The 60,948-nt window shown below is 34.7% G+C and overlaps 2 protein-coding genes and 3 pseudogenes across 2 annotated transcripts; 3 read left to right on the top strand and 2 right to left on the bottom strand.

Moving 5' to 3' along the window:
* Positions 1-818: 818 nt before the first annotated feature.
* Positions 819-1,301, bottom strand: LOC145584130 (uncharacterized). Its single transcript, XM_081641047.1, has one exon. It carries the CDS (start codon positions 1,299-1,301, stop codon positions 819-821), a length of 483 nt encoding a protein of 160 aa, XP_081497173.1.
* Positions 1,302-6,875: 5,574 nt separating this feature from the next.
* LOC145584129 (putative serine/threonine-protein kinase WNK9) lies at positions 6,876-7,634 on the top strand. The gene is made up of 2 exons (XM_081641046.1): positions 6,876-7,177; positions 7,292-7,634. The coding sequence occupies exons 1-2, from the start codon at positions 6,876-6,878 to the stop codon at positions 7,632-7,634; spliced, it is 645 nt and encodes a 214-aa protein (XP_081497172.1).
* A 12,100-nt stretch (positions 7,635-19,734) lies between these two features.
* Positions 19,735-20,613, top strand: LOC145584128 (putative serine/threonine-protein kinase WNK6 pseudogene; annotated as a pseudogene).
* Positions 20,614-40,385: 19,772 nt separating this feature from the next.
* Positions 40,386-41,378, top strand: LOC145584127 (putative serine/threonine-protein kinase WNK9 pseudogene; annotated as a pseudogene).
* A 2,998-nt stretch (positions 41,379-44,376) lies between these two features.
* On the bottom strand, positions 44,377-47,216 carry LOC145584126 (heat shock 70 kDa protein 18 pseudogene; annotated as a pseudogene).
* Positions 47,217-60,948: the final 13,732 nt, after the last annotated feature.

Genomic DNA, 60,948 nt, shown 5'->3' with positions numbered 1-60,948 from the left:
AATGGTAATATTACTAGATTGATTATCAATGTTTTGATAATCTTGAAACAAACTAAGATCATGACTCATGATCAGTTGCACCAGAATCGATAATCCAATGTGAATTACTAAAGGTAAGAAGACAGAATGTACCTACTACCATGGCTGCAATCTTAGATTTCTCATCATTTGTCTTTCTGTCTAGAAGAGAAATCAGGTGATTGTATTGCTCAACAGTAATAGTAGCAGTACCAGCATTGTCAGTCTGAGTCATCTCAGGCTGATAATCATCATCAAAATCTACCTGCACAGTTGCTGCTACTCCTTTGCCCTTCCATGTATCCTTGAAATGAGCTGGATAACCATTCACCTTCCAACATCTCTCAATAGAATGTCCAGAAACCTTGCAATGATCACAGTAATGTTGAGATTGTCTTTTGTTGTACTAAGAATATTGCTGAGAACCAGATACTCTAACAACTGAGGATCCACCAGGATTGGACTGATAAGACCTATCAGGCTTGTTCCTCCGAAAAGTGTTCTGATCATAGAACCTTCTTTTGTTTGCTGCTGCAAATGCCATAGCATCACCAGTAGAAGAATAAGTATTATACAACTGTCTAAGACTTTCAACTTGCATTAAGAGTCTGTAAGCATGAGAGATTGTAGGCAGAGGAAAAATCATCAAGATATTAGCTCTGACTTGACTGAACTCCTCCATGAGTTGCATGAGAAGCCAAGTTAACCTCTGATCTTCTTCAGACTTTAGAATCTTCCTGGTGATATTACATGTACAATTCGAGAAATTAAAGAAAGTAATAGGATCATTTGCATCATAATCATCCCATAGCATCTTGATTTTTGTATATATAGAAAGTAGAAATACTCTCATCTCCTCCTTGTTGTATCTCAGCAAGCTGCTGCTGTATAGAATACACTTGAGTACCAGATGTCTGGCCATAAAGTTCTTCCAAATTGATCCAGATTTCTCTTGTTGTATCAAAATACAGAACACTTCGAGCAATTGTCACATTAAGTGTTTGTATAAACCAAGAAATCAGTGTACTATTGCATCTATGCCAAGCCTTAAAAACTTCAGAATCAGGTGATGGTTTGATGATTGAACCATCAATGAATCCCAATTTATTCTTAGCCGACAAGGCTATCATAACAAACCTCTTCCAATCATTGTAACTGCTGCCATTAAACTTCTCTAAGACTAATTTGTATTGAGAATCACTAGGATGTAAGTAGTAAGGTGATATTGGATCAATAGAAGGATCAATTACAGACTGATTTTGTGTTTGATTTGAAGATGTCATATCAAAATGATTAGAGAAAATAAGAATTCAATACGCAAATATGCAACAATCAAACAATTCCAGATGAAGAACATCAATCAAGATAAAGAATCAGAATCAGAAATCTCAGGAAAAATTCCAGGAAAAACAGAATTTCTTACAGAATATCAGCAAAATCAGCAACAATATGAAAAAATCTTCAAGAAAATCAACAATTTCAACGTAGATCAATTATGTAAGCTCTGATACCATGTTACAAAGACAGATTTGAAGAAATTAGAAAGAAATTAAACTCTGTATTCAATTGTTTGAAGAAGAAGAAAGAAATTCTAGAGAGAGAAAATACATCATGCTAAACTTGTGTTTGATATTATAAGTGAATGATCAGTAAGAATATCTAATTACAGCTATTTATACTAGATTCTATTACAATAGAAATAAGCTGTAAGCAGTCTTCAAAAGCTTCTGGAACTTGGCTGAGCTGGAACTTTGTTATAACAAACTTCTGATGACTTGACAATTCGGTTATAACAACTTGTGCTGCAGGCTAGTTGCTGTGACTTGATGAACAATCTTCAATGCAGCATGTATATTTAACAAACCATATCTCTACTCCACCTATTTTCTCTCTCCTCTTTGCCAAATTGCTGTAATTAAAGCCCAAAATTGTAGAAATTGGGCGTCAAATTGTTGTGAAAAATTGCGATTAATTAACCTTAAAATCATTAACAACATTTGAAGTAGTGAAATCAATGAGAACCGAATAAATGTGAGCTCGTTTTCTTCGTGAAATCTTAAATCGAACATTCTTCGTAAAAAATTTAAGCACCAGAAACAACAATAGTAATATGTGTAGATTGTAGAATATTTGTAGGGTGCGACTGGTTTGGTTAGGGGTTACTTGTAGGGTGTTACTGGTTTGGTCAAGGGTTACTTGTAAGGTGTTACTGGTTTTGGTCAGGGGTTACTTGTAGGGTATTCCTGGTGTGGTATGGGACCTACAAGTAACCCTTGAATAAGTAACTCATATAAGTAACCCTTGAATAAGTAACTAATACAAGTAACCCCTAAATAAGTAACTCATACAAGTAAATAAGTAACTCATACAAGTAATCCTTGAATAAGTAACTCATACAAGTAACCCTTGAATTAGCCCATATAAGTAATCCCTGAATAAGTAATTCATACAAGTAATCCCTGAAAAAAAAATACAAGTAACCCTAGGATAAGTAATCCATACAAGGTAATCCTTAGAAAAAAAATACAAGTACCCCTTGAAAAATACAAGTAACCTTAACAAAACCAGTAACCCCATTATGCGCACGTCTGGTTCTGTTATTTTTGCTGACATGGCAGTAGGCCACACCGTATGGCCTGCTGCACCAAAAAGGCTCTGAAGATATAGTCAGATTTCTAAATTGGCAAATATATTATTTTAAGATTTTTTTCCTAAATTTTAAAAGAAAATATTTTGCGTATATTCTATAACAATTATTTGTTTAAGTTTTTTCAATAAAAAAAGTATAATAAAAACACACCAGAAAATGACATGTGTCATTGATGGTGTGTCTTTTTGTATATATGTGATTTGATTGATTTTCATTATTTGATATTGTTAATCACATACGAGCTTAAACGTTGTTGTAAGGACGTGAAGCAAGTCATTCCTTTGAATAAAAGTTCATGAAATTGACTTAAGAATTACTTTGCATTAAATAAAAATCAAGAATTTCACCAAACAAAAAAAAAAAAACGGACATTTTTGTTTCTTGATAACCCACTTAATAACTGCCACAATTAACAAGAAAATTCTGTTAGGATTACAACTAACCCCATTATAAGTCATTTGCAAGTAACAAAATCAAAAATACTGTTATTAATAGCAATCCGTTATAAATTATTTCTTCCAAGAATTCTCTGTTTATCGTACAAAATCATCCCTTCCTTATTAAAATCATTTCTTCCAAGATTTCTCGGTTTATTCCACAAAATCATCCCTTCATTTCATTATTAAATCATTTATTCCAAGAATTCTCTATTTATCCTACAAAATCATCCCTTGATTGTGAAATCATTTGCTCCAAGAATTCTGAAATGATGGATTAAAAAGAGTAAAAACCATGCTTTTTGGTAGTTGATCAGTTTACTCCACAATGAGTTGTGGCCTACTACATTTGCCCACAAGTACGTTGTGGAGTAGACTTTTATGTCTATTTATATGGAAATCAGCCTACGACTCACAAGTAGGTTGTGGCCAATAACGATTGCCCACAAGTGGGTTGTGGAGTAGACTTTTCATGTCTACATACATTCACCTTTTGTCCTTCATCTCTTGGATTCTCTTGTAACGTCTCATTGCAGTGGATATTTATGGTGATTTAATCACCTTCTAATGTCTAGATTCATCCTCTAGCTTGAAACTCGATTCTTATAAATTTGGCTTGGTTACTTGTATATGCGTCATACCCCAAAAAACTAGCTAAACACATTTGTTCTTTGGGTATAAGTTTATATGACTCCATCTCTCATCCAAAAGTGCCTTTGAGTGAGAGTGGTGTGTAACTTTAGGGAACGTACCGGCGATACAATGTGCATCTCGGTTGCGGCAGGAATTCATTTTTAAAGGCAGTGACGAAGTCACGCCACACCATATTCCTTTTGATCAAAATATTACATTATTCATTCTATTATTCGTAGCCTTTGAAACACTTATTTTACAACAATTTTGAAAACGAACTATCAATTTTCAATGGCTATTCAATAGGTGTTGATTGAAAGATTCTATGGTGTGAAGAAAATAATTTTTTGGGAAAAGTTTGTGTTCACCTTTTTCTGGGAGCAGTCCCGAAGATGACCCTCGATCGAAGGTCATTTGTGGTCGGTTTTAGCTGAAATTTTCGGAGCTTGTTCAGAACATATGAGGCTTTGTTTTCAACGGTCGGATCATTGATATCTGCTTGCATTTGGGAGTTATGGCTTCAAAGTTGAGCTGCATTTGTTGGAGAGGATATTTGGGCGTACTACGGAGAATGCTCATTTGAACACTTGAATTAAGTTAAGGGAGGTCCTTTCTAAACTAATTTTGATTATGCTTAGCATGTGATTTTAATTCTAATAATCATCTTGACAAATATATATATGAGTTGTGATATTTGGCTTTTTAATGTTGCATGATTATTGTCTCTATAATGTATTATTTGTTATATGATTATTAGTTTATAGGCTAATGTACATAATCCATGTTACATATGTGTGATATTACATGGTATGATTATTTCTATGTCTTTGTTCTATGCTTGTGGTTTGAACTTAGTACTTAGAAATATGTTAATTGATTTTATTTACCGATTTGTTGGTTTTTTGAACATATGGATTATTTTGTTCATTGAGAAAGTATAAATTAGGGCTATTGTTTTAGATTAATTTCTATTAGCAATTTGGTGAGTACCTACTGTTTACGTGCCTATGTTCATAGATAATCATGGTTATTTAATACTTGTTAAATTATAGGTTTTATAAGTTTTACCATGATTTTTTGTTACAATGAGTATAATGTGGAGTATGCTAATACGTTTAGCAATGTGCAAGAGACATGCATTCATTTTATTTTAACATAGCCTATATTTGTGAAATAATAGTTGTAGTGCAATATTTTACAAATCTAATAGTGAATGACTAATGTTGTTTAAACTTGATTCATCTTTTACTAAGTATCTTTTTAGGTACGAAGGTTGTGAAATAATACAATAGCTTTCTAGAAAAATTGTTCAAAAATTTCCAGAAGGCAAGTGTTGGTGATTGATGGTTGATGAAGAAAGTTCACTAATGCGGCTATGTTATTTTCAAGAATTGGACTTGATAAAGTTTTTGAAATTTCAAGTTTTGGGTTGTCTTATTACTTTATTCATCTAATGGTGAATGAGACATATTTTTCTAACCATTTTTGCAAAATAAGTTGATGTTGGTAACATGCTAGTTTTCCTTATTGGAAAAATATTCTAGCAAAAATAATTGTGCACTATAGTAAGGAAATTTGGAACATGTAAACAATCCTTGATAACTTGTGAAAATGTCGAGGGGGATAGGCTTTAAGCCCATTCGGAAAGATTAAAGCATTACTTTCCTATCCCTATTGCATGTGTTGTAATGCTTGATTGAGGTTGAACTCTTTTGAGTTCTTAATTGAACAGTAAACCATTTGGGTTGGTGCTATTTGAGAAGCACTTGATTGATCCACCGTCTGAGGATGAGTCCTTAGACTCTTAATGAATCCAAATGTTTGAGTGGACGCACTAAAACTTTGGAATCACCTATGTTTATGATTGTTGTGACTTGTGAGGTTGAGTGTTATGCTCTTAATGAATCCATGGCCTTGTGGGGATTAATAGCTACGATGTAGCGGTTGTTGAGTTCTTGTGAACATGTTTTAACCCCAATGACTAAGTACTATTGAGAAGTGCTTGTGATTTACCTATGTGGTTGTGAAGACTAGCCATTTTCTATGGAAAACTTGGACGGATTTTCTAGAGCCTCCACTAGACCTAAGGTGAATATGCTTGGCTATAAAAGAGCATATCTCTTCGCAGAGTTCATATAAATTTTGGAGTGATCTATGTGTTGTGGGGGTCATACACTAAATCTTGGAGTTTCAAGGTTCGTCCACTCTATGATCAAGAGTCTTAAGAGTTTTAAGGTTTGTCCACCCTTAGACTTGTAGTTCATTGCCTCATACCACTAAGCACTAGATTTCAAATTACTTTTGTAATATATAAGTGTTATGTACTACATCTCCTCTTATGCCCATATATTGCTTCTTATTCTTTTGGCTTTGTTTTCCCTCCCTTTAGTGGAGGATTGTTAGATTAAAGAGAGTAAAAACCATGCTTATTGGTAGTTGATCATTTTACTTCACAATGAAGTTGTGGCCTATAACATTTGCCCACAAGTAGGTTGTGGAGTAGACTTTTTATGTCTATTTTATAAGGAAAATCAGCCTACGACTCCACAAGTAGGTTGTGGCAACAATGATTGCCCACAAGTGGGTTGTGGAGTAGACTTTTCATGTCTACATACATTCACCTTTTGGTATTCTTCATTCATCTCTTAGATTCTCTTGTAACCTCTCATTGAAGTGGATGTTTATGGTGATTTAATCACCTTCTGATGTCTAGATTCATCCTCTAGCTTGAAACTCGATTCTTATAAATTTGGCTTGGTTATCTTCTTCTTGTATATACGTCATATCCAAAAAAACTAGCTAAACACATTTGTTCTTTGGGCATAAGTTTATATGAATCCACATCTCATCCAAAAAGGCCTTTGAGTGATAGTGGTGTGTAACCTTAGGGAATGTATCGGCGATACAATGTGCACCTCGGTTGCGCCGGTATTCGTTTTCAAAGGCAGTGACGAAATCATGCCACACCATCTTCCTTTTAATCAAACTATTACATTATTCATTCTATTATTCGTAGCCTTTAAAACACTTATTTTGCAACATGAAATAGCAATCATCCTTTCAAGTGTTCTGTTTTTACAAAGCTACTTTCATCAGTATTGATTGTCTCGGGTTCTTCTTCATTGCTGTTAATACTAATGGCTTCGAGTTCACGAATAATCGAAACTAAAGGTCCGATTTCACTGGGAAAGAATCCTGACTTTATTGAAGTGGGTTCGAGTTCACGATCCAATGCTCGTAAAGTTAAGGACAGAAGTCCAAGTCCGTCAAGGCAATTCATAAAGTACAGTGTAATCGTAGGAAAAGGGACCTCGAAAATAGTTTACGAGGTGTTGGATACATTTAATGGTGTACTAGTTGCTTGGAACAAGATTATGGTGGCAAACGCAGATTTGAAGAAAAATGGAAGAATTGAAAATTGTTGTGGAGAACCTCAATTGTAGCAAACATTACACCACGAGAATATAATCAAGTGCTACGATTATTGGATCAGTAAGGATCGAAGATTCATTAACACGATTACTGATCTTACTCCTTCTAAGAGTTTGAGTAGTTACAGAAGATCACATGAACTTGTTGGTAGTGTTACTGCAATCAAGAATTGGTGTCGACAGATTTTAAGCGCATTAGAGTATCCTCACAACCGCACACCCATGATCATACATCGCGATATTAAGGGTGACAACATTTTAAATGATGGGGTCTCGGACAAGATTAAGCTAGCAGATTTCGGTATCGCGGTAACATATGAAGGTGAAACTGATAATATTGCTGGTACACTATCGTACTTGTCAGCAGAGGATTTGGAGGGTAATCAGAATGAGAAGAGTGATATATACTCGTTCGGGATGTGCGTGCTACAGATGATGACTAAGGAAGCTTTGTACAGCGAATAAAGATCAAACAGTGAACTTCTTGCAAAGATTAAGTTGGGTGTTAAGCCGGATGCTCTGTACCTTGTGCAAGACAGAATGGTTAGGAAGTTCATTGAAAAGTGTCTGGGTAAGGCGTCTAAGAGACCAACGGCGAGTGCTCTCTTGAAGCACCCTTTTCTTGCAGAGATGACGAAACCAACATGGTTAAGGTCCTTATGAAGGCTTTCATTGACTCGAAAGAGTAGTTCAGATCCTAGGCTTGATGATTCGATACTTTAGTATTTTACATCAGTATGAAATTAAGAATTTAGTCTTGATTTTCTTTTGTTTATGTCAAGATTACAAATTGTGTCTTTAATTCAGGGTATGTTAGACTGTTAGTGAAAACTTAGTGTTAAGGTGCACGGTGTGCGTGTATGTGTGTAATAATTTTCATTACTTAGCTTGTTATAAGTGTGTGTAAGTGATTATTGCTCTACGCATTAATTGCTGAGTTCATGTTATATGTGTTTAAATGAAAGAACATTGCTGAGATTTAGTTGATTTTAAATACGGATTACTTGATTTTCATCACTTGTTTCACAATTTTTTTCTCATGTTATAATCGTATTTTAAACAAGATTTTTGGCATTAAAACAAATTCATGGAAGTACGTACCACATCATGGGAGCTCTTGGCTCAACCAAACTATAGCGGAATACTCTTGACTCCAAAACATGATGCAATTAAATATTTATAGGTGTTACATTAGTATGTAAAATTAGATTTTTCCTTAGCAATCTTGTGTGTAAGAGTACAAAGTCAGTCTTTAATTTTAGGTATATTAGTATGTAAAATTTAGTGTTTCAATTAGTATGATTACTTAGTTGTAGTGGGTAAATTCACCTGGACTATAATTCTTTCTTTTGTCAATTGATGAACATTAGTGAGCTATAACATTGTCGTAAAAGTTACTCGTAGTACTGTAATTTGTTCTGTCTTCTTTATAAGCATCTTACTCGTAATAAAATCATGTTGATGCAGAGTAAATCGAATATGGATTAGGGGTGTATAATTTTATTTATCAATACTAATTCTTTTTAATCTCGTCATTGAGATTACATTCTATATTTCTTCTATTCACTTTTCTTAAACAAATTCATAATCTCATAAATAAAATTCAATCTTTCTTTGGCATATTAAAAGTATTTTTTTTTTATATTTTTTATTTTTTTTAAGATAGAGATCAAGAAAGGTCATTCTATGTTTCTTGATCTTGATTACCAACTACCTACCATAACAAGTTAACGACCAATGAAGTTATAAGTAACGACCAAACAGAAATCATTATCCTAATAATCCTAGACCTATAAATTGCAATATACCAATACCTTTGTAAACCATTTCCAAATATTCTGATTTTTTTCATCAAAAATTATTATCTCCTATCCCAATTCTTTGCTTAGTTTCTTTCTATTGTGACAGATCCACTGCTTAAGTATTTCATAACAGGTGTCCGGATTCTTCTCCAAGAAATAGAGCCGCGGCAACTGATCTATTGAGTGACCCGCTTCTTGCACCGACTGTTGCTAGAACATTGGCAGCAGGAAGTTGCAGTGATCCGATTGTGCCTATTACATTGACAGCAGCAAGTTTGAGCAGACCGAGTCAGAGAAAGTTTGTGATGAGTTCGCGAAGTCAGGTGCCTAGATTACTACAGCCGGCTGCTGCAGTGAGTACAGAAGACAGGAAATCGAAGTTACTGGTGAAGGAATTTAGCACTGCGAATAAGAAATTTACGTTACAGGGGAAAATGCAGGACAATGATTCGATATCCATGACCTTGTCGATTAATGTTACAGACGATCCTAAGATTCAGAACAAGGATTTTCTGTTCTCAATCAAAACTGATGCAGTTTCTTCATTAGTAGGGGGTCTTGCTACAGAATTTGGATTGTCAGACGAAGATACAGAACAGGTTGCTAAGATTTTGGAAGAGATCATAGCTGAATTTAATAATGATGACAAGAATAAATCATTGGTTTAGTTCCTTGGTTTGATTTTGTCGAGGAATGTTCTGCTGATACTCGAAGTACACATAAGACATCGCGTGTGGAAGGTGAAGAAAGTACGTCGCAGCCCAAGGTCAGAAGACGTTACAATGAAGACATGAACCAGGAGCAGCATCGTCAAGATGAGGAAAGGAACACCAATAGTAATAGTGAGGAAGAGGAGACGAAACAACAATCAAGTTCTGAGGAAGAACAGTTTCATCTGAGTATGAGTGATGATGATAAATAAGCTTCCAATGCTATACATGAGTTATCGAGTCAGAAAGATCAGGCAAGTACGTTGAGACCATCACCTTTGAGCAGAATCCGGCACAACCAAGACGCGAAAGATCAAGAATTAGTTGCTTAGGGGTTCTGCCATTCCATTGTTGTTACAAACTCTAGTCTATGTTATTTGGGAAGACTTTTCAATGGCTACAATAAAATTGTAGTCATTGTAACTGTTTTCAATCTTGACCCTTTAAATTTTACGGATCAATCTAGTCCATCCGTGTAGTTCAAAATACAACTAAAAAACCAAAAACTGTATTTCTTACTAAAACATTGTTTGGTCGCCATTTATGGTTTCTCTGCCTCTAAACTAAGAACATTTACATCACATCTCCATCAAATATGCATAGAGCCATTCAGCCATATAAGCGAACAGGTTGATTAGATAATTAAGAATTAACAAAGGGTAATTGGATTTTTTCCCACCCAAATTAAAAATTCATCATCACCTACCTTTAATCACCCAAATTCCATCATACCATGGAGTATGTGTGAGGATTTTTGATGTATTTTCATAAAACAGTAATCGCAAATGAATGAAATGATGAAGCAAAGCAAAGTACAGAGTAATTGAAGGATAGAAACTGAACGTACGTGCGTAGTTGTTTTTTTTTTTTTTTTTTTTTTTTTTGGAAAAATTATTTTTGTAAACCACAAAGTCATCCTAATAAAAGGCTTGGATTAGTCAAAATCTAATCAAAGGCTGAGATTCGATCTAGTATAATGGCCACAATTTTATTGTAGCCATTTGAAAACTATCCATGTTTATTTGTTTCTTTAGCACAAAATTAGATATTTCCTTAGCATTCTTGTGTGTCAGAGTACAAATTCAGTCATTAATTTTTAGGTATGTTAGTATGTAAAATTTAGCGTGTCTATTAGTATAGTTACTCAATTGTAGTGGGTAATTTACCTAGACTATAATTCTTTCTTTTGTTAATTGATGAACATTAGTGAGCAATAAAATTGTCAATTTTGAAGGGTTGCCTCCTTTTGAACTTAATTCTATGTATCTTTAATTAAAAAACATGCAGATAGAGTTGCAGTGGCATTAAAAAGACTTCTTTGAACTCGATTTTCCCATAATTTACCTTCAAAATCAAGCTTATAAATTTGCGTCTTAACAACATTCTTTTTCATTATCCGACGCCAGTACTTCAAATCATACATCCCTTCTATCAGATATCAATTGAACAAAATGATACAAAAACACAAATTAAAAAAAAAAAAAAAAAGACTAATTAATGCAATAGATATAATGTTAGCAATAGCAATTAAAATATTTGTTAAACTATCATACATTCATACTCGACTTTGTTTTATTTATTTATTTATTTATTTTTATTTATTTGAAAACAATCGTACCCGACTTCTTGTAAAGCTTAAGTTGCTTAACTGCCCTTTATTAAGTTGCAAGTATCAGTATGAAAATCTAGGCAAATATAATTTTTTTTATAAAAAAAAAAAAAATATTAAATTAAATAAAGAAAACTTCTAACATAACAATCAAGAAAAGGGTATTTCTATTTCTTGATAACTGACTTAAATAACGGTCAAGCAACTAACTTCATTTTTTTTTTTTTTTGAATTACACCTAACAACCAATAACTAACCGACCCAAGAACATAACATGCTTCTTGGATTAAACTAACAACCTATAATTACAGCTATAAATATCTCATAAATCATTTATCAACAATTTCCTAACTATTTGGTTTTTCTCTTCATCTTAAGAGCATTCTACTAAACAACTTCCGTCAACACAAACACAAATCTTACAAATTCTATGTTTTTTTTCTAGAAACTAGTTCCATCATCAAAAATCACAAGAAATCATTCTGTGGTTCTTTCTTTGTTGATCAATAATGGTTTATTAGAAGCTGAATTTTATAGAGAGTAGTTTTTTCAATGGACAAATAGTGAATAGTGTTATTATTGTTAAATTAACAAGTTAAGAGGTACAAGCTACGCGCGTACAGTACAAAAATTTATTGATTCAATTTATCCGTTATTTATAATTTTATTTTTGTAATTAATAGTGCCTAGTGTCTATATAAAAAGAAATCGATAATTTTTTGATGATAAAATATAAATATTATCCATGACTAAAAGATATATATATATTTGACAAAGGCTGAGATATATATGTATGATTTAAGAGAGTAGTTATTATTATTATTATTATTATTTAAAAGAGGTTTCATTTTAACTAAAAAAAAAACAGTTTTTGTACATTGATATATATTTTTTTTTGTCGTAAAAAAACATTTTTTATTGGTGGTTTTTTTTTTCTCTGTAGCAGAAGTAGTTAGTTTTAAAGGTAATTTTTTTTTTTAATAGGAATTAGGGGTAAGTTTTTTTTTTTTTTTTTTTTTGAAAACTGGAATTAGGGTTAGTTATTTAAGAAAATATTTAATATATTTTTTTTGAAACAAAAATATTTAATTATAGCAGTTAACAACTTTTTTTTTAAGGGAGGAAAAAAAAAAGAACAAAATAATGTGTTATTTTAAAAAAATTGTGAATAAATTGTGTTTTTAAAAAATGTGAATTAGTAAATTTGGAAATTGAGAAGGGCATTTTGGGAAAAGTCAAATTTATCAACCAATAATCGTTACCGTACCATAGCATCAATTAAAATCAGTTTTCATATTTATCGACCGTGTCTCGTATAATGTTAAACAATCTGATAATGCGGGCTTTCACATTCCACTTTCGAGAATATGGGTGTAAATATAGTAAAGGAGCATATGGTATTATGGTGTAGACATTTTGTACAGTTGTAAATTTTTTGAGAGCAAAGCATAAACTTATATTAATCAATTAGACATTTCGTACAGTTGTAACTAAACCTCAAAAAATTAATTGTTGAGTTTTAAGCATAATAAGATTGAAGATATAGAGTTACTTTTGTATATGTGGACTACAAATTTTTTTTCCCCTTTTTTAATTTGATGATGGAATTGGAGTATAAAGTTATACTACAAAGAAAAAATTGTAGAAAGTTTGATGAATGTGGACTACGTGAAATAATGGATGACTATGTTATATCAATAATATTTTTTTATTTTACAGCTGTCAACAAAGTAAACATGGATCAATTTAAAAAAAATTCAAATAACTTTTTTTCTGAAGAAAAAACAAACTAAACGTCGGTTGTTAGTTGTGGGGAGTTTTTATTTCTTTTTTTTTTAATTTTTTTTATAACTAAAAAACCAAATAACTTCTTTTTTTTAAAATTTTTTTGAAGATAAAACCAACTGAAAATATGCTATGAAACGTTTTTTTTTTTTTTTTTTTTTTTTTTTGGGAAATTCTCTTTGGTGAACTCCAATTTTTCATTTTCTAAGTGGTAACGTTTTAAATTTTTATTATTAATGGTAAACCTAAATTATTGATTACCATTAAAAAGTGTTATTTTAATAAAAATCCTTAACTATGGTTAGTTTTTTTTTAATAATTAAATTATTATAAAAATATTTTTTTTTTAAAAAAAAAAAAACCAAACCCCTCCCCCACCCAACCTAGCCACCAGCAGCCCTTCCCTGCCGGCGTCCTTGCCTCTGCCGGAGATGCCCGACCTCCCCCAATGTCGACAACTCCCGACCTCCCCCAATGTCGACAACTCCCGACCTCCCCCATCCTCGGCCGACGACGCCCAGCCACCCCCGCCCTACCTTCTCTCTTTCCCCCATCCCAATCTCTCCCAAACCCAGATCCCGGCGCCCCAACCACCGATTTCAGCCACCATCTTCATTCCCCTCCCCGATTTTGACCACCAACTCTTTTCCCCTTCTCAATTCTGGCCACCCTCTCCCTTCTCCTCCCCATTTTAGGCAACCCCCTCCCTTTTCCTCCGTGATTTCAACAACCACCAACCCTAGCACCAGCCCACAACACCACCGAAATAGCAACGCTTCTGATGCTGCTCCTCCTCCTTTAATTCGCCCCACCTCCCACAAACGATGCCGGAAATTCCTCTTTCGTTCTATCGATCTTACCCATTAATCCACCGCAAATTTCGCCACACCCACCTTGCGTCGCCGTCGATTTGATCACCTTGATGGTTTTAATGGGTTTTTTCGTGGGGAAGGGGGGAGGTTTCGAGGAAGGGTGTTTGTAGTTCAAGGGGGACGAGATAGGGGAGGGCCAAGGGTGGTCTATGCTGTGCCGCGGTGGTCGATGCAGCGCCGGGGGAGGAGGGTCTTGGTGCGGCCGGGAGCAGGGAGATTGGGGTTGGGGGTATGGGGTGGCTGGTTGGGTAGGGGAAGGGTGGGTTGTGGGATTTTTTTTAAAAAAAATTATTTTAAAATAAATGTAAAAAAAAAAAAAAAAGAATAGCTAACTACAGTTAAATATATAGTTAAAAATTATCATTAATGTTATAGTTGACTTATTATAAAAAATTTAGTTTTACCATTGATAATAAAATTTTAAAACGTTTACCACTTAGAAAATTAAAAATTTGGAGTTTACCAAAGAGAATTTCCTTTTTTTTAAAAAAAAAAAAACAAAAAAGCTCAGTGTGAGCAGTAATTTTTTTTTTTTTTTTTTTTTTTTTTAGTTTCTTAGAAAAAAAAAAAGTAAATTAGTAAATTGAGAAGGGCATTTTGAAAAAACACAAATTTATCACCCAAGATGCCCTTTCTCTTTATACATTATAATAGATAGGACAAAGATACATAGTACGTACAAAACTAGTTTTAGACAATAGCAATACCAGTTTTTAATTTTTAATTTTTAATTTTTATTTATTTATTTATTTATGTTCTTAGGTTAAAGGGCACCTAAGAAATACCAGTGAAATACCCTGGCTTCTTAATGTGTCAACTATTAACATAGCTTGGATCAACAAATTTGACAATCTATCGCTTTATCTGCAACAGTTACTGTCCATAGGGTTTGTTTTGCGTTTTGTGTTAGGTTAACGCATTTAAAAAAAAAAAAAAATGGTTTACTTTATGGAAGAGCAATAATGGTAGGCTAAATTTGGAAAATGTTTTTGTTTATTACACTTGCATTAGATTAAATCGAAGAGTTATGAATTTTTAACATTATTTAAAGTTTCTTTTGGGTTATATTGATTTTTGGTACCACCAAAATATCCTATTTTGATTTTTGGTACCTATTTAAATTTGTATTTTATTTTTTCTACCACCAAAAATCCTTAACTACAGATTTTGGTACCACTTAGTTGTATCTTGATTAGCGTGCTTAAAAATATTTCTGTAAGATATTAGGGGTCATTATTTTAGGTCTAAAGGGTTTAAATTAAGCTTGAAGTTGATAGAAAAACAACGTGAAGGTGTCGTTTTGCATATTTAAAAATACATCGGTTTGTGTATCGTTAATTGCTTTAGCTACAAAAATTGTCCAGTTAAGGTATTGTGGGTCACTTGATTTCTTCACCCAAATTGAGCTCGAAAAAGGCATAAAAATCACTTAAATGCCTCATTTTACATATTTATATCGAAGTGGTACAAAAATCTATATTTTGGACTTTTGGGGTGGTAAAACAAAATGAAATGTTAGATTGGTACCAAAAATCAAAGTAGGGTATTTTTATGGTACAAAAAGTCAAAATTCCTTTTCTTTTGCTATGTTTTTGCCTAATACTTTTTATTGTTGTAATTAAGTTTCTTTTGCTATGTTTTTGCCTAAGACTTTTTATTGTTGTAATTAAGTTTCTTTAGCTATGTCTTTGCCTAAGACTTTTTATTGTTGTAATTAAGTTTCTTTAGCTATGTTTTTGGGCCAATATACAGGCCTTGTATTAGGAATTCAATATGGAATTTGTTTTGGACAAGAAGAATTCAATATAGAATTTTTTTCCCAAGACTTTTTGATAAAACCTAGGATTTTCATTTTTTTAAAAAATTGATAAGGCCAAAGTAATTTGATTCGGATTCTAAAGAAAACCAAGAGATTAAGTCGGATTAATTCAAATTTAACTTTTATTTGATCCATGATATGAGCCCAATTAGTATATACAAAGTACATTTGAATGAATGACTTAAGCTTAACAAAAGTAACTTCAAGGCATAGTGGTGATGCTCTAATAGTCATAATTAGTATTAGTAAAACCAATCCAATTCAAATGATAAAGTTGACCTACACTAAACTGTGCTGTAGATAAGTATAATTGAGATTGATTAAGTTACCAAAACAAGTCAATTAGCATTAGATGACCCATAAGTGTTAGAAAAAAAATACTTAACTTGATCTAAACGTGAATCCAAACCAAACTTTCATAATTTTATTAATTAAACTTATTTTCTCATCACTTATCTTATCCCATCTTTATAAATCTACATTTCTCAATGGAGATTTGAACCTATATTTTCTGAAATAAATGGAAATGAAGTGAACTAAATGAAACTAGAACACAAAGTTTTGAAAATAGACTAATTAATACAATATATATAATGTTAGCATAATAGCAATTAAAATTTTAGTAACACAAATATCATAACAGACTTCTCCTAAAACTTAATTAAGTACTTAACCACTTTAAGTTGCAAATATCAGTATAGATAAGGATGACAATCTAGTCAAATTATACAAAAAATAAAAATAAATTACCCATAATTAAAAGTTCAATAAATTAGTTAAAGAAAACATCTAAAATAAAAATCAAGAAAAGGGTATTTTTATTCTTGATAACCGACTTAAATAACGGTCAAGCAACTAATTTTTGAATTACACCTAACAACCAATAACTAACCGACCCAAGAATATAAATACGTTTCTTGGATTACAACTAAACCTTTAATTACCTCTATAAATATCAATCTACTGTTCATAATTCATTTATCAACAATTTCCCAGCTATTTGGTTTTTCTCTTCGTCTTAAGAGCATTCTACTAAACAACTTCCATCAAAACAAACACAAATCTTACAAATTCTCAGTTTTTTTTTTCTACAAAACTAGTTCCATAATAAAAAATCACAAGAAATTTTTCTGTGGTTGTTTCTTTGTTGTTCAATAATGGCTTCAAGTTCTCAAAAACGACAGTGAGATTGAGGTAGTCGCAAACAATCCTGACGAATTGGAGAAAGATTTAACACGGCAGTTCATAAGGTTCAATAAAGTGGTCGGAATCGAAACCTCTAAGAGAGTATACAAAGGGTCCGACAATTAGTAAAGCGGGTTTAAAGAAGTTCTGTCAAGAATCTGAAGAGATCTGTCCACTCAAGTCTTCAGAATCCCTTTGATTTTTCCTACAAAACTAGTTTCATCAACAAAAATCATTGTGGTTCTCTCTGTTTCAATCACAATGCAGGGTGGCATGGCTGGTCGAGCAAACGAACTGCCAAGTCATGGACCTCGAAAGAACGCATGCTTGCGTATATTTGGGAGAAACTCACTGTTGTTTTTCACATTGATCATTTTTACGGTACTCATAAGTATTTTGATTGCCATTGCTCTGTTAACGGTAAACCGCAATATGGAGTCGGCGATTATTAGTCCATATGGTATCTCTATTAGGTACAGTAATAGCAATTTTATGATGACACGGTCCTCGGCAATAACAAGGAGCGAGAAGTAGGGTCCTTAAGGAAGCTGTCATCAATTTGCAAGAGCAGACCATAGGCTTGATTCAATTCAATTCAATTCTTTAGTGTGAAATTAAGAATTTTCTTGGATTTTCTGTAGTACAAATAAGTCTTTGATTCAAGTGTGTAATAGTAGTTAGTATTTGGAATAATAAAAAGTGTATGATTAGTGTTGATGAGGTTCTAATCATACATGGTGTACGTGTGTGTTGGAGGGGTGGGGGTTTGATAATTCAGCTTTCTAGTTTGTAATTTGATTTTGTTAGTTTGATTTGAATAAAAGAACATTTTGTTGAGTTAGTAACCTGAAATATTGGTTGTAGTAATACATAATTTTTAAACAAGATTATTGCCTTTGGTTAGTTAATTTAATTCAATCTCTACATAATTGAACAAACTGATGACATGGGAAATTCCTATACAATGCGCAACTTTTATAATTGAACAAACATTAAAATAACTTGGAGTAATCAGGTGACCAGGAAAAGAAGAGTCTGGGGAAAATCTTGAGGAATTATATTCAGAAGCTGAACTACTGAAGTCGTTAGACCACGAAAACATAAGGTTACATAACCAAATGCTACCATTATCGGATTGATGATCGCCATTAAGTCGTGAACATTATTATTGAGTACTGTTCTTCTGGAAATCTGACTGAGTGTAGCAGGAAACAAGTAGAAGATCTTGTAGGAAATACGGCGATCAAGAATTGGTGTAGACAAATTCTAAGCGCATTACATTATATGAATACTCCTGATCAGCCTGTTTGTCACCTTGATGTTAAGTGTGCTAACATATTAGTTAATGGTAACACGGGCACAATTAAACTAGGAGACTTGGGACTTGTAAACTTTTTTTATTCAGGGAGTACACCAGCGATTTGGAATGATATAACGCAGATGGTGACTAAGGAAGTACAAAGCAGCTACAGGGATCTGGTTGAGATGGGTTTCAAGCCTGTTGGGTTATATGTGTATTGCTCCTGCACCTGATGGACCGACAGCAATTGGACCTTCTGAAGGACCTATTACTTGCGGTTGATGTTACAGACACATCGACTCCAAGTAGTAGTTCTGGTAATCTGACTGAGAGAATCTGTGCAAGATCAGGTTGCTGGAATACTGCTGCCGCCTACAGAAGTACTAAGAGAATTTAACATTGGAATTGTGGAAATAAGAAATTCAGGTTACAGGGGATAATGTCAGAGGATGTATCGATATCTATGACTTTGAGGATTATTATAGATGGCATTGATATGGTTAGAACGATATATTCCGAGTTCTTACTCGGAGTTGATACAATTCCTGATATCGTGGAGAACATTCAAGGACAATTGAACTCGTCTGCTGAAGTAGTCGCACAAGAAAAATCTATTTGGATTACTTATAAACCATTTACAAGTATAAATAGCAATCCTTTGTTAGTCATGTTCCAAGACTACTCTTGTTTATACTACAAAATCATCCCTTCATACTTAAATTTGATAAATAAGCCATACAAAATTAAGCAGATCAATTATCTCGATTCAAATGCGAATCCAAACCAAACTATATAATTGTTTAAAACATGTTATCCAATCGTTTATCTTATCCCATTTGTATAAATCTACACTTCTCAATGGAAATTTGAACCTAAATTTTCTAAAATAAATGGGAATGAATTGAACAAATTAAAATGATACGAAAACACAAAGTTTTAAAAAATTGACTAATCAATGAAATATATAATGTTAGCAATAACAATCAAAATTTTAGTAACACAAATATCGTACCCGATTTCTCGTAAAGCTTAAATTGCTTAACCACTTTTAGTTGCAAATATCAGTATAGATAAGGGATGAAAATCTAGTCAATTATAAAAGGTAATAGAATTATTACCCATAATTAAAAGCTCAATAAATTAATCAAAGAAAACATCTAAAATAAAAATCAAGAATTGGGTAATTCTATTTCTTGATAACCGACTTAAATAACGGTCAAGTAACTAAAATAAATCAGTTTTTATTGTATTACACATAACAACCAATAACTAACCGACCAAGAATATAAATACGTTTCTTGGATTACAACTTACAACCTATAAATATCAATCTACTGTTCATAATTCATTTATCAACAATTTCCCAACTATTTGATTTTTCTCTTCATCTTAAGAGCATTCTACAAAAACAACTTCCATCAACACAAACACAAATCTTAAAAAATCTCTGTTTTTTCTCTGTTTCTTTCTTTGTTGATCAATAATGTCTTCAAGTTCTCGAAACGGTAGTGAGATAGAGGTAATCCCACACAATCCTGACGAATTGGAGACAGATCCGACCAGGCAATTCATCAGGTTCAATAAAGTGGTCGGAATCGGAACCTTGAAGAGAGTATACGAAGGGCTAGACACATACAATGGTAATAAAATCGCTTGGAGTAAAATGGAGGTCGGACAATTTGGTAAACATGGGGTAGACAAGTGTTGTCAAGAAGCCGAAATGATGAGGTCGTTAAACCATCCAAATGTACTCAAATGTTACACTTACTGGTATGATGGAATAAATTTCATCAATATTATCACTGATCTTTGTTCTTCTGGTAATCTGAGAGAGTATATTCACAAACATGACCTTTTTCGATGTACTGCTGCAATCAAAGATTGGTGTCGACAAATTCTAAGCGCGTTACATTACATACATAGTCGGAACATTATACACCTTGATGTTAATGTTGATAATATTCTTGTTAATGGGAATTCAGGCACGGTTAAGCTAGCAGATTTTGGTTTCGCGGTGTATAAAGAACCGAGGAATGTTTACAGCACTTATGGTGGTACACCAGGTTACAGGGCACCAGAGGTTTCGAGCTATGAGTATAACCATTTGGCTGATATATACTCTTTTGGAATGACTGTACTACAGATGATGACTTACGAGAAGATATACAGCGAATGCGAGACTTTGCCGAAGATTGTTGAAGCAGTTCAGTCCGGTACTTGGCCTAATGCAATAAAACTAGTGTATGACCTTCAACTGAGGCAATTCATTGAAAGGTGCATTAAGCCTGCGTTTGAGAGACCCGATGCAAGTGAACTCTTGAGGCACCCGTGTCTTGCAACTACTGATGAGGGCGGTGAGTGAAGCCAAGACAACAGGCCAAGTCCAAGCCGGTTGGGGTCCTTAAGGAAGCTGTCATTAACTCGCAAGAGCAGACCATAGGCTCGATTCGATTCTATTCAATTCTTTAGTATGAAATTAAGACTTTTTTCTTGGATTTTCTTTAGTACAAATAAGTCTTTAATTCAAGGTGTGTTACGAAGTAGTGATAGTAGTTAATGTTTGAATAATAAAGTGTATGATTTAGTACATGGTGTGTTTAGGAGGGTGGGGGTTTGATTCAGCTTTCTCGTTTGTAATTTGATTTAATTGTTAGTTTGATTTGAATAAAAGAACATTGTTGTTGAGTTAGTTAACTGTGATATTCATTGTAGAACTACATAAAATTTTAAACAAGATTATTGCCTTTGATTAATTAATATAATTCCCTGTAAAAAAATTAATATAATTCATTGCTACTTTTTTTTTTTTTTTTTTTTTTGACGCAAATAATTCATTGCTACTTAGTTGAATTGAACAAACTGATGATATTGTACAAAGTTTAAATAAGATAGTCGTGGAAATTCCTGTACAATGCTCAAGTTTTATAATGTACAAACATTGAAATAGCTTGGATTGAGGTGAAGTTAACACAAGGAAGAGAAGAATCTTGGGAAAATAATCATGAGGAATTATGTGCAGAAGCTAAACTGTAGAAGTCGTTAGACCACGAAAACGTAACGAAATGCTACCATTATTAAATTGATCCAATAATGGTAGCATTTCAGTATATTTCGTGGTCTAACGACTTCAATAGTTCAGCTTCTTTTTAATACCATAATGGCCTATGGAACCCCTTGTAAACTTTTTTAGACGACCCTTCTCCCATATAGTGTTGGAAGTTCTTGATATAATGCTAGAGTGTTAGGAAAAAATAAGAGAGAGAGAGAGAAAAACAATGGAAGGGGAAAAGTCCCACATTGATTGGGGAGGAAGGTTTTTCCTTGTTTTTATAATGTAGTGCTTTAGCACTACTTAGTTGAGTAAGTTGGAGGTGTGTGTTACTCCACACACACACACGCGCGCGCGCCGAGCCGGGTCGGGCTCGGGTCTTGGGGAATGCGATGCGCGGGCGTGGGTCCTTGTTATCTTTTTGGAGAAATTTTATTTCCTTTTTCTTGTTAACAGAATATTCCAAGTATCCGTTTTTGACTGTTGGGATTTTCTGACTGTTGTGGGAATTAATCAGCCATTAATCCCTTGATTTTAGCTGATTAATTCACTCCCTTGTTTCTTGCCTCGTTTGTTGACTGTGGTTTTCTCAGCCAAAATACAACACACAATCAGTCTTCTCTCTTCTCTAAAATTATTTAAACACATGTTCTTCCTGTTCTGTTTTCTGGGCAACTATTCTGAGTTCCAGTCGGGTTTGTGAGTGCACATAAACTCCGGCGCCGTGCTTATCCTGGAGGGCGACCGCAATTGTCTACTGCACCGGGAGGTAGCGCGGAATCGTCTTTTAGGTCAGTGGTTCTCCACGACGCGGCTATTGTCAGTTTGGTTCACGCATCAAGAGATAAGTTATTTCTGTTTATTGCTTATTAGTATAACATATAGAATTCGTACATTATAAAACTTTTCTGCTTCATACACGGCCTAAAATATCACAGAAGCCCTGTAAGAATTTAGTGATTTTCACCTTCATATAACTTTGCAAAGTCACTATACAAGCAAAAGGAAACAGTGAACGATATAAAAAAGTATGTGCTTGTTCCTTGATAAAAAAAGGCAACTACAGGTTGTTCTTTCGGCTTAAACCATAACAAAACAATGAAATAAGCAATGTATGAATTGCTGTGAGACCCAGAAAGTTGTCATTCTTGGGGAATGCGATGCGCGGGCGTGGGTCCTTGTTATCTTTTTGGAGAAATTTTATTTCCTTTTTCTTGTTAACAGAATATTCCAAGTATCCGTTTTTGACTGTTGGGATTTTCTGACTGTTGTGGGAATTAATCAGCCATTAATCCCTTGATTTTAGCTGATTAATTCACTCCCTTGTTTCTTGCCTCGTTTGTTGACTGTGGTTTTCTCAGCCAAAATACAACACACAATCAGTCTTCTCTCTTCTCTAAAATTATTTAAACACATGTTCTTCCTGTTCTGTTTTCTGGGCAACTATTCTGAGTTCCAGTCGGGTTTGTGAGTGCACATAAACTCCGGCGCCGTGCTTATCCTGGAGGGCGACCGCAATTGTCTACTGCACCGGGAGGTAGCGCGGAATCGTCTTTTAGGTCAGTGGTTCTCCACGACGCGGCTATTGTCAGTTTGGTTCACGCATCAAGAGATAAGTTATTTCTGTTTATTGCTTATTAGTATAACATATAGAATTCGTACATTATAAAACTTTTCTGCTTCATACACGGCCTAAAATATCACAGAAGCCCTGTAAGAATTTAGTGATTTTCACCTTCATATAACTTTGCAAAGTCACTATACAAGCAAAAGGAAACAGTGAACGATATAAAAAAGTATGTGCTTGTTCCTTGATAAAAAAAGGCAACTACAGGTTGTTCTTTCGGCTTAAACCATAACAAAACAATGAAATAAGCAATGTATGAATTGCTGTGAGACCCAGAAAGTTGTCATTCTTGGGGAATGCGATGCGCGGGCGTGGGTCCTTGTTATCTTTTTGGAGAAATTTTATTTCCTTTTTCTTGTTAACAGAATATTCCAAGTATCCGTTTTTGACTGTTGGGATTTTCTGACTGTTGTGGGAATTAATCAGCCATTAATCCCTTGATTTTAGCTGATTAATTCACTCCCTTGTTTCTTGCCTCGTTTGTTGACTGTGGTTTTCTCAGCCAAAATACAACACACAATCAGTCTTCTCTCTTCTCTAAAATTATTTAAACACATGTTCTTCCTGTTCTGTTTTCTGGGCAACTATTCTGAGTTCCAGTCGGGTTTGTGAGTGCACATAAACTCCGGCGCCGTGCTTATCCTGGAGGGCGACCGCAATTGTCTACTGCACCGGGAGGTAGCGCGGAATCGTCTTTTAGGTCAGTGGTTCTCCACGACGCGGCTATTGTCAGTTTGGTTCACGCATCAAGAGATAAGTTATTTCTGTTTATTGCTTATTAGTATAACATATAGAATTCGTACATTATAAAACTTTTCTGCTTCATACACGGCCTAAAATATCACAGAAGCCCTGTAAGAATTTAGTGATTTTCACCTTCATATAACTTTGCAAAGTCACTATACAAGCAAAAGGAAACAGTGAACGATATAAAAAAGTATGTGCTTGTTCCTTGATAAAAAAAGGCAACTACAGGTTGTTCTTTCGGCTTAAACCATAACAAAACAATGAAATAAGCAATGTATGAATTGCTGTGAGACCCAGAAAGTTGTCATTCTTGGGGAATGCGATGCGCGGGCGTGGGTCCTTGTTATCTTTTTGGAGAAATTTTATTTCCTTTTTCTTGTTAACAGAATATTCCAAGTATCCGTTTTTTACTGTTGGGATTTTCTGACTGTTGTGGGAATTAATCAGCCATTAATCCCTTGATTTTAGCTGATTAATTCACTCCCTTGTTTCTTGCCTCGTTTGTTGACTGTGGTTTTCTCAGCCAAAATACAACACACAATCAGTCTTCTCTCTTCTCTAAAATTATTTAAACACATGTTCTTCCTGTTCTGTTTTCTGGGCAACTATTCTGAGTTCCAGTCGGGTTTGTGAGTGCACATAAACTCCGGCGCCGTGCTTATCCTGGAGGGCGACCGCAATTGTCTACTGCACCGGGAGGTAGCGCGGAATCGTCTTTTAGGTCAGTGGTTCTCCACGACGCGGCTATTGTCAGTTTGGTTCACGCATCAAGAGATAAGTTATTTCTGTTTATTGCTTATTAGTATAACATATAGAATTCGTACATTATAAAACTTTTCTGCTTCATACACGGCCTACAATATCACAGAAGCCCTGTAAGAATTTAGTGATTTTCACCTTCATATAACTTTGCAAAGTCACTATACAAGCAAAAGGAAACAGTGAACGATATAAAAAAGTATGTGCTTGTTCCTTGATAAAAAAAGGCAACTACAGGTTGTTCTTTCGGCTTAAACCATAACAAAACAATGAAATAAGCAATGTATGAATTGCTGTGAGACCCAGAAAGTTGTCATTCTTGGGGAATGCGATGCGCGGGCGTGGGTCCTTGTTATCTTTTTGGAGAAATTTTATTTCCTTTTTCTTGTTAACAGAATATTCCAAGTATCCGTTTTTGACTGTTGGGATTTTCTGACTGTTGTGAGAATTAATCAGCCATTAATCCCTTGATTTTAGCTGATTAATTCACTCCCTTGTTTCTTGCCTCGTTTGTTGACTGTGGTTTTCTCAGCCAAAATACAACACACAATCAGTCTTCTCTCTTCTCTAAAATTATTTAAACACATGTTCTTCCTGTTCTGTTTTCTGGGCAACTATTCTGAGTTCCAGTCGGGTTTGTGAGTGCACATAAACTCCGGCGCCGTGCTTATCCTGGAGGGCGACCGCAATTGTCTACTGCACCGGGAGGTAGCGCGGAATCGTCTTTTAGGTCAGTGGTTCTCCACGACGCGGCTATTGTCAGTTTGGTTCACGCATCAAGAGATAAGTTATTTCTGTTTATTGCTTATTAGTATAACATATAGAATTCGTACATTATAAAACTTTTCTGCTTCATACACGGCCTAAAATATCACAGAAGCCCTGTAAGAATTTAGTGATTTTCACCTTCATATAACTTTGCAAAGTCACTATACAAGCAAAAGGAAACAGTGAACGATATAAAAAAGTATGTGCTTGTTCCTTGATAAAAAAAGGCAACTACAGGTTTTTCTTTCGGCTTAAACCATAACAAAACAATGAAATAAGCAATGTATGAATTGCTGTGAGACCCAGAAAGTTGTCATTCTTGGGGAATGCGATGCGCGGGCGTGGGTCCTTGTTATCTTTTTGGAGAAATTTTATTTCCTTTTTCTTGTTAACAGAATATTCCAAGTATCCGTTTTTGACTGTTGGGATTTTCTGACTGTTGTGGGAATTAATCAGCCATTAATCCCTTGATTTTAGCTGATTAATTCACTCCCTTGTTTCTTGCCTCGTTTGTTGACTGTGGTTTTCTCAGCCAAAATACAACACACAATCAGTCTTCTCTCTTCTCTAAAATTATTTAAACACATGTTCTTCCTGTTCTGTTTTCTGGGCAACTATTCTGAGTTCCAGTCGGGTTTGTGAGTGCACATAAACTCCGACGCCGTGCTTATCCTGGAGGGCGACCGCAATTGTCTACTGCACCGGGAGGTAGCGCGGAATCGTCTTTTAGGTCAGTGGTTCTCCACGACGCGGCTATTGTCAGTTTGGTTCACGCATCAAGAGATAAGTTATTTCTGTTTATTGCTTATTAGTATAACATATAGAATTCGTACATTATAAAACTTTTCTGCTTCATACACGGCCTAAAATATCACAGAAGCCCTGTAAGAATTTAGTGATTTTCACCTTCATATAACTTTGCAAAGTCACTATACAAGCAAAAGGAAACAGTGAACGATATAAAAAAGTATGTGCTTGTTCCTTGATAAAAAAAGGCAACTACAGGTTTTTCTTTCGGCTTAAACCATAACAAAACAATGAAATAAGCAATGTATGAATTGCTGTGAGACCCAGAAAGTTGTCATTCTTGGGGAATGCGATGCGCGGGCGTGGGTCCTTGTTATCTTTTTGGAGAAATTTTATTTCCTTTTTCTTGTTAACAGAATATTCCAAGTATCCGTTTTTGACTGTTGGGATTTTCTGACTGTTGTGGGAATTAATCAGCCATTAATCCCTTGATTTTAGCTGATTAATTCACTCCCTTGTTTCTTGCCTCGTTTGTTGACTGTGGTTTTCTCAGCCAAAATACAACACACAATCAGTCTTCTCTCTTCTCTAAAATTATTTAAACACATGTTCTTCCTGTTCTGTTTTCTGGGCAACTATTCTGAGTTCCAGTCGGGTTTGTGAGTGCACATAAACTCCGGCGCCGTGCTTATCCTGGAGGGCGACCGCAATTGTCTACTGCACCGGGAGGTAGCGCGGAATCGTCTTTTAGGTCAGTGGTTCTCCACGACGCGGCTATTGTCAGTTTGGTTCACGCATCAAGAGATAAGTTATTTCTGTTTATTGCTTATTAGTATAACATATAGAATTCGTACATTATAAAACTTTTCTGCTTCATACACGGCCTAAAATATCACAGAAGCCCTGTAAGAATTTAGTGATTTTCACCTTCATATAACTTTGCAAAGTCACTATACAAGCAAAAGGAAACAGTGAACGATATAAAAAAGTATGTGCTTGTTCCTTGATAAAAAAAGGCAACTACAGGTTGTTCTTTCGGCTTAAACCATAACAAAACAATGAAATAAGCAATGTATGAATTGCTGTGAGACCCAGAAAGTTGTCATTCTTGGGGAATGCGATGCGCGGGCGTGGGTCCTTGTTATCTTTTTGGAGAAATTTTATTTCCTTTTTCTTGTTAACAGAATATTCCAAGTATCCGTTTTTGACTGTTGGGATTTTCTGACTGTTGTGGGAATTAATCAGCCATTAATCCCTTGATTTTAGCTGATTAATTCACTCCCTTGTTTCTTGCCTCGTTTGTTGACTGTGGTTTTCTCAGCCAAAATACAACACACAATCAGTCTTCTCTCTTCTCTAAAATTATTTAAACACATGTTCTTCCTGTTCTGTTTTCTGGGCAACTATTCTGAGTTCCAGTCGGGTTTGTGAGTGCACATAAACTCCGGCGCCGTGCTTATCCTGGAGGGCGACCGCAATTGTCTACTGCACCGGGAGGTAGCGCGGAATCGTCTTTTAGGTCAGTGGTTCTCCACGACGCGGCTATTGTCAGTTTGGTTCACGCATCAAGAGATAAGTTATTTCTGTTTATTGCTTATTAGTATAACATATAGAATTCGTACATTATAAAACTTTTCTGCTTCATACACGGCCTACAATATCACAGAAGCCCTGTAAGAATTTAGTGATTTTCACCTTCATATAACTTTGCAAAGTCACTATACAAGCAAAAGGAAACAGTGAACGATATAAAAAAGTATGTGCTTGTTCCTTGATAAAAAAAGGCAACTACAGGTTGTTCTTTCGGCTTAAACCATAACAAAACAATGAAATAAGCAATGTATGAATTGCTGTGAGACCCAGAAAGTTGTCATTCTTGGGGAATGCGATGCGCGGGCGTGGGTCCTTGTTATCTTTTTGGAGAAATTTTATTTCCTTTTTCTTGTTAACAGAATATTCCAAGTATCCGTTTTTGACTGTTGGGATTTTCTGACTGTTGTGGGAATTAATCAGCCATTAATCCCTTGATTTTAGCTGATTAATTCACTCCCTTGTTTCTTGCCTCGTTTGTTGACTGTGGTTTTCTCAGCCAAAATACAACACACAATCAGTCTTCTCTCTTCTCTAAAATTATTTAAACACATGTTCTTCCTGTTCTGTTTTCTGGGCAACTATTCTGAGTTCCAGTCGGGTTTGTGAGTGCACATAAACTCCGGCGCCGTGCTTATCCTGGAGGGCGACCGCAATTGTCTACTGCACCGGGAGGTAGCGCGGAATCGTCTTTTAGGTCAGTGGTTCTCCACGACGCGGCTATTGTCAGTTTGGTTCACGCATCAAGAGATAAGTTATTTCTGTTTATTGCTTATTAGTATAACATATAGAATTCGTACATTATAAAACTTTTCTGCTTCATACACGGCCTAAAATATCACAGAAGCCCTGTAAGAATTTAGTGATTTTCACCTTCATATAACTTTGCAAAGTCACTATACAAGCAAAAGGAAACAGTGAACGATATAAAAAAGTATGTGCTTGTTCCTTGATAAAAAAAGGCAACTACAGGTTTTTCTTTCGGCTTAAACCATAACAAAACAATGAAATAAGCAATGTATGAATTGCTGTGAGACCCAGAAAGTTGTCATTCTTGGGGAATGCGATGCGCGGGCGTGGGTCCTTGTTATCTTTTTGGAGAAATTTTATTTCCTTTTTCTTGTTAACAGAATATTCCAAGTATCCGTTTTTGACTGTTGGGATTTTCTGACTGTTGTGGGAATTAATCAGCCATTAATCCCTTGATTTTAGCTGATTAATTCACTCCCTTGTTTCTTGCCTCGTTTGTTGACTGTGGTTTTCTCAGCCAAAATACAACACACAATCAGTCTTCTCTCTTCTCTAAAATTATTTAAACACATGTTCTTCCTGTTCTGTTTTCTGGGCAACTATTCTGAGTTCCAGTCGGGTTTGTGAGTGCACATAAACTCCGACGCCGTGCTTATCCTGGAGGGCGACCGCAATTGTCTACTGCACCGGGAGGTAGCGCGGAATCGTCTTTTAGGTCAGTGGTTCTCCACGACGCGGCTATTGTCAGTTTGGTTCACGCATCAAGAGATAAGTTATTTCTGTTTATTGCTTATTAGTATAACATATAGAATTCGTACATTATAAAACTTTTCTGCTTCATACACGGCCTAAAATATCACAGAAGCCCTGTAAGAATTTAGTGATTTTCACCTTCATATAACTTTGCAAAGTCACTATACAAGCAAAAGGAAACAGTGAACGATATAAAAAAGTATGTGCTTGTTCCTTGATAAAAAAAGGCAACTACAGGTTTTTCTTTCGGCTTAAACCATAACAAAACAATGAAATAAGCAATGTATGAATTGCTGTGAGACCCAGAAAGTTGTCATTCTTGGGGAATGCGATGCGCGGGCGTGGGTCCTTGTTATCTTTTTGGAGAAATTTTATTTCCTTTTTCTTGTTAACAGAATATTCCAAGTATCCGTTTTTGACTGTTGGGATTTTCTGACTGTTGTGGGAATTAATCAGCCATTAATCCCTTGATTTTAGCTGATTAATTCACTCCCTTGTTTCTTGCCTCGTTTGTTGACTGTGGTTTTCTCAGCCAAAATACAACACACAATCAGTCTTCTCTCTTCTCTAAAATTATTTAAACACATGTTCTTCCTGTTCTGTTTTCTGGGCAACTATTCTGAGTTCCAGTCGGGTTTGTGAGTGCACATAAACTCCGGCGCCGTGCTTATCCTGGAGGGCGACCGCAATTGTCTACTGCACCGGGAGTTAGCGCGGAATCGTCTTTTAGGTCAGTGGTTCTCCACGACGCGGCTATTGTCAGTTTGGTTCACGCATCAAGAGATAAGTTATTTCTGTTTATTGCTTATTAGTATAACATATAGAATTCGTACATTATAAAACTTTTCTGCTTCATACACGGCCTAAAATATCACAGAAGCCCTGTAAGAATTTAGTGATTTTCACCTTCATATAACTTTGCAAAGTCACTATACAAGCAAAAGGAAACAGTGAACGATATAAAAAAGTATGTGCTTGTTCCTTGATAAAAAAAGGCAACTACAGGTTGTTCTTTCGGCTTAAACCATAACAAAACAATGAAATAAGCAATGTATGAATTGCTGTGAGACCCAGAAAGTTGTCATTCTTGGGGAATGCGATGCGCGGGCGTGGGTCCTTGTTATCTTTTTGGAGAAATTTTATTTCCTTTTTCTTGTTAACAGAATATTCCAAGTATCCGTTTTTGACTGTTGGGATTTTCTGACTGTTGTGGGAATTAATCAGCCATTAATCCCTTGATTTTAGCTGATTAATTCACTCCCTTGTTTCTTGCCTCGTTTGTTGACTGTGGTTTTCTCAGCCAAAATACAACACACAATCAGTCTTCTCTCTTCTCTAAAATTATTTAAACACATGTTCTTCCTGTTCTGTTTTCTGGGCAACTATTCTGAGTTCCAGTCGGGTTTGTGAGTGCACATAAACTCCGGCGCCGTGCTTATCCTGGAGGGCGACCGCAATTGTCTACTGCACCGGGAGGTAGCGCGGAATCGTCTTTTAGGTCAGTGGTTCTCCACGACGCGGCTATTGTCAGTTTGGTTCACGCATCAAGAGATAAGTTATTTCTGTTTATTGCTTATTAGTATAACATATAGAATTCGTACATTATAAAACTTTTCTGCTTCATACACGGCCTAAAATATCACAGAAGCCCTGTAAGAATTTAGTGATTTTCACCTTCATATAACTTTGCAAAGTCACTATACAAGCAAAAGGAAACAGTGAACGATATAAAAAAGTATGTGCTTGTTCCTTGATAAAAAAAGGCAACTACAGGTTTTTCTTTCGGCTTAAACCATAACAAAACAATGAAATAAGCAATGTATGAATTGCTGTGAGACCCAGAAAGTTGTCATTCTTGGGGAATGCGATGCGCGGGCGTGGGTCCTTGTTATCTTTTTGGAGAAATTTTATTTCCTTTTTCTTGTTAACAGAATATTCCAAGTATCCGTTTTTGACTGTTGGGATTTTCTGACTGTTGTGGGAATTAATCAGCCATTAATCCCTTGATTTTAGCTGATTAATTCACTCCCTTGTTTCTTGCCTCGTTTGTTGACTGTGGTTTTCTCAGCCAAAATACAACACACAATCAGTCTTCTCTCTTCTCTAAAATTATTTAAACACATGTTCTTCCTGTTCTGTTTTCTGGGCAACTATTCTGAGTTCCAGTCGGGTTTGTGAGTGCACATAAACTCCGGCGCCGTGCTTATCCTGGAGGGCGACCGCAATTGTCTACTGCACCGGGAGGTAGCGCGGAATCGTCTTTTAGGTCAGTGGTTCTCCACGACGCGGCTATTGTCAGTTTGGTTCACGCATCAAGAGATAAGTTATTTCTGTTTATTGCTTATTAGTATAACATATAGAATTCGTACATTATAAAACTTTTCTGCTTCATACACGGCCTAAAATATCACAGAAGCCCTGTAAGAATTTAGTGATTTTCACCTTCATATAACTTTGCAAAGTCACTATACAAGCAAAAGGAAACAGTGAACGATATAAAAAAGTATGTGCTTGTTCCTTGATAAAAAAAGGCAACTACAGGTTTTTCTTTCGGCTTAAACCATAACAAAACAATGAAATAAGCAATGTATGAATTGCTGTGAGACCCAGAAAGTTGTCATTCTTGGGGAATGCGATGCGCGGGCGTGGGTCCTTGTTATCTTTTTGGAGAAATTTTATTTCCTTTTTCTTGTTAACAGAATATTCCAAGTATCCGTTTTTGACTGTTGGGATTTTCTGACTGTTGTGGGAATTAATCAGCCATTAATCCCTTGATTTTAGCTGATTAATTCACTCCCTTGTTTCTTGCCTCGTTTGTTGACTGTGGTTTTCTCAGCCAAAATACAACACACAATCAGTCTTCTCTCTTCTCTAAAATTATTTAAACACATGTTCTTCCTGTTCTGTTTTCTGGGCAACTATTCTGAGTTCCAGTCGGGTTTGTGAGTGCACATAAACTCCGACGCCGTGCTTATCCTGGAGGGCGACCGCAATTGTCTACTGCACCGGGAGGTAGCGCGGAATCGTCTTTTAGGTCAGTGGTTCTCCACGACGCGGCTATTGTCAGTTTGGTTCACGCATCAAGAGATAAGTTATTTCTGTTTATTGCTTATTAGTATAACATATAGAATTCGTACATTATAAAACTTTTCTGCTTCATACACGGCCTAAAATATCACAGAAGCCCTGTAAGAATTTAGTGATTTTCACCTTCATATAACTTTGCAAAGTCACTATACAAGCAAAAGGAAACAGTGAACGATATAAAAAAGTATGTGCTTGTTCCTTGATAAAAAAAGGCAACTACAGGTTTTTCTTTCGGCTTAAACCATAACAAAACAATGAAATAAGCAATGTATGAATTGCTGTGAGACCCAGAAAGTTGTCATTCTTGGGGAATGCGATGCGCGGGCGTGGGTCCTTGTTATCTTTTTGGAGAAATTTTATTTCCTTTTTCTTGTTAACAGAATATTCCAAGTATCCGTTTTTGACTGTTGGGATTTTCTGACTGTTGTGGGAATTAATCAGCCATTAATCCCTTGATTTTAGCTGATTAATTCACTCCCTTGTTTCTTGCCTCGTTTGTTGACTGTGGTTTTCTCAGCCAAAATACAACACACAATCAGTCTTCTCTCTTCTCTAAAATTATTTAAACACATGTTCTTCCTGTTCTGTTTTCTGGGCAACTATTCTGAGTTCCAGTCGGGTTTGTGAGTGCACATAAACTCCGGCGCCGTGCTTATCCTGGAGGGCGACCGCAATTGTCTACTGCACCGGGAGTTAGCGCGGAATCGTCTTTTAGGTCAGTGGTTCTCCACGACGCGGCTATTGTCAGTTTGGTTCACGCATCAAGAGATAAGTTATTTCTGTTTATTGCTTATTAGTATAACATATAGAATTCGTACATTATAAAACTTTTCTGCTTCATACACGGCCTAAAATATCACAGAAGCCCTGTAAGAATTTAGTGATTTTCACCTTCATATAACTTTGCAAAGTCACTATACAAGCAAAAGGAAACAGTGAACGATATAAAAAAGTATGTGCTTGTTCCTTGATAAAAAAAGGCAACTACAGGTTGTTCTTTCGGCTTAAACCATAACAAAACAATGAAATAAGCAATGTATGAATTGCTGTGAGACCCAGAAAGTTGTCATTCTTGGGGAATGCGATGCGCGGGCGTGGGTCCTTGTTATCTTTTTGGAGAAATTTTATTTCCTTTTTCTTGTTAACAGAATATTCCAAGTATCCGTTTTTGACTGTTGGGATTTTCTGACTGTTGTGGGAATTAATCAGCCATTAATCCCTTGATTTTAGCTGATTAATTCACTCCCTTGTTTCTTGCCTCGTTTGTTGACTGTGGTTTTCTCAGCCAAAATACAACACACAATCAGTCTTCTCTCTTCTCTAAAATTATTTAAACACATGTTCTTCCTGTTCTGTTTTCTGGGCAACTATTCTGAGTTCCAGTCGGGTTTGTGAGTGCACATAAACTCCGGCGCCGTGCTTATCCTGGAGGGCGACCGCAATTGTCTACTGCACCGGGAGGTAGCGCGGAATCGTCTTTTAGGTCAGTGGTTCTCCACGACGCGGCTATTGTCAGTTTGATTCACGCATCAAGAGATAAGTTATTTCTGTTTATTGCTTATTAGTATAACATATAGAATTCGTACATTATAAAACTTTTCTGCTTCATACACGGCCTAAAATATCACAGAAGCCCTGTAAGAATTTAGTGATTTTCACCTTCATATAACTTTGCAAAGTCACTATACAAGCAAAAGGAAACAGTGAACGATATAAAAAAGTATGTGCTTGTTCCTTGATAAAAAAAGGCAACTACAGGTTGTTCTTTCGGCTTAAACCATAACAAAACAATGAAATAAGCAATGTATGAATTGCTGTGAGACCCAGAAAGTTGTCATTCTTGGGGAATGCGATGCGCGGGCGTGGGTCCTTGTTATCTTTTTGGAGAAATTTTATTTCCTTTTTCTTGTTAACAGAATATTCCAAGTATCCGTTTTTGACTGTTGGGATTTTCTGACTGTTGTGGGAATTAATCAGCCATTAATCCCTTGATTTTAGCTGATTAATTCACTCCCTTGTTTCTTGCCTCGTTTGTTGACTGTGGTTTTCTCAGCCAAAATACAACACACAATCAGTCTTCTCTCTTCTCTAAAATTATTTAAACACATGTTCTTCCTGTTCTGTTTTCTGGGCAACTATTCTGAGTTCCAGTCGGGTTTGTGAGTGCACATAAACTCCGGCGCCGTGCTTATCCTGGAGGGCGACCGCAATTGTCTACTGCACCGGGAGGTAGCGCGGAATCGTCTTTTAGGTCAGTGGTTCTCCACGACGCGGCTATTGTCAGTTTGGTTCACGCATCAAGAGATAAGTTATTTCTGTTTATTGCTTATTAGTATAACATATAGAATTCGTACATTATAAAACTTTTCTGCTTCATACACGGCCTAAAATATCACAGAAGCCCTGTAAGAATTTAGTGATTTTCACCTTCATATAACTTTGCAAAGTCACTATACAAGCAAAAGGAAACAGTGAACGATATAAAAAAGTATGTGCTTGTTCCTTGATAAAAAAAGGCAACTACAGGTTGTTCTTTCGGCTTAAACCATAACAAAACAATGAAATAAGCAATGTATGAATTGCTGTGAGACCCAGAAAGTTGTCATTCTTGGGGAATGCGATGCGCGGGCGTGGGTCCTTGTTATCTTTTTGGAGAAATTTTATTTCCTTTTTCTTGTTAACAGAATATTCCAAGTATCCGTTTTTGACTGTTGGGATTTTCTGACTGTTGTGGGAATTAATCAGCCATTAATCCCTTGATTTTAGCTGATTAATTCACTCCCTTGTTTCTTGCCTCGTTTATTGACTGTGGTTTTCTCAGCCAAAATACAACACACAATCAGTCTTCTCTCTTCTCTAAAATTATTTAAACACATGTTCTTCCTGTTCTGTTTTCTGGGCAACTATTCTGAGTTCCAGTCGGGTTTGTGAGTGCACATAAACTCCGGCGCCGTGCTTATCCTGGAGGGCGACCGCAATTGTCTACTGCACCAGGAGGTAGCGCGGAATCGTCTTTTAGGTCAGTGGTTCTCCACGACGCGGCTATTGTCAGTTTGGTTTACGCATCAAGAGATAAGTTATTTCTGTTTATTGCTTATTAGTATAACATATAGAATTCGTACATTATAAAACTTTTCTGCTTCATACACGGCCTAAAATATCACAGAAGCCCTGTAAGAATTTAGTGATTTTCACCTTCATATAACTTTGCAAAGTCACTATACAAGCAAAAGGAAACAGTGAACGATATAAAAAAGTATGTGCTTGTTCCTTGATAAAAAAAGGCAACTACAGGTTGTTCTTTCGGCTTAAACCATAACAAAACAATGAAATAAGCAATGTATGAATTGCTGTGAGACCCAGAAAGTTGTCATTCTTGGGGAATGCGATGCGCGGGCGTGGGTCCTTGTTATCTTTTTGGAGAAATTTTATTTCCTTTTTCTTGTTAACAGAATATTCCAAGTATCCGTTTTTGACTGTTGGGATTTTCTGACTGTTGTGGGAATTAATCAGCCATTAATCCCTTGATTTTAGCTGATTAATTCACTCCCTTGTTTCTTGCCTCGTTTGTTGACTGTGGTTTTCTCAGCCAAAATACAACACACAATCAGTCTTCTCTCTTCTCTAAAATTATTTAAACACATGTTCTTCCTGTTCTGTTTTCTGGGCAACTATTCTGAGTTCCAGTCGGGTTTGTGAGTGCACATAAACTCCGGCGCCGTGCTTATCCTGGAGGGCGACCGCAATTGTCTACTGCACCGGGAGGTAGCGCGGAATCGTCTTTTAGGTCAGTGGTTCTCCACGACGCGGCTATTGTCAGTTTGGTTCACGCATCAAGAGATAAGTTATTTCTGTTTATTGCTTATTAGTATAACATATAGAATTCGTACATTATAAAACTTTTCTGCTTCATACACGGCCTAAAATATCACAGAAGCCCTGTAAGAATTTAGTGATTTTCACCTTCATATAACTTTGCAAAGTCACTATACAAGCAAAAGGAAACAGTGAACGATATAAAAAAGTATGTGCTTGTTCCTTGATAAAAAAAGGCAACTACAGGTTGTTCTTTCGGCTTAAACCATAACAAAACAATGAAATAAGCAATGTATGAATTGCTGTGAGACCCAGAAAGTTGTCATTCTTGGGGAATGCGATGCGCGGGCGTGGGTCCTTGTTATCTTTTTGGAGAAATTTTATTTCCTTTTTCTTGTTAACAGAAAATTCCAAGTATCCGTTTTTGACTGTTGGGATTTTCTGACTGTTGTGGGAATTAATCAGCCATTAATCCCTTGATTTTAGCTGATTAATTCACTCCCTTGTTTCTTGCCTCGTTTATTGACTGTGGTTTTCTCAGCCAAAATACAACACACAATCAGTCTTCTCTCTTCTCTAAAATTATTTAAACACATGTTCTTCCTGTTCTGTTTTCTGGGCAACTATTCTGAGTTCCAGTCGGGTTTGTGAGTGCACATAAACTCCGGCGCCGTGCTTATCCTGGAGGGCGACCGCAATTGTCTACTGCACCAGGAGGTAGCGCGGAATCGTCTTTTAGGTCAGTGGTTCTCCACGACGCGGCTATTGTCAGTTTGGTTCACGCATCAAGAGATAAGTTATTTCTGTTTATTGCTTATTAGTATAACATATAGAATTCGTACATTATAAAACTTTTCTGCTTCATACACGGCCTAAAATATCACAGAAGCCCTTTAAGAATTTAGTGATTTTCACCTTCATATAACTTTGCAAAGTCACTATACAAGCAAAAGGAAACAGTGAACGATATAAAAAAGTATGTGCTTGTTCCTTGATAAAAAAAGGCAACTACAGGTTGTTCTTTCGGCTTAAACCATAACAAAACAATGAAATAAGCAATGTATGAATTGCTGTGAGACCCAGAAAGTTGTCATTCTTGGGGAATGCGATGCGCGGGCGTGGGTCCTTGTTATCTTTTTGGAGAAATTGTATTTCCTTTTTCTTGTTAACAGAATATTCCAAGTATCCGTTTTTGACTGTTGGGATTTTCTGACTGTTGTGGGAATTAATCAGCCATTAATCCCTTGATTTTAGCTGATTAATTCACTCCCTTGTTTCTTGCCTCGTTTGTTGACTGTGGTTTTCTCAGCCAAAATACAACACACAATCAGTCTTCTCTCTTCTCTAAAATTATTTAAACACATGTTCTTCCTGTTCTGTTTTCTGGGCAACTATTTTGAGTTCCAGTCGGGTTTGAGAGTGCACATAAACTCCGGCGCCGTGCTTATCCTGGAGGGCGACCGCAATTGTCTACTGCACCGGGAGGTAGCGCGGAATCGTCTTTTAGGTCAGTGGTTCTCCACGACGCGGCTATTGTCAGTTTGGTTCACGCATCAAGAGATAAGTTATTTCTGTTTATTGCTTATTAGTATAACATATAGAATTCGTACATTATAAAACTTTTCTGCTTCATACACGGCCTAAAATATCACAGAAGCCCTGTAAGAATTTAGTGATTTTCACCTTCATATAACTTTGCAAAGTCACTATACAAGCAAAAGGAAACAGTGAACGATATAAAAAAGTATGTGCTTGTTCCTTGATAAAAAAAGGCAACTACAGGTTGTTCTTTCGGCTTAAACCATAACAAAACAATGAAATAAGCAATGTATGAATTGCTGTGAGACCCAGAAAGTTGTCATTCTTGGGGAATGCGATGCGCGGGCGTGGGTCCTTGTTATCTTTTTGGAGAAATTTTATTTCCTTTTTCTTGTTAACAGAATATTCCAAGTATCCGTTTTTGACTGTTGGGATTTTCTGACTGTTGTGGGAATTAATCAGCCATTAATCCCTTGATTTTAGCTGATTAATTCACTCCCTTGTTTCTTGCCTCGTTTGTTGACTGTGGTTTTCTCAGCCAAAATACAACACACAATCAGTCTTCTCTCTTCTCTAAAATTATTTAAACACATGTTCTTCCTGTTCTGTTTTCTGGGCAACTATTCTGAGTTCCAGTCGGGTTTGTGAGTGCACATAAACTCCGGCGCCGTGCTTATCCTGGAGGGCGACCGCAATTGTCTACTGCACCGGGAGGTAGCGCGGAATCGTCTTTTAGGTCAGTGGTTCTCCACGACGCGGCTATTGTCAGTTTGGTTCACGCATCAAGAGATAAGTTATTTCTGTTTATTGCTTATTAGTATAACATATAGAATTCGTACATTATAAAACTTTTCTGCTTCATACACGGCCTAAAATATCACAGAAGCCCTGTAAGAATTTAGTGATTTTCACCTTCATATAACTTTGCAAAGTCACTATACAAGCAAAAGGAAACAGTGAACGATATAAAAAAGTATGTGCTTGTTCCTTGATAAAAAAAGGCAACTACAGGTTGTTCTTTCGGCTTAAACCATAACAAAACAATGAAATAAGCAATGTATGAATTGCTGTGAGACCCAGAAAGTTGTCATTCTTGGGGAATGCGATGCGCGGGCGTGGGTCCTTGTTATCTTTTTGGAGAAATTTTATTTCCTTTTTCTTGTTAACAGAATATTCCAAGTATCCGTTTTTGACTGTTGGGATTTTCTGACTGTTGTGGGAATTAATCAGCCATTAATCCCTTGATTTTAGCTGATTAATTCACTCCCTTGTTTCTTGCCTCGTTTGTTGACTGTGGTTTTCTCAGCCAAAATACAACACACAATCAGTCTTTTCTCTTCTCTAAAATTATTTAAACACATGTTCTTCCTGTTCTGTTTTCTGGGCAACTATTCTGAGTTCCAGTCGGGTTTGTGAGTGCACATAAACTCCGGCGCCGTGCTTATCCTGGAGGGCGACCGCAATTGTCTACTGCACCGGGAGGTAGCGCGGAATCGTCTTTTAGGTCAGTGGTTCTCCACGACGCGGCTATTGTCAGTTTGGTTCACGCATCAAGAGATAAGTTATTTCTGTTTATTGCTTATTAGTATAACATATAGAATTCGTACATTATAAAACTTTTCTGCTTCATACACGGCCTAAAATATCACAGAAGCCCTGTAAGAATTTAGTGATTTTCACCTTCATATAACTTTGCAAAGTCACTATACAAGCAAAAGGAAACAGTGAACGATATAAAAAAGTATGTGCTTGTTCCTTGATAAAAAAAGGCAACTACAGGTTGTTCTTTCGGCTTAAACCATAACAAAACAATGAAATAAGCAATGTATGAATTGCTGTGAGACCCAGAAAGTTGTCATTAATCAAGTTCAAAATCGTAAAGTTGCGTATAAAATGTGTACATAGCTAAGTATGGCCAAGCACAGACTCATAAGGTGTGCAAACTCACACATACATAACCAAGATAGACCGAAACAGAATGGATCAAATTTGCATACACTACTACTTGTCTTAAAATTGAATTCAAGTTCAACCAAATATTCATCATCTGCCTCTTATGAAAAGGCTGCATATATATTACATTTGATAGCTGATTTTTTTTCCTATGTCAACTTTCTTTAGAAAAGTTGCTAATATTTCTTGGCAGAATGTTCAGCATCCATTATGTATAGCCAAACTGAATTTATGACCTTCAATTATGCCACAAAGTTCATGAAAATAAATTAAACAACAATAACAGGATTATGTTTTCCATTATAATGAAAAATATCAGTCTTAACTTAATAGTAACTAGTAAGCACTCGTAAATAACATTAACAATAATAATAATAATAATAATAATAATAATAATAATAATAATAATAATAATAATAATAATAATAATAAAATAAAATCACATAAATAGAAAGCCTGCTTCAGCACACTTTGCAAGACTAAATGAAACTAAATTATAAGTACACTTAATCTATCCTGCATGAAATTTAGAAATTGACTAAAAAATTATTAAATAATCAAGGCTTGTCAAAAAATGAAAAATTAAAAATTAAAAATTAAAAATTAAAAAAAAAAATTAATTCAAGAAAGGATATTTTAGTTTCTTGATAACCGACTTTATTACTGCCACAAACTAACAAGATAAATCTGTTTGGATTACAACTAACCTCATTATACATATAATACTATTATAAATAGCTATCAATTCGTTATAAATCATTTGTTCCAAGAATTCTCTGTTTATCCTACAAAATCATCCCTTCATTTCATTATTAAATCATTTGATCCAAGAATTCTGAAATAGCAATCATCCTTTCAAGTGTTCTGTTTTTACAAAACTACTTTCATCAACATTTAATCGTAAGAGATCTTTCTTGGGTTCTTCAATTCTTTGTTGCTGTTAATACTAATGGCTTCGAGTTCACGAATAGTAGAAACTAAAGGTCCGATTTCACTGGGAAAGAATCCTGATATTATTGAAGTGGGTTCGAGTTCACAAGCCAATTCTCGTAGAGTTAAGGAGAGAAGTCCCTCAAGGCAATTCATAAGGTACAATGAAATCATAGGAAAAGGGACCTCGAAGGTAGTTTTCGAGGGATTGGATACATTCAATGGTGTACTAGTTGCTTGGAACAAGATTATGGTGACAGATGCAGACTTAAAAAAAAATGGAAGAATTGAAAATTGTTGTGGAGAACCTAAATTGTTGCAAACGTTAAACCACGAGAATATAATCAAGTGTTATTGTTTTTGGATCAGTAAAGATTGTAGATTCATTAACATGATTACTGATCTTGCTTCTTCTAAGAGTTTGAGTAATTACAGAAGGTCACATGAACTTGTTGGTAATGTTACTGCAATGAGTGCAATCAAGGGTTGGTGCAGGCAGATTCTAAGCGCGTTAGAGTATCTTCACAACCGTACTCCCATGATTATACACCGCGATGTTAAGGGTGAAAACATCTTAATTGATGGGGTCTCGGGCAAGATTAAGCTAGCAGATTTTGGTGTCGCGGTACCTTATGAAGGCGAAACTGATAATGTTGCTGGTACACTATCGTACATGTCAGCAGAGGATTTGGACGGTGAACAGAGTGAGAAGAGTGATATATACGCTTTCGGAATGTGCGTTCTACAGATGATGACTAAGGAACCTGTGTACGGCGAATACAGATCAGAATATGAACTTCTTGGAAAGATTAAGTCGGGTGTTAAGCCGGCTGCTCTGTACTTTGTGCAAGACAAAATGGTTAAGAAGTTCATTGAAAAGTGTCTGGCTAAGGCGTCTAAGAGGCCCTCGGCAACTGATCTCTTGAAGCACCCCTTTCTTGCAGAGACGACGAAACCAGCATGGTTGAGGTCCTTACGGAGGCTTTCATTGACTCGAAGGAGCAGTTCCTAGGCTCGATTCGAAGGAGCAGTTCATAGGCTCGATGATCCGATACTTTACGTTAGTATGAAATTAAGAATTTACTCTTGTTTTTCTTCTGTTTATGTCTAGATTACAATAAATTGTGTCTTTAATTCAGGGTATGTTAGACTGTTAGTGAAAACACTTAGTGTGTGTATTAATTTTCAATACTTAGCTTGTTATAAGTGTGTGTCAGTGATTGTTGTTCTACGAATTTATTGTTGATTTAGTTTGTTATATACTTATATGTGTTTGAATGAAAGAACAATGCTGAGTTTTAGTTGATTTTAAATACTGAGTAATTGATTTAAACCAAGATTCCCCCCTCCCAAATTAATCATAATCGCATCTTAAACAAGGGTTTTATCTAAATATATATAACAAATTTTAGTACATAAATATATATTTGAAAAATACAAATTTTTGTATGTGGCTAGCCACATAGTGCAGCAAGGGTTACTTGTAGGTGTTACTTGTAGGGTGTTAATGGTTTTGGTCAAGATATTACTTGTATTCTAGGGTTACTCGTATGATGTTACTGGTTTTGCTAAGGGTGTTACTTGTATTCTGGGGTTACTTGTAGGGTGTTACGGTTTTGATCAGGAGTTAATTGTAGGGTGTTACTTGTTTGGTATGGGGTTTGGTTTGGGGTTACTTGTAGGGTTACTCATAATACAAGTAACACCTACAAGTAACTCATACAAGTAACCCCAAAATACAAGTAACACCTACAAGTAACTCATACAAATAACCCAAAATACAAATAACCCCTGACAAGACCAGTAACACCCTACAAGTAACCCTTGCTGCACTGAAAAACCTCTGAAAAAAAAACTATTTCAAAAAATTCAAACAAAACGTGCATCGTACGGGTTTTATCTATTAGGAAATAAAAACTAAGTTAAAAATGAAATACATTCAATATGAGTAGATCTTTTTAAAACACCTAAAATAGTTTATGAGACTAACAAATTGAAACGGAAGGAGTAAAACGAAGAAAACAAGTAATAAATTTTAATTTAAGCAATATTGATGGATATCGTTCTCAAGAAAGAGTATTTATATTTCTTGAACCGACTTACTTTAACTACCATAACTAACCACATAAATCCGTTAGGATAGAACCACAAGTAGCAACCATATTATTAGTCCATTAACACGACAAGAACTAAGCTGAAGAGGTCCAATTTAATGAACTTCAGAAATAGGTATAACTTGCCGAAGTCGGAGGTCCAATTTAATGAACTTCAAAAATAGGTATAAATTGCCGAAGTCGGAGGTCCAATTCACTTTTTTTTTTCCCTAAACTAAATTGTTACTACTAAAACACTGCTCCATTATTTTAACTAGAGCTGTCAAAAACCGACCCGAACTGGTGAATCTGAACTGTTCCGAAAAGGAAGCGAATCGCTAAGAACCTGTTATTTTAAAACCGTAAACTGACCCGACCCGATTTTTTAGAACTTGAAATTGAACCGATCCGAATGTTTGAGAACCGTTAATGAACCGTACCCGTTATCAAGCCAAACTGATACAATCCGAAACCGAGAACAACCCGAGCCGAGTACTTCCGAACCCGATAGCAACCCGACCCATTGTAAAACGAAACCGTTTAAACCCGACAAAAATCCGATAAACCCAAATCGTTTACAACCTGTAACTGGTTAGGATAGAACCATTTATAACCCGTAATAAGTTATGACCGAACTGTTTACAACCCGTAACCGGTTATAGCTTAACCGTTTATAATCTGTAAGTCCGTAACCTGTTATGACCGTAGAGTTTTTTTTTCTTTTTTTTTTGGGTATATTTTATCAATAGTAAAACAAAAAGGTTTAATTTGAATTACAAAGTATTTATATTGAAAAGGTTTGGAATTTTGATGTCATTGAAACTCTTATGCTAAAATATTATCGTCCTCTAACGAGTAATGGCTTATGGAATACTATATTGTATTAAAAAAAAAATTAAAAATCTAAATCAAAAGCTAACTCTAGATTTGTTATTATTATTTGATCCTGAAAATCATTATACAGAAAAGGGATATAAAACTAAACAACTAATTAATACTCTGTATAATCTACTGGAATAACTAATTAAAGAATATTGAGGATATACTAGAAGATATACATTAACGAAACCCGTTTAAAATTGGCAAAATCAATTGTCAAACCGACTGAGTTCAACTCGAACCGATTATGACCTAAACCGATTACAACCTGACCCGATTAGGACCCGATATGTGTTGACACAAGACCCGCTTTAAACTGACAAACCCCGTTTTTAAACCGATCAAATTTAACCTGAACCGATTATGACCCAAACCAATTATAACCCGACCCAATTAGAATCCGACCCGAAAAAAAACTGTAATAAAATTAAACCAAACCGAACCAACCCGAAATTATTTAAAACCGACCCGAACTAACTCGATAATAATTCCAACCTGTTACAAATCGAAAATCGATATACCAAACCCAAAACTGAACCGAAAACCCGATTGACACCCCTAATTTTAACACAAGCTGAACATTCAATTGACTATGATTCCTAGCAATAGCTTAGAATACCGTAGTTATAGGGGATTAGAAGCAAGACAATTGAAAAAACGAAGCTTTTGTGTAAAATAATATGCAGTGAAAAGCTTGCCTTCATTCATTAGAGATGCCCTCAAGGCCTCAATATATAGTGTACAAACCTAGAAAATACGATACTATCTATCTCATTAATGTTCTTCAACCCAAATCAAACACTTACAAATGAAATTCAATCAAACAAATTACAAGTGACAATCAATGAAACAAACTAACGAAAGAATAACTTCATCCTAAATTTGAGCAATCATACTAATTGAGTATCAAATTAAAGTGTCTAGAATGCATAGAATTATAATCATAGTTATTACTCTAACATAGATGAATAATGTTAAAACTTGACAAGTCTGCTTAATGGGGTACGGTAATAATGAATAATGGTAGCAGCGCCTTTGTCAAGGCATGTCTCCAATTATAGGGTCGAGAATAATCTTAAGTTCATTCAACTTTTCATTGTATTCAGAAACCTGAGCGAGATTGAAATTCCAGTCGAGCCAGTGGATTGTCCTCTCAATTGCATCCTTCATCTTTTTAGCATCCTCCTCTCCAAACTTGTTCCAGCAAACTTCCACCATGTCCCACTTACTTTCAGCATACCTCTGTAATGCTAGCTTGGCGTTAACAACTTTTTTGTGCTCCTCGTCCTCTGCCTTGTACTTATTAGCCTCGTCTACCATTCGATCAATCTCTTTTTTGATAACCTACCACTGTGATTTGTAATACTGATTTGTTTTTTGTTATCAGTTCCTATATGTTGTGCTGACACAGTAAGGATACCGTCATTGTTGATTTCAAAGCAGACATCAAATTCTTCGTGACCTGCCTGTGCTGCAGGGATATTGTACAGAACAAACGTACCTAGCAGGTTGTTCTCTAAGGCGATGGGACTTTCACCTTCGAATACATTAAATGACACCCCTGTCTGATTGTGCTCTGAAGTACACATCATGTTTGACACTTTCACTGGAATGGTTGAATTTCTTGGGATGAAAATGGCCATCTCACCACCATTATTAGTCTCAACTCCAAGGGACAAAGGAGTGATGTCTACTAGAGTAAAGTCTTTATTGTCACGTACACCGCTCAAGATTGCCGCTTGAATCGCAGCACCATATGCAACAGCCTCATCCGGGTTAATGCTTTGGCAGAGCTCCTTCCCATTAAAGAAATCTTTCAACAATTCTTGAACTTTTGGAATCCTAGTTGACCCACCAACTAGAACAACATCATCAACATCACCCTTTTTCATTTTGGCGTCTTCCAAACATTTCTTAACAGGATTTACACAATTTTTAAACAAATCCAGGTTCAACTTTTCGAACCTGGCACGGGAGATGGTCGAATTAAAATCAATACCCTCATAGAGACAATCTACATCAACACTAGTCTCGGTAGCTGATGAGAGCATCCTTTTCGCCCTCTCACAAGCATATCTTAACCTCCCAATAGCCCTGCAATCTCCACTAATGTCCTTGTTATGTTTCCTCTTAAATTTAGACACAAAGTAATCAACCATTCTACTGTCAAAATCCTCACCACCTAGATGGGTGTCTCCGTTAACTGCTTTCACTTCACAAGCCTGTTTACCAATTCTAACCAAAGATACATCAAATGTACCACCACCAAGATCAAAAACTAACACGTTCTTAGCCGTCTCTTTCCTATCATTGCCCATTTTATCAAGACCATAGGCAATGGCAGCAGCCGTTGGTTCATTGATAATCCGCATGACATTGAGTCCAGCAATGGTACCGGCATCTTTTGTTGCCTGACGTTGGGAATCATTGAAATAAGCAGGGAAAGTGACAACAACATTTTTCACTTCCGAGGCAAGGTAGGTCTCTGCAGTCTGTTTCATCTTCATCAGGACCATTGAAGAGATCTCTTCCGCAGTAAATTGCTTTTCTTCGCCTTTATAAGTGACTACGATAACAGGTTTGCTGTCTTCAGACGGGGAAATAACCTTAAAAGGCCAGAGTTTCAGGTCATTCTACACTACTTGATCAGAGAATTTTCTGCCAATAAGCCTCTTTGCATCTGTAGTTTATTTCAATGAATAAAAAGCCAATTATAAAAAATTGACACATCAAATTTTGTAAATTTTGTAATACAGACGGTAAACATTTTCAAAAAAAGTGACACATAAATAGTTAATGTGCTTTAGGAGACAAATTTAAAAGACTTACGGAGTATATCTCATTCATTTCCTCAATAATGCATTTTCAAGTATTACTACTTTCGTTTATTATACCAGGTTATTCGAATGCTTTCTTCTCATTAAGTCTTTGGAGACCAATATTAACTTTCCAAAGATGTATATAAATATATTAAAACTGTGGTATCTTTACCAAAAACGAAAAAAAAAAAAAAAAAAAAAAAAAAAAAAAAAAAAAAAAAAATCAGCAAACATATACCTATAATTTTAATCTAAAAATATCTAAATTAAATTTGATATAAATACATGTATATTTACAGCGTAAAAATTACAAGCAGTGTGTTTATATTAATCAGTAAAAGTTAGAAGTAGTTTTAATTAACTAATAATATACCATAAAATATAATTGTGCTTATTTTATTTTTTTAAAACCCGTTAAGATATTGATATAATTGTGGTTATAAGGTAGTGTCAGTTTACAACAAATACAAGTATTAGTGTTCTTTAAAAAAAAAAAAAAAAAAAAAAAAAAAAAAAAAAAAAAAAAAAAAAAAAAACTACAAGTATTAGTTTTAACAACTGAACAACAACAAAAAGTTTCAATTAATCAACATAAATTTTAATTGTAAATATTACTTTCAACTTATTAATTGGGTATTTGATTAGTTCAATTTAACATAGACCCTATTGACATATATTGGCACATATTAAGAGAATCAACCGTTGCAAAATTAAATTGTAACATGATATATCAAACACAATTAAAAATATATGAAGATTGAAGGATAGAGAAAACGAACCAAAAATAGTATTAATTGGATTAGCAGTAGCCTGATTTTTAGCAGCCTCGCCAACAAGGCGTTGGGTTTGATTGAAAGCAACACAAGACGGTGTCGTTCTGTTTCCTTTATCATTGATGATGATTTCAACACGGCCGAGCTGCCATACTCCAACACAAGAGTATGTCGTCCCAAGATCGATTCCTATTGCCGGCCATTCTTTATTCTCTATTTCCACCCTTAGTTTTTTTTGGTGATATTGCTGTTTATAAAGAGAAGAAATAAAAGAAAGGATGGACATTTGAAGGAATTTACGTCGGATAATGCAAAGAAAAAATTGTTAGGGTTTTTGTTTGAAGCAAGGAGGCGTAGACTAATTGGGATATTTTTATAGGAAGTGTAGGCTACTTTTCATTTATATATATATATATATATATATATATATATATATATATATATATATATATATATATATATATATATATATATATATATATATATATATATATATATATATATATATATATTTTAAGGAAGGAAGTGTAAACTACTTGGAATTGTTTTAGTGTTTACTAAAATCTTTTGATGCACCACAAACAATCGTCAAAATGGTCAATATTTGCACCACAAACAATCTTGCTAATCAAATCCGTTACATTACAAGAATACTTTTAATAAAAAAAAATTATAAAAGTTTTGTGTAAAGCGGACTCACGTGAGCCCGGTCATACAAACAGAAAAAAAAAAAATTAAGGAAAAAAATCTTAATGATAAGAAATTAGATAATAACAATCAGATATTAGATTATAATGGTCAGAAATTAAATTATAGTTGTTAGATATTAGATTATAAATATCAGATACCATATTATAATTGTCAGAAAATAAGTTATATATATCAGAAAATAGGTTATATATATATATATATATATATATATATATATATATATATATATATATATATATATATATATATATATATATATATATATATATATATATATATATATATATATATATATATCAGAAATTATATTATAATGGCCAGGTATTAAAACCCTTCCTTCCTTCCTCTATTTCTCTCTCCTCAACAACCCACAGGTTAAGCTTCTTCATCGACCACAGGCAGTCCCAATCCCATACTTTCCTTTAGTCTCGAAAAGTCATCGATTATGGTCGAAATTCCCTGATCGGCTTCTCATTAACATAGACTTATTGGCGATGCAGAAGCCGAAGTGTTAGAGGTTCTTCCTGTTCCTTGCTCAACACCTGGATGGTTATCTGGTGTCGGTGGCATCACCACCGTGTAATCCATGCCAACCGACATGTTTGTATCGTCGTCTCGAGATAGGCTGAGTAAACGTCCACTTGATGTTCTTCTTCCAAACCTTACTGCTTGTGGTGGCCATCAAAGCGTAGCGAAATCGCAGCACGTCGACGGTGGGTGTAGCGTTTAGAGTTTGATGACGGTGGTGTTTAATTGCTGCGATTTGAGGAAGGTGGGTTGTTAGTTACTGCGTTTCTAGGTTAAGGAGGGTGGAGGAGGGCCGGTCTGGGTTTGAGCTCTTTTGGGTCGGTAGTGGTGGAGTGGTGGTGGATTCACGTGAATCGGACTCACACAAAATCTTCTAAAAAAAATTTAACCCTATATTTTATTGTAATAAGTAATTCAAACCCTAAAATTAAAAAATAAATTTTTAACGGAGTAGTTTTTAAATAATAAATTACTATGCCTCAAAAAAATTGACTTAATATTGAGCATATAGCCTCTCTCTCCTCTCTTCTCTCTTTTCTCTCTAAAACCCTAGCCCTCACTATTGAATTTTAAAAGGGCTTCCATCGGTTATGACCGGTAAAAAGTCCCAATTGTTGTTTTTGTGTGCTTTTTCTCTTGTATTAGGTTTATAACAATAACTCTTTCTCTTCTAGGAGGAACATTTCTCCCTCGAAAAATGGGGTTTTTCTTCTTCTTTAGGAGGATTTGACTCCTTCGAAAGACTAGGTTTTTCTTCTTTCTTTTGAGGGAGGATTTGCTTTTTTATTTCATGGATTGCTATAGAGTTTTTTATCGGTAAAATTTTGTGCGTGATAAAAAAAGAGGTTAATATTTCGACAAAAATCTAACGAATCAGACGGAAAATTTTTACACGGCTAAAATAGATCGATGGATCCCCTCGCCGAAAAAGGTTGTAAATCACAGCGATATGAAAGAGAGTATGAAGAATGTACGACTGCAACAACAATCGTAGATTTGCTTACGGAATGTTTTTATTTGATTCAATTATTATGTACTAGCTGAAAGCCCGTGCGATGCATGGTTTTTTCATCTAAGGTTTTAATTTTTAGATTTATTGTTTTTAATTATTTGATTTATTGTATTTTATAATTTCCGAAAAAATTGCAAAAGTTTAATTTTAATTTTTTTTTTCCTGTGATTTATTGTGAATTTTTTAAATATAAATAATTATTGTAAATGTAATATTTTATCCGTTATATTAAAATCTTTAATATGAATAGATAAATTTTTAATATTTTTAAAAATTTAAATCCTAAAGAATTATTCATTATTTTACTATATCATTTATTTCGATGGAATCACCAACTTCGTTCACAACCAACCTACTATATCTCACTACTAGAAAACAGCTTAATTCCGATGGAAAATTTCGTCGGAAACACCCTTGTAGGGAATATTTCAAGCATTACCCCAAACTTGAACCCCACTGTGATCATACACTTAAGCGTGGCGTCCACAGGGAAAGAAGCTAGAGCAAAAGAGTCGCCAACAAGTTTTAGGAACTTGTAAAACGTTCACAGGGTGAAGGTTACACCCCTTAACGATCCATGAGATCGTCAACTCCAATAGGTCTGGAACCAAGACTGGTGTTCGGGAATGAAGGTACAAATCCAACCTAAAAAAGATTGAACCTGCCCTAATAATAGGCCTCTACTTTATTCTTCTCGTATTCATGTGCACTTTCTGACTAACATGCAATCAATAGATTAACCCTAAACCTGTTTAATCTATGTTGGTTGAATATTAATGCACAAATAAAACTATTATTGGCGATCACTTGAATTATAATCAAATTAACCCTAAACAAGATTATTAATTATCTTATTAAGCGTGATTACAAGTACAAATTCCCTTTAAACATGCATAAAAGGTGTGATCAAGTAATAACAATAAATACAAAATCAAGCAACATAATAATAATCATAATTAAAATAATCATGACAATCATAATATTAATAATTAAAATAATCATGTTAAAAATAAAGCATAATATTAATAGCAAGATCCTAGGCATGATACTAACAAGATTAATAACAAACCCTAGCATGTCACTAAACAATAAAAATCAAAGCTTTAACCCTAGCATGATACTAACATGATATTAGGAAAGAAAATAGGAAGCATCATAGAAATCATAATTGATATTAGAAATTACCCTAAACATGATACTAGCTTAGGAAAAGCATCCTAACATGATACTAGGAATCAAAATAACAACCTAAACATGATTTCTATATCAAATATCAATAAAACAATTAAAGTACTTACTTGGATGCCTCGTATCTCATTCTAATAACAAAATACACACGTTAGTAAATTCAAGGAAAATAATAAAATTAAAGAATTAAATCAAATAATTGAAATAGAGATTTGGGACCAAACCCTCAGAAATATCAAACCTTTCACGTCTAGGGCGAAGGCAATTTCGAATTTGGCTAGGTGTGTCTAGATCTTGTGAATGCGGAATTTTGTTTGTGAAAAGTTGGTTTAGAAAGAGAGACAGAGGGAGAGAGAGAGAGAGAGTATCAAGAAATTCTTGATGAGAGTTGGTAATTAAAAACGGAGGTTTAAGGAGGCTATTTATAACGAAAATCAGCCGGAATATGATAAAAAAGAATCAGAGTTTCAAGAAGAATAAAACTCGACGATGTCGCCACACAAGCCTCTGTCGCCGCGCGACAGGCCTGTCGCCAAGCGACAGCCTATGGTGCGGCGCCGCAGGCAGTTTTTTAACACGTTTTCATATTTTTGATAAAATTAAGCGTACGAGGGGTAAAACACTTCTTTTATTCTAAATAAAACTCAATTATCAATGCTAATCACATTAGGATTCAAAAGAACCTTCTAGAAGATTCTAGAAGACTATAATCAATCCTAATTGCTTTAGGAATGATAAATCATAATAGACCCTCCTCTAGATCATTGGGCCGCATATAAAGGTCAAACCGGGCCCAGTTTAGTAATTTGTCTATAACTTCCTCATTATTCATCGGAATTGGGCTTATAATATATTATTGGAAAGCTCTTTTCAAGCCCAATCCAACTACACTATTATTGGACTCTTGCCATAGACCAAACTAAACTAGATTGGCTATTTTCATAAAATAGGTTTTCGAAAACAGAGAGAAAAAAACTAACCGCAACACTAGACTTTCCACACTCTCACTTCATTCGATTATGATTCGACGTGAAGAGTATTCATCACCGAGTTTGGTTTTGGGGAAACACAAATGGGTGTCTACAACCCTGTTTCCCGTCGGAAACCGTGTTTCCGACAAAATTCCGTCGGAAAGTGTCGTCGGAAAAGTATTCGTAAGAAAATCGACCTTTTTCGACGGAATTTCCGTCGGGAACACTTTTCCGACGGATTTCATGCGTCGGAAGAGGTTTCTAGTACGGAAATTTTGTCGGAAATTTCTTTAAAAAAACAAAAAAAAAAAGCTCGCACCACCGGCCCCCACCACCAGCTACCACCCACACCACCAGCCCACCTAACCAAACTCCACTGGACACCACCACACTCACACCGACACCACCACACTTACACCAGCCCTTTCCCACCTTCAAACACCACCACCACCGACAATGAACCCCCAAAAGACAAAACTTAGCAAAAAACACCAAAAATTTACCCCAAAAAACACCACCACCGACACAACCACACTCACACAATAACCCCCGAAACACAAAACTTAGCAAAAAAACTGAAAATTTACCCCAATAATAAAAAATCAACCTAAAAATACGAAAATAAAGGCAATAAAATTGAAAAATACCACACAAATAAATCAAAACCACTAGATCTACATATTTAACAAGAATTTCATAAGAAAATTAAAAAAAAAAACGATAATTAAACTACAAAAATTAAAGGAAACATATAATAATACAATTATCTAATAAAATTGATAAATTAACATTACAATTACATAAAAAATTAACTAGATCTACAATCTAACCTAAATTAAAACTAGATCTACAATCGGTTCACGATTCTTGCACAATGGCTTTGCAATTCATGTTGTTGGGCGTTGCCGTTGTTGTTGCACGATGGTTGTGGTGTTGTTGTTGGTGGCGGTGATGGCGGCGATGTTGGTTGTTGTTGGTGGTGATGGCAGTGATGTTGTGTTGGTGGTGATAGAAGAAAGAGGAGATGAAAATGAAGAGGAGATGAAAATGAAGAGGAGAGAAGAAATAGAAGAAGAAAAAAAAAGGAAAGGAGGAGAGAAGGGGCGGACCGAAAAGAAAGGAAAGAAGGAGGAGATGAGGAGGAACTGGAGGAGAGAGAAAAAGAAGGAAGGAAAGAAGAAGGGATGAGGAGGACCAGGAGGAGAGAGAAAGAGAGGAATGAGGAGAAGAAAAAAAAGGGGCGGAAGAAAGGGGATTAAGGTTAGGGAGTATATAAATTCTTTTCTTTTCTTTTTTTAAAATTATAATTTCGACGGATTTTTTCGTCGAAAATTTCCGACGGAATATTTTTCCGTCGGAATTGACCTTTTTCGACGGAATATTCCATTAGAACGTCCAATTATTCCGACGGATTTATTTTCCGTCGTAAATTTCCAACGGAATTTTTTAATTCGTCTGAATTATCAATTTTTTCGACGGATTTTCAGGTCCGTCGGAACCGATCCGTCGCTATTTGACCTGATTCTTGTAGTGTCTATGGATAAATTGAACTATGAAATGTTAGCAAAATTGAAATTGATATAAATTAAATCTATTTATATAAAATAAATCAATATTGTAGGGAATATTTCAAGCATCCCACACTTGATCCCCACTATGATCATACACTTAAGCATGGTGGCGTCCAAAGGGAAGGAAGCTAGGGGAAAAGAGTCGCCAACAACTTTTAGGAACTTGTAAAACGTTCACAGGGTGAAGGTTACACCCCGTAGCGATCCACGATATCGTTAACTCCAATAGGTCTGGAACCATGATTGGAAGTTCGGGAATGAAGGTACAAATCCAACCTAAAAAAGATTGAACCTGACCTAATAATAGGCCTCTACTTTATTCTTCTCGTATTCATGTGCGCTTTCTGACTAACATACAATCAATAAGTTTACCCTAAACCTGTTTAATCTATGTTGGTTGAATATTAATGCACAAACAAACCTATTATTGGCTATCACTTGAATTATAATCATATTAGCCTAAACAAGATTATTAATTATCTTATTAAGCGCGATTACAAGTACAAATTTCCTTTAAACATGCATAAAAGGCGTGATCAAGCAATAATAATAATAAATATCAAGCAACATGATATCAATCATAATCAACATCATAATAATCATGTTAACAATAAAACATAATATTAATAGCAAGATCCTAGGCATGATACTAACAAGATTAATAACAAACTCTAGCATGTCACTAAACATTAAATATCAAATCTTTAATCCTAACATGATACTAACATGATATTACAAAAGAAATAAAAAGAATCATAAACATACATAACATCAGAAATATTAGTTAACCCTAAACATGATACTAAGACGCAATAAAAACATCCTAACATGATACTAAGAATCAACAAAATAATCTAAGCATGATTTCTTTATCAAAAGATCAATAAAGTAATTAAATTACTTACTTGGATGCCTCATATCTCTTTCTATTAACAAAATACACATGTTAGTAACTTTAAGGAAATAATAAAATAAACAATTAAATTAAATAATTGAAATAGGGATTTGGGACCAAACCCTCAGAAATTATCAACATTTAACGTCTAGGGCGAAGGCAACTTCGAACTTGGCTAGGTGTGTCTAGAACTTGTGAATGTGGAATTTTGTAAAAGGGAAGGTTTAGAAAGAGGGAGAAAGAATAAGCTTCTAGCTTTTAGAGAGAGAATAGAGAGAGATGATGGTTGATAATGATTGTGAATGAATAAAAACGGGGAGATACGACCCCTATTTATAGAAAAAAAATAGTCTAGAACCTAAATCAAGTCCCATCCGGAATAAAATACCTTCTGTCGCCAACGACATGAGTTAGCGCCAGACGACAGGCTTAGCGCCAGCGCGACACCAGTCAGCGCTAGGCGACAACTATTAGCGCGAGGCGACAACCTTATCGTCTCGCGCTAAGTCAAAATTAAAACGTGCTTTGTACGCAGAATCATCTTCTTAGTACGATTAAGAAGCTAATTCCGCGTCGATTAGATTAAAAACAGGTTTGTGACAAATCACATATTTTATTCAAAATAAAACTCTTTAAAATATAATTATTAATCCTAATCTCATTAGAATTTAAAAAGAACCTTCTAGATATTCTAGAAGATTAAAATCAATCCTAATGACTTTAAGAATAATAATTAATAGGCCCTCCTCTAGATCATTGGGCCACATATAAAATCATTTTGAGCCAAATTTAATTTAATCCATAACTTCCTCATTATTCATCGGAATTGGGCTTATAATATATCGTTGGAAAGCTCTTTTCGAGCCCAATCCAAATACACTATTATTGGACCTTTATCATTGACCAAACTAAATTGGACTGCCTATTTTCATAAATAATATTTTCAAAACAAAAAGAGAGATATTTTAATAAAAACAACCACATCACTAGACTTTTCACACTTTCACTTTGTTCGATAATCAAATGACGTGAAAGGTATTCATCACTAGGTTTGGTTTTGGGGAGACACATTTGGGTATCTACAAATATATTTACCAATAAATGAAAAATTATTGCGATATAAAATTAAATATATGCATTAGAATTTTTTCTACATCTCCAATATTAACCAAAGTCATCCATATAATAAGTATATAACATCAAATCGTGTGCCATTACATAAACAGATAATCAATAAGTATCCCAAATAAATACAATGTATGTAATAATTACAAATATATATTTTTACATAAGATTTTACAAATTACCCGGACATTGATGACCTAAAACTAACACAAATAAACCGGACATTGATGACCAAAACTAACACAAATTAGTTAACTTAAGACGGTTATCAAGAAACAGAAATATGGTTTCTTGATTTTTTTTAATTATATATGGCTAGACACTAGTCTAGGCATGTTCCCGTACACCCCTCCCTAAACGCAGAGTTTCATTTAACACCCCTTCCCTAAAATTATTAACTGTATTAATTTTACCCCCCTATAAAAAAAAAATCAAACCACCTTTCTCATTTCCTTTTCTCTTTCCTAACCCATTTTTCAGCATTTTACTTTCTATCTCCTAACATATTTTCTGCATTTTATCTCTCTAAACCAATTTTTTGCATTTAAAAATTCGAAAATTTCTACGAAATTGTGACAAATTATCAAAAGAAGTGTTCAATTACTATAGAATTCAACAAATCAAGGTCGAAATTTGAAGAAATGATTTTATACATATTTAGTTCGAAAAAGAGTATATAAACCCTAGTTTTAATATTTTTTTGTTGCAATTGTGTTACAGGATCATCATCGAAGCATATAACATGGAAAAAAAGTATGAACTATTGCATTTTAGTAATTTTTAATAATTTTCGTTTAAAAACTAGTAATTTGAAAAAGTACATTTTGATTTTTGAGTATATGAAGTATTTCATTTTTTTTCTTTTTTCCTTTTTTTTTTTTTTTTTTTTTTTGCGATACGAAGGAAGTAGTTTCAGAGAAGAACATCAAAGAATTTGGAGAAAAGTAAGCATTAATTAAATTAGTTCGTAATGGGTTTTTAATTTTTTTTTAATGAATGTTAATTTCCATTTTGATAAATGTTCATTTATATATTAGTATACAGTCATTCACAAAATAAATGATTAATATAAATGTTCAGTTATATGTTACTGCATAGTCATAATATATGTTCATTCTTTTCCATAGTTTAGAGTGGAAAATTATTTTGATGAATGTTCATTTGTATTTTGGTAGATGTTCAATCACATAAATGTATATGGTTTTCACATATTAATATACGATTATTAGTATTTTGATAAATATTTATATTTTGGTGATGTTCTTAAAATATATCATGCTCGGATCAGTTTTGAGTTTCAATATATGTATTTTTAAAAATGGATATATAATAAATCACGTATTAATAGCTTCAAGAGTTATTTATGTATATATTTCATGTTCATTGATTGATATCTTCCATAGACATTTTTAAACTAATGCATGTGCATTTATATATTAATAGATGTTCATTTTCATATTCAATTATGTAGATATGTTCATTTTTGTATTAATAGTTGTTCATTTCCATATAGATGATCATTTTTACACTAATATATGCTCATTTTATATTAATATATGTTCATTTCAATTGTTATACTGTTATTCATATGAAAATTGGTTCAGTTCATTCAACACCTCTTTTTGCTCAAATCTAACTAATAATTCACTTGTTTTTGTTTATTAGTTAAACAAAGAATCGAGGATATAGTGAGTTACACCACACAATACAAGGGAAAAAAGGGAAGACAAAATAAGGAAATCAAGAAGGCATGGATTCGCGCAACACGAACCAATAACACGTGCTTGAATTTTTCAATTTTGGATCGAGAATTCATTGTGTATAATAATATGTGTGGAATTGATGTGATGTATATTTTAATATCCAATATTTGAATTTTTGGTGATATACAATTTCTATTTGAATTTTTTTTTTTTTTTTTTTTGAAAACATTTCTATTTGAATTTAATAAGAATGAAATAAACTCTTTTTTTTTCAAAAATATTATTACAAATTCACATCCTTATATATATATAATGTTCATATTAGGAAAAAAATATGTTCATAAACAAAAAACTAAATATTCATAACAACTTGAATTTGTGGTTGAACATTTACAATTGTCAACTTTGAACAATCATTCACTAACTATATATATATTGGAATATTTGACACTATATGTTCATAAACACACCTGAATGATCAATAGAAAATTGTACAAAATTAAAGCTAAACACTCAATTTTTGTATCAAGTCTCTCTTAGGACCTAACATTTCTAAGCTACACTTTTTATCTTTATAACCCTCATCAGAACAAATAAATCCTTTCATAGAAAATGAGTCATCCCTTTGCCTCTTACTCCTCCAAACTCTAATTCCAAACCCTTTCATAAAAGCATACTCATTAAACATTTCATAAGCATCATTTTCGGAAGAAAATTGTTTCCCCCAAAAATCAAACTGATTTGCTTCTTCAAGAATAATAGCATCCTCTTTACCCACTGCAATAAATAAACATGTAACAAATGAACATATATAGTAGTAGTAATGGTCAATTACAATAATGCATTTGATCACTTACAATTAAATTACTATATGTAAAAATATAAATGATCATCTATATAGTTACATATCTAAACATTATTTATGAAACTACAAACATTGATATATAATCATTAAAAGTCGCATGTACAACTTATAATTCCATAAACACAAGTATATATATAAATGAACATTTATAATTGCATAATTGAACATTATTACAACAAAACAGAATAATAAATGTTAAAATTTTTTTTTAGGGAACAAATATATTAAAATGCGTTCACTAGTTAAAATAGTTATGAGCATCTTTAAAAGAATGAAAATTATTGAAATTCACATGGACAACATATATATTTAAATACAACTAAAATAAATCTATAGTTTACTATAAAAAAACATACATTAAACATAAATGAACATTTACTATTACACAAGTGATCATTTTTTTTAACTAAGATTATTTATACGATACAACAAGATGATAAAAATAATTGATTAGCAATATTATTATAATAAATATAGGTGTTCATATAAGACACACAAAACTGGAAAGGCAACCATCAAAATTACAAAATAAAAATAATAACACAAATAAGAATCAAATTAGAAGAATAATACAACCAAAATTGTATATGAATCAACTAATAACAACAATAACAATACTAAAACCAGAGCATTATCAAAATTAAAATCAATACAACAAAAACTATGAAATCAAAGCATTATAATCAAAATTACTCACATTAATCGTTAAACGAGTCGAGTAAACCAAGGTGGAAAATAGAGTCACAATCATAATCAAATGCAATTGATATAAAAATCTCCATGGAAGAAGAAAAAAATTTGAAAAAAAAAAACCAAAAAATGTAGGAGAGAGAAAGTGAAATCAGTTAAAAGAGGAGAGAGAAATTAGAATTGGTAAAATGAGGAGAGAGAAAAAGAAGGAAATTTGGTCTAGAAAGAACATTAAATACTTGCTTGAATGGAAAGTAAAGAAGAAAACAAAAAAAAAAAAAAAAAACAAAATAAAAAAAAAAACTGGTGAGGGAAGGGGGATAAAACGACGTAGTTAGTTGGGGGTGTAGGGGAAGCTACCTAGACTAGAGTCTAGGGAAAAATTTGTAGATTTTTGTTTTCAATTTATTTATCTTGTTGAACTTTTAATCTATTAACTACGGGCCCAATAAGAAGATAAGGGTCGGCCCGTTAGTTAATAGATCATTGGAAGCGCCAAGATTGCCCCAACAATAACAAAAAATTTACAATACGGAGAAATCAATTTGAATATCGAATATATACTTCAAATTCTTAATAATAAACCCACCAATTTATTTCCCTAATCTATGGTTCCCCACTTCAAATTAGGCAAAAGCTAAACCCCAATTTTTTCCCTAATCTATGGTTCCCCACTCCCTTAAACGTCGAATTAGGCAAAGGCTAATGAACATTTATTTTCCTGTATAGACTACAGAGGACTAAATACAGAGCTTTTTATTTTCCAACTCAATGCAAATCATATAGAGAGATAAGAGAATTGAAAAGTAAAGATTTTGTCACACAAAAGATCCATTTAAAATCAAACACTTACAAACTAACGATCTTATTAATGTTCTTGATCCAAATCAAACGCTTAAAAAATAACAATCAATTAAACAATTTTTGGTATTGATTATAATAAGTCTCCTGGTCCAGACGGGTTCCCTTCAGACTTTTTCAAGTCTTACTGGTCTTGTGTTGGTTCATCGGTAGTTTCGGCGGTTCAACACTTCTTTACTCATGGTTATATGTTAAAAGAATGGAATCGCACCTTCCTTGCCTTACTTCCAAAGGTGGAGAATCTAGAACTCATCTATCAAATTAGTTCCGGCCGAAAGGTCTTTGCAATGTGATTTATAAATGCGTTGCCAAGTGCCTTACTGGTCGGCTTTGCTTAGTTTTGCCAAGTTCGGTGGATGACTTTCAAAACGCTTTTGTCCCAGTTCGTCTTTTATCAGACAATGCGTTAATAGCTCATGAAGTCATTTCTTATATGAATAATTCAAAAGCTAAAAAGAGATTTTTTGCGGCCATCAAGTTGGACATGAACAAAGCTTACGATAGAGTTTGGTGGGATTTTTTGTTTTGGTTGCTTCAAGAGTATGGGTTCCCGCCTTATTGGATTCACATCATCAATCAGTGTGTTTCAATTGTTTCCTATCAGGTGATGGTTAATGGGAATCCTTCACCGGCTTTTCAGCCTCACGGTGGCCTTCATCAAGATGATCCTCTTTCTTCCTATTTATTTGTTCTTTGCATGGAGGTTCTCTCTGCTATGCTTCGAAAGGCCGAAAAAGAGTCTATTGTTCGAGGGATTACTATTTCTTGAGGTGCTCCTTCGATCTCTCACTTGTTCTTTGCAGATGATTTCTTGTTATTTTTACAGGTTTCTCCCAAGATATGTGACAATTTAACAACTTTTTTTGCGGACTGTGAGGTCAGGTTATAAGCTTACAAAAGTCATTTGTTAAGTTTAGCTCCAAAACTCCGGATGACTATCGAGATTACCTTTCTCATAGTTTAAAGCTGCAGTGCAAGCCATCTCTTGGCTCGTACTTGGGTTCACCGGTGGAATTAAGTCGTATAAAAGTTTCTGACTTTGGGTTCCTTATTTATAAGGTAGTTAAGCGTCTTTTGGATTTTGCTTCCGTGGGCCTTTCTTCAGCGGCAAAGTTTGTTATTATAAATTTGGTTTTGGTCAGCATCGTTCAATCATATTCTCTCGGTGTTTAAGGTTCCATCCTCGATCTGTTCGAAGATTGATAATCTCAATCTCGAGGACTAGCTTTACGCTCGAAAGCCCTCTTGCATTTGCCTAAATGTTTGGGGGTTTAGGTATTTGTAGGACGAATAGTTTCAATTCTACTCTTTTAGCTCGTCAGTGCTGGCGTATTCACCATCACCCTCAGCTTTTGGTCTCTAAGCTACTTACGGCCAAGTATCCTTTCCTTCGCTCTTTTCAGACTCGCACAATTCCGCGTTCTTCTAGGGGTTGTCGTAGTCTACTGACAGGTTTTTTGACTCTAGCAGATGGGATTTCTTGGAAGGTCGATTCAGGTTTTCAGGTTTGGATTCTTGAGGATAAGGGAACCCGTGATTTTTCTTCCAACCAAATTCTCGAGCCGAAGAACTCCTAGAAATCCAGTCGTGCATCATATGAAAGATCACAGCTGGAGACAACATAACTTAGTGAAAGATTTTATGGTCACGTACCAACCAAACAGCCTAGCAGAAGGAAACAAATGAGACCAAACCATCCCAATTTTTAGCGCAATGAAATTCTGAGACCATGTCGACAAACCGATCAATAAATGGCTTATCATGAAAGAGCTGAACCGAAGAGGCAGTCGGAGCAGAAGCCCAAAGATAAGAAGTAAATGAACAATCCCGAAATAGGTGATTTGGCGTTTCTTCATCCCTGTGGAAAAATACGCAAGTCGAATCCACTAGAATACCCC

This window comes from Chenopodium album, chromosome 16, assembly GCF_948465745.1.
Source record: "Chenopodium album chromosome 16, dcCheAlbu1.1, whole genome shotgun sequence".
Lineage (NCBI taxonomy): Eukaryota > Viridiplantae > Streptophyta > Magnoliopsida > Caryophyllales > Amaranthaceae > Chenopodium > Chenopodium album.
Note: the sequence above shows the minus strand (reverse complement) of the source record. Positions and strands in the feature narration are given on the sequence as shown.

Coding starts and splice junctions, on each gene's coding strand:
- LOC145584130 (XM_081641047.1), bottom strand. CDS start 1,301: ATGACATCTTCAAATCAAACACAAAATCAGTCTGTAATTGATCCTTCT.
- LOC145584129 (XM_081641046.1), top strand. CDS start 6,876: ATGGCTTCGAGTTCACGAATAATCGAAACTAAAGGTCCGATTTCACTG. Junction 7,178..7,291: donor TGTTGTGGAGAACCTCAATT/GTAGCAAACATT, acceptor GAGTTTGAGTAG/TTACAGAAGATCACATGAAC.